Raw genomic sequence first — 71,898 nt, 5'->3', positions numbered from 1 at the left:
CAGCTTCTGCTTGCGGTGTGGGAGGAACCTTCGGTTTCTGCTTCCGAGTGTTACCTCCGTCGGCATAGCCGACTGTTTTGTGTTTACTGCTCCGGATGCGGTCCTCTTCTTCGCCATTTGCATAGCAAGTTGCTATCTCCATCATCTTGCTCATGGAGATGTCACCGGTTCGACCAAACTTCAAGTACAGCTCCCTGTACCGCACGCCTGCCTTGAAAGCGCAGACTGCTTGATGCTCGGTGACGTTCTCCACCGTGTGGTAAAGAGTCGTCCATCGCTGGATGAAGTCGCGCAAGGGTTCATTCGGCTTCTGGACACAGTGCTAAAGCTCCACAAGACCTACACGGCGCTTGCACGTTCCTTCGAAGGTTCTGATGAACACTCGGGCTAGATCTGCCCAACTATAAATGCTTGAGGGGGCCAACTGGTTCAGCCAAGCTCGGGTCGAGCCGTCCAGCATCAGAGGGAGGTGCTTCATAGCAACATGGTCGTCTCCTCCTCCGATCTGGACTGCCACTCGGTAGTCGTCCAGCCATGTTTCGGGCTTGGACTCTCCTGAGAATTTACCGATTCCCGCAGCCAATCGGAAGTTGGGCGGGATATCAGCCGAGCGGATGGCTCGACTAAAACACTCGGGGCCAGATACGATGGCCCTGCTTCCACTCGGACGGTCCATATCGCGGCCATCGCGGTGGGCTCGACCCCTGTCAACTCTTCGCTGGGCGATTCGGCCCCTTGCGTCGGGTCTTGGGTCGTAGGTGTCGCCGACTGAACGCCGATCATCATGATCCAGCGGCACAATAGCGGAGCTGAAAAACCCTAACCTAATCCCTTCCTATTTAAGCCATCCTCCACTGCCTAATAATTACTTAACCCTAGAAACCCTCCCCTTTGTCCCGTCCGCGCCGCCACTCCCTCGGGATCTGCTAGTGCCCAATGGCCTCCCGATCCAGTCAACGAGAGCCCCACCCCACCATTGTAGCCTGACTCCCGTGCTCAAACTCGTACCCTACCACCTGTGTCCTAGACATATCCGGCGACCACAGCCCCACGTACGTCCCCGAGCACCTCGTCGTCACGTCGGAGCGCGCCACCGGCGACCTGCGTGCCTCTGTGTGCGTGGGCCTCCCGTGCTTCTTCTCCAGGCGGACGCCTCGGCCTCTCCACCTCCACCACCACCACCTGACGGCGTACCTAGCAACAACAGTCGCGCCAGGGCCTCTTGCATCCCGAGCCGCCATGGTCGAACGGGCCCGAGCTCGGCCTTCCTCGCCCTCGCCCTCGAGCGCCACCCCTGGCCAGCCTCGACCAGGCCCCCCTCCTTCTCCTGGCTTCCTTTGGTGCCCACGCCTCCAGGCATCTCCAGCAACACCCCGTCGCCGCCGCCGACCTCTCGCAGGTAGGACCTCGCCGCCCCTCTCCCTGCCCCGTTCCTCCTTCTCTTCCTTCCTCCTTTCTCTCTCTGTTGCTCAGTTCTTCCCGTCTCTTCTTTTTTTCAGAGAAGAACCATGGTCGACTCCCCAAGAAGCTCCCCATCGGCCGGCCTTGCGGTTCCAAACGCTGCCGTCACCGGGAATGGAGCCGCGACGCCCAGACCCTCCGGATCCGACTCGAGCTCGCCTCCATGCCCATCCAAGTCGCCACAGTGGTGCTCCCCTGTTCTTGACTCTGTTCGTCAGAGAAACGGGAGAGCCAGCGCCTGCCTGTGCTTCGAGCGAGCAGGAGGCCGCCCGCGTTGACCTGTCGCGCCTCGTGCACCGGAGCATGCCGCCGACCTCGCGTGGACCTGCGTCCGCCGGCGACCTAGCCTGCCTAGCCCACCATGGCGTCTCCTTTCCCCGTTGTGAGAAGTTCCTCCCGATCTGATCCCCTTTCTTTTCTAGATCTGTCAGGATATGCGCTATTTAGAGTATCCATTTAGTTTCCAGTACCAATCAGATGCTATAGCATAGTGGTTAGCGCTAGCTAGTTGTGCCATGGGATCCAGGGATCAAATCCTCATCCATGCATGTTATATTTTTAGGATTTGTGCCACTCCATGCGCAACAGCTTCTCCCATATTTATTTTTGTGTTGTTTTGTCAATTTTGACACAACCACTTAATTAGTCTGGTGGTAGGGATACTAATGTCCATCTAAGGGATTTGGGGTTCAAATCCTAGCTGTCGTGGGTATAAGCCTGACAGTAGATGTGTAGGGTACGAATGAGATGGGCAGAGTCCTAGCTACGGCGAGGTTGTATGAGTTCAGGCCCCTCTACGGTGGAGGTAATAGCCCTACGTCTCAGTGCTCTTGGAGCTGGTTACCGAGTGTAATATGGAGTACAATGTTTTTATAACCCTTTTACCAGTGGGGGAGGGCGGCTTATATAGAGTGCGCTGCCCTCCACAACGGTCCTGATTCAAGGGTGGAGTAGTGGCGATTGAATGCATGCGTTACAGGTAACGTATGCTATAAATGCTAGTTAATGCACCCGGAAACGTACGGCAGTTTCCCTCCAGGGAGGTTACGACGCACCGAGTGTATCCAGTCGGTAGGTCCGGTGTCCTCCGAGTCTTAGTCTCCGACTGGATGATCCTGAGCCCGTTACCGACTGGATGATGGGGGCACCTTAATACAGTCGGGCATACTTAAGGTCCTGTCCCTTGCGTGGGGCAGTCCTTGGGTAGGACCTGCAGGACAGGCCTATGACCCTACCCTAGGACTATGACCCCATCACTAGCAATTCCATTTTTTTAATATTTTGGACAGACTCAAATGCCCTTTTGTAAAATTCTTATAAATTTAATCGTGCATTGGATTAAAATGTTTTCAACATGTAAGTTGCTTAGAATTTTCTGTAGTTTCACAAAAACCAACTCTCATGCATAATTAGATCTGTTTAGTGTGTTGTTTGCATCGGTTTGTGTCTCGACGTGTTGAAAACGGTTTCAGTCGTAACTATTTGACCGTAGCTCCGTTCGAGATGAGCCATATATGTAAATGGTCTAGAACGATGTGTAGTTTCACGTGAACCACTTTGTTTTGCCGTTTAACAAACCTAAAATGTGATGAGGACAAATCTGGACAGAATTAAGATTTAACACGTGGGGTCATTTCGGAGATGCTATATTTCGTTTCCGGTCTCATTTAAAATGCCTAGCTAGGTTGATTAATTTGTGCTTCACCCTCGTGCCATGTTTAACAACATTTAATATAGCCATGTACCTGAACAGGAGTGAACTAAATAATTAAACGTGGAGTTTCGTCGATATACAACTCGTTGCATATCGAGCTTCACTTAATGTGTAGTGTTTGATTGTTGTGATTGTCATGCCTTGCAATAGACCGTTCATGCATCATATGTGTCTTGCATCATGTGGTGGATATCGTGTGTTGATGCTTGTTTCCGGTTTGCTTCGTCTCGATAAAGTTCCGCAAGCGTGTCGGATTGTGAGGACCCGTACGACTACATCGATTCGTGTGCTTCACGGAGTCGTTTTTCTTCTCAGCGGGATCTCAGGCAAGATGACCATTTCCCCAGATACCATTACTATCATTGCCATGCTAGTTATTTAGATGCTATCGATTATGCCTCGTTGCCTACCACATGTTAAATACCAGCCTCTCAACAATGCCATGAAAACCTTCAACCTGTTCAACCTAGCAAACCACTGATTGGCTATGTTACCGCTTGCTTAACCCTGTGTTAGTGTTGCTCGTTGGAGGTGCAGTTGCTTCCATGTGATAACATGGGTTCCTTGTTATATCATCATATTAAATGCTATTTAATTTAATGCACCTATATACTGGTAAAAGGTGGAAGGCTCAGACTTTCTAGCCTGGTGTTTTGTTCCACCTTTGCCCCCTTAGTTTCGGCTACCGGTGTTATGTTCCATAATTGAGCGCTCCTAACACGATCGGGGTTGTTATGGGGACCCTCTTGATAATTGGTTTTAGATTAAAGTTGGTCTGGCAAGGCCCAACTTTGGTACTACATTTGCCTAATCACCTAATAAAATTGCATAGGGACTTTCCGGATCCCGAGGATAATTTAATCAACCCCCGAGCCAGTGCTCCTCATGAGTGTTGGTCCAAATTGGTAGATTACAGGGCCACCGCGGGCCAACCCGAGATTTGGTTCTCCTAGTGTGACCCATCCGTCGTGTCCTGAGAACGAGATACGCGGCTCCTATCAGGATCGTCGACACGTTGGGCGGCCTTGCTGGATTAGCTTTACCTTTGACGAAATATCTTGTGCATCGGGATTCCGGTGATGCTTTGGGTAATCTCAGAGTTGAGGTTTTCCACTAAGGAATCCGATGAGATCGCGAGTGTCGTGATCGAGGATTTCTATGCGGCTTGTGGTAATTTGTGATGGACTAGTTGGAGCACCCCTGCAGGGTTAAATCTTTTCGGAAAGCCGTGCCCGCGGTTATGTGGCAACGTGGAAACTTTGTTTAACACTGGTTCTAGATAACTTGAAGTTAACTTAATTAAAACTTGCCAACTGTGTGCGTAACCGTGATTGTCTCTTTCGTGAGCTCCTTCTCTGATCGAGGACACGGTGGGGTTATGTCTGACGTAGGTAGGTGTTCAGGATCATTCATTTGATCATCAGTAGTTCACGTCCGTTATGCGTAGATCTTCCCCCTCTTATTTCTTGTACTCATAAGTTTAGCCACCTCATATATGCTTAGCCGCTGCTGCAACCTCACCACTTAACCTTGCCTCACCCATTAAGCTTTGCTAGTCTTGATACCTTTGGCAATGAGATTGCTGAGTCCCCTGTGGCTCACAGATTACTACCACACCAGTTGCAGGTACAGGTAAAGGTTACTTGACGCGAGCGTGTTGATTGTTCATTTGGAGTTGCTTCTTCTTCTTCTTCTTCTTCTTCATCGATCTAGGATCGGTTCCAGGCCGGCAGCCTGGGATAGCAAGGATGGACGTCGTTCTTCTTTTCTCGTTTGTTTTCGTCCATAGTCGGACCCTGCTCTAACTCTTGATGATTATGTATTGTACTGATGTGACTCTGATGTTGCTTGTGGCGAGTGTAAGCCAATTCTATTATATATCTCTTCTTTTCAGTACATGTACTCGTAACGACATCCATTCTTGCGACACGACAAGAGGCGCTTCTATCCCTGACGAGGCCCTCGTGCCAAATTGAGTATAGGGTCGCATCTTGGGCGTGACACGCCCTTACTTGGACAAGCATCCCACTTATTATTAACCTCTCTCGCAAGCATCCGCAACTACAAAAGAAGAATTAAGACAACGTCTAACCATAGCATTAAACTAGTGGATCCAAATCAGCCCCTTACGAAGCAACGCATAGACTGGGGTTTAAGCTTCTGTCACTCCAGCAACCCATCATCTACTTACTACTCCCCAATGCCTTCCTCTAGGCCCAAGTATGGTGAAGTGTTATGTAGTCGACATTCACATAACACCACTAGAGGAAAAGACAACATACAACATATCAAAATACCGAACGAATATCAAATTCACATGACTATTATCAGCATGACTTATCCCGTGTCCTCAGGAACAAAAGTAACTACTCACAAATCATAATCATAATCATGATCAGAGGTGTAATGAATAGCATCAAGGATCTGAACATAAACTCTTCCACCAAGTAATCCAACTAGCATCAACTACAAAGAGTAATCAACACTACTAGCAACCTTACAAGTACCAATCGGAGTCGTGAGACGGAGATTGATTACAAGAGATGAACTTGGGATTGGAGAGGAGATGGTGCTGATGAAGATGTTGATGAAGATGCCTCCCGTCCGACGAGAGGAGTGTTGGTGATGACGATGGCGACGATTTCCCCCTCCGGGAGGGAAGTTTCCCCGGCAGGATCGTCCTGCTGGAGCTCTAGATTGGATCTGCATAAGTTCCGCCTCGTGGCGGCGGAGAAACCACGAAAAAGCTCCCAAATGATTTTTTCTGGAACGAAACCCTTCATATAGCAAAAGAGGGGGGCTAGTGGGCCGTCAGGGAGCCCACAAGCTTGCCCTCCGCCACCAGGGGGTGGTGGTGGCAGGGTTTGTGGCGCCCTGGCAGCCCCCCTCTGGTACTTCTTTCTCCCAGTATTTTTTATATAATCCCAAAAAATTCCACATAACTTTTCAGGGCATTTGGAGATGTGCAGAATAGTGGACTAAAATTTGCTCTTCCAGTCCAGAATTCCTGCTGCCTGAATTCTCCCTCTTCAAATAAACCTTGCAAAATAACAGAGAAAAGGCATAACTATGGTACCATAAAGTGATATAACAGCCCATAAAGCAATAAATAACAACATGAAAGCATGATGCAAAATGGACGTATCAACTCCCCCAAGCTTAGACCTCGCTTGTCCTCAAGCGAAAACCAAGTTCCATAAACATGTCCACATGTTGAGGGACGAAGGTGTCGATAAAACATAATACGGACATGAGGGCATCATGATCACACATAGGACAGCAACACATCATAAAGATTCTTATGGGAAAGTAACAATTCCTTCACAAAGCAAAGCATGAAGCAAAAACCTTACCGAGAAGTAACCAACAACAGTCCAAAGTCATTGAAGCAATCGCAATTTATCACAACATCAGAAAGAGTCAAATAAGAGCTTGTAAGGCAAATCCACATACTCAATCATCTCTTTTGTTTTCCACAATTGTTACAACTCACGTGGTACTCATGGTATCAAAGTTTCAGCTGGACACAGAGGAAGATAGGGGCTTATAGTTTTTCCTCCCAGCGATTTCCCTCAAGGGTAAAGTCAACAATAATAAAGCATGAGTACTCAACTCCAAGTTGATATATGAATATAGATCTTTCCCAAGCATGTGACGGTAGCCAAGACAAAGGCAGAGGGAAGCAGAGGTTGTCATGCGCTTTTGAGGTTTGAATGCGTGTCCTCTTAGTGCGGAGGAACATCACTTTATATTGCCTCCTATGATAAAGAACTTTATTATGCAGTCTGTTGCTTTTATGTCTTCCTCATCACAGGTCCGTATAAAGCTTATTTTCCACACACTTATTGATCATACATATTAGAGAGCAATTTTTATTGCTTGCACCGATGACAACTTACTTGAAGGATCTTATTCAATCCTTAGGTAGGTATGGTGGACTCTCATGGCAAAACTGGGTTGAAGGTTTATGGATGCACAAGTAGTATCTCTACTTGGTGCAGGAGTTTTGGCTAATATGAGGTGGAAGAAATCGTCACATGCTAAGGGATCTCTAATCATATAACATTGTTTGGAACCAAGCAAATACAATTCATTATGTTGTCTACCTTGTCCAACATCTACTCCTAAGCATGTAATAGTTTGGTGAGTGCTCACAATTGTAAAAAGTGTCTAAGATGATATATTTATATGTGAACCTCTCTTTCCTTATTACATCTTATTAATTGCAACAATGACTGAGGTCTATGTTGATTTATTCTCAACAAGTTTCAATCATCATACGTGTCATAAGTGAAGTTATCACTTTCCATAAGATCGTCTCATGATCTTTCATGCTATCGTTCTTTTCATACTATTGATCATGGCACAAAGCAAAGCCCTTGACTAAGATACTCTTTATTATATACCTCGTAAGTTCGAATACATCGGGGAAGAGACAAAAGCAAAAGACTCAAACTAAACACTACATACTTATTCCTCTAAGAGAAGAAATAAAAAACTAAAAAGGAAAGAACTAAAACAAAGGTAAAAGCAAAAGATATAAAGGTGATACGATACCAGGGCAACTCCCCCAAGCTTGGCAGAAGCCAAGGGGATTGCCCATACCAATGCTTAGTTGTCTTCCTTCGGTGGTGATGGTGGTGGAGTTGTTGAAGCAGTCTTGAGCTTGTCTAATTTCCACTTGAGCAAAAAGTTCTGCTCCCTTAAATCGTCATTTTCCTCCTCAAGTTTCAACACTCTACGGAAAAGTTCCTGCTTACTCTCCTGCAAGAAACAAGAAGGGATAAACAAGGTCTTAGGCTTCTTCCTATGGTTGGGGAGGCTTGACTTCTTGAACTCCACATGGGTATTTGCAGGTTGAGGTAGAGGAGCCTCCTCTTCATCGAAACTCGTTTGTTCCATCCCTTTGGGCTCATAGTCCTCTTCCTCATCAGTGGTCCAGCCATATGGTTCCAAGTCCCCACAGACCTTGGGGTTAGCAAGGTAGTCAGCCACATAGCTCTCCCCCTCTGAATCCTGAGAAGACATCTTGACCTAGATTTGCGGCAGAAACAAGCTCGAAACGAAAACACAGGAAAACTGCGCGATACGAGTATCAAACCTTCGGGCGAGTATATATTGATTTTTTCTGGACCAGAAGGAGTGCTCCGCAAGAAAACAGAGTCCGGGAGGCACACAAGGTGCCCACAAGCCCTCTCTCCGCCACCAGGGGGTAAGTGGTGGTGTCCAAGCTTGTGGCCGCCTCGTGCGTTCTCCGGACTGCTTTTTATTTTTCTAATTTATCAAAAATTCCAAAACGGAGGAAATTTCCTATTGGGAAAGCGTCGGATTCCAATTTCTTACCGAAACAGATACCTCTTCATTTTCAGGGTCTAAAACAGGCTGATAAACATCCCTTATGTACTCCTCTGGAGTTATGACATTGATGATATTGGTCTCAACATTTATGGGAGTACCAGAGATGTAATGCTTGATTCTTTGCCCATTTACCACTCTAGGAAAATTTCCTTCCGTGTTATTGATTTTGATGGCACCGGAATGATATACTTCCTCGATAACATAAGGACCTTCCCATTTAGAGAGAAGCTTACCTACAAAGAATCTCAAACGCGAATTGTATAGCAGGACATAATCACCTACATTGAACTCTCGTTTCTGTATTCGTTTATCGTGCCATCTCTTAACCTTTTCCTTGAACAACTTGGCATTCTCATATGCCTGGGCCCTCCATTCATCTAACTAGCTGATATCAAACAACCACTTCTCACCGGCAAGTTTGAAATCGAAGTTGAGCTCTTTGATTGCCCAATAAGCTTTGTGTTCCAGCTCAAGAGGTAAATTTCAGGCCTTACCGTAAACCATTTTATACGGTGACATGCCCATGGGATTCTTATAAGCAGTCCTATAAGCCCATAGTGCATCATCAAGTTTGCTAGACCAGTTCTTTCGAGATCTAATGATGGTCTTCTGTAGGATCAACTTGATCTCCCTATTACTCAACTCCACTTGACCACTAGACTGAGGATGATAAGGAGATGCAACTCTATGGTTGACATCATACTTAGCGAGCATCTTGCGGAAAACACCATGAATGAAGTGTGAACCGCCATCAGTCATCAGATATCTAGGGACTCCAAATCTTGGGAAAATGACTTCTTCAAGCATCTTAATAGAGGTGTGGTGATCAGCATTTTTAGTGGGGATAGCTTCTACCCACTTAGTGACGTAATCCACAGCAACTAAGATGTGAGTGTACCCATTGGAACTCGGGAAGGGTCCCATATAATCAAAGCCCCAGACATCAAATGGTTCAATGACAAGTGAATAGTTCATAGGCATTTCCCGACGCTTACTGATATTCCCTATTCTTTGGCATTCGTCACAAGACAAGACAAACTTACGGGCATCCTTGAAGAGAGTGGGCCAATAGAAACGTGATTGCAATACCTTATGGGTAGTTCTATCTCCAGCATGGTGTCCTTCGTAGGCTTTGGAATGACACTTCTGCAAGATCTGTCCCTGTTCATGTTCAGGTACACAACGTATAATAACACCATCTACTCCTTCCTTATAAAGGTGAGGATCATCCCTAAAGTAGTGTCTCAAATCAAAGAAGAATTTCTTCTTTTGCTGATAGGTGAAATTGGGTGGTATGTATTTGGCTACGATATAATTTGCATAATCGGCATACCATGGTGCACTATGTAAAGTGCAGATGACATTCAATTGCTCATCAGGAAAGCTGTCATCAATAGGTAGTGGGTCATCAAGGACATTCTCTAGCCTAGACAAGTTATCTGCTACAGGGTTATCAACACCCTTTCGGTCAACGACGTGCAAATCAAATTCCCGTAGCAGGAGAACCCATCTGATCAGCCTAGGCTTAGCATCCTTCTTCTCCATAAGGTACTTAATAGCAGCATGATCAGAGTGAATAGTGACTTTGGAGTCAACTATATAAGATCTGAACTTTTCACATGCAAACACGACTCCTAAAAATTCCTTCTCCGTAGTGGCATAGTTTCTTTGGGCACTGTCTAGAGTTTTACTAGCGTAGTGAATAACATTCAACTTCTTGTCAGCTCTTTGTCCTAGAACAGCACCAACAACATAATCACTAGCATCGCACATGATTTCAAAGGGCAAGTTCCAGTCAGGTGGTTGAACAATAGGTGCGGTTATCAGAGCCTTCTTAAGTATTTCGAAAGCTTCCTCACAATCCTCATCAAAAACAAAAGGAACATCCTTCTGCAAGAGGTTGGTAAGAGGCCTAGAAATCTTAGAGAAGTCTTTAATGAACCTTCTATAGAAACGAGCATGACCTAGGAAACTTCGTATACCTCTGATATCTGTGGGGCAAGGCATTTTCTCAATTGCATCAACCTTAGCGTTATCAACTTCAATGCCTCTCTCAGAAATTTTGTGTCCTAAGACGATACCTTCGTTAACCATAAAGTGGCACTTCTCCCAATTCAAAACGAGGTTGGTATCTTCGCATCTCTGTAAGACTTGATCAAGGTTGCTGAGACAATCGTCAAAGGAAGACCCGTAAACAGAGAAGTCATCCATGAAAACCTTGACAATCTTTTCACAAAAGTCAGAGAATATAGTCATCATACATCTTTGAAAAGTGGCAGGTGCATTGCATAAGCCAAAAGGCATACGTCTATAAGCAAAGGTACCGAAGGGGCAGGTGAAAGTGGTTTTCTCCTGATCAGATTGTGCAACAGGTATTTGCGAGAAACCTAAATAACCGTCTAGAAAGCAGAAGTGTGTGTGTTTTGTAGCCTTTCTAATATTTGGTTGATAAACGGCAAAGGATAATGATCTTTCCTGGTTGCCTTGTTCAGTTTCCGGAAGTCTATCACCATCCTATAGCCGGTAATAATCCTTTGTGGGATTAGTTCATCCTTATCATTAGGAACGACAGTGACACCTCCCTTCTTAGGTACGCAATGTACTAGACTTACCCAATCACTATGAGCAACAGGATAAATGATTCGTGCTTCCAGAAGCTTTAATATTTCTTTTCTAACGACCTCTTTCATCTTAGGATTTAATCTCCTTTGATGATCAGCAACTGGTTTAAAGTCAGGATCGGTTTTAATCTTGTGCTGTCATAGAGTAGGACTAATACCCTTAAGATCATCAAGAGTATATCCAATAGCAGCACGGTGCTTCCTCAGAGTTTTTAGTAACTTCTTTTCTTCGTGCTGTGAGAGGAGAGCACTAATAATAACAGGATATATCTCCTTCTCATCAAGATAGGCATACTTAAGAGTATCAGGCAACTGTTTAAACTCGAAAACAGGATCACCCTTTGGTGGGGGAGGATCCCCAAGCAGTTCAACAGGAAGATTATTCTTGAGAATAGGATATTGTTCTAAGACAATTTTATCTATCTCATCTCTCTCCTCCATATGCATATCATTTTCATGCTCATGCAGATATTGCTCTGAAGGATCCGTAGGAGGTACGGCAATAGAGGCAAGAGCAATAATTTCATCCCTTCCAGACGACTCTTTTTCATGGGGTTGTCTTCCAAACTTAGAGAAATTAAATTCATGAGACACACCCTCGAAACTAACTGTGACAGTCTGCTTAATGCAATCAATGTGAGCATTGACAGTGTTGAGAAAGGATCTACCAAATATGATGGGACAAAAGCTATCTTGCGCAGTACCAAGGACGAGGAAATAAGTACGATACTTCGTCTTACCACACGGGACTTCTACGTCTCTCACAATTCTCAGAGGGCAGATAGTGTCTCTATTAGCTAGCGTAATAGTGACATCAATGGGTTCTAACTTAGCAGGTGCAATCTCATCTTTGATTTCATCATATAGAGAACGGGGTATTGCACTAACACTAGCTCCCATATCACATAAACTGTGGTAACAGTGATCTCCTATCTTGACAGAAACAACGGGCAGGCCAACTACAGGTCCGTATTTGTCCTTCGTGTGAGGTTTAGCAATTCTAGCGGAGTCCTCGCAGAATTTGATAGCATGCCCGCCTACGTCTTCGGCTAAGAGATCTTTGATAATAGCAACACTAGGTTCAACTCTAATCTCCTCAGGGGGTGCAAGTGGTCTAATGTAACCCCTACGTATCACAGTTGGAGCTTTAGAATAATCCTTTGTCCTAATAGGGTATGGTGGTTTCTCAGTGTAAGCACAAGGAACAACAGGATCACTAAAAGCAATGACTTTCTCCTCAACTAGATTGGTTTTGGCTATGTTGCTTTCTACAGGAGGATGATATTTAAACCACTTCTCTTTGGGAAGATCAACATGAGCAGCAAAAGATTCACATAGAGAAGCTACTATCTCCAAGTCAAGTCCATACTTAGCGCTAAAATCTCTAAAAGTGTTTGTCTCAACAAAAGATTTAACGCAATCAAACTGGAAATTCATACCTGACTCCTTACCTTCCTCCAGCTCCCAATCTTCAGAGTTACATTTGATTCTCTCCAATAAATTCCACTTGTGGTCAATATCCTTCTTCATAAAAGAACCGGTACAAGAAGTGTCAAGCATGGTACGATCTTCATGAGAAAGTCGAGCATAAAAATTTTGAGTGGTGATTTCTCTCGAGAGCTCATGATTGGGGCATGAGTATAGCATTGATTTAAGCCTCCCCCAAGCTTGAGCTATGCTTTCCCTGTCACGAGACCAAAAGTTATAAATAAAGTTCCGATCACGATGTACTAAATGCATAGGATAGAACTTTTGATGAAATTCCAATTTCAACCGATTGTAGCCCCATGATCCACTATCATCACATAGCCTATACCATGTTAACGCCTTATCCTTCAAAGATAAAGGAAAGACTTTCTTCTTTACCTCATCCTCGGGCAAACCTGCAAGCTTAAATAAACCACAAACTTCATCTACATAGATCAGATGCAAGTCTGGATGTGAAGATCCATCTCGTGTGAAAGGATTAGCCAACAGTTTCTCAAGCATACCCGAAGGAATTTCATAAAAGATATTTTCAGTAGGTACCCCAGGTTGAGGAAAAACTCCTCGTGCTTCTGTTCGTGGTGAAGATACCCCGAACAAACTCCTCAAAGGAACAGTTTCCATAGTGACAAGTGACAATAAATTTCAGCACAGTATAAAAATGTTTCCTTACCAATTTCTAGTTATCAAAGGCGCTTCACTCCCCGGCAACGGCGCAAGGAAAGAGTCTTGATGACCCAAAATTATAGGGGATCAATCGTAGTCCTTTCGATAAGTAAGAGTGTCGAACCCAACGAGGAGCAGAAGGCTCTGATAAACAGTTTTCAGCAAGGTAATAACTGCAAGCACTGAAAGTAGCGGTAACAAGTGATGGTGTAGTGAGGTGAAATGTAGCAAGCGAAAATTCACAAGTAACAAGTAGTAGCAATGGTGGAGCAAGTGGCCCAATCACTTTTGTAGCAAGGGACAAGCCTGAACAAAGTCTTATAGGAGGAAAAACGCTCCCGAGGACACACGGGAATTTCTGTCATGCTAGTTTCATCATGTTCATATGATTCACGTTCGTTACTTTGATAGTTTGATATGTGGGTGGACCGGCGCTAGGGTACTGCCCTTACTTGGACAAGCATCCCACTTATGATTAACCTCTCTCGCAAGCATTCGCAACTACAAAAGAAGAATTAAGACAACGTCTAACCATAGCATTAAACTAGTGGATCCAAATCAGCCCCTTACGAAGCAACGCATAGACTGGGGTTTAAGCTTCTGTCATTCCAGCAACCCATCATCTACTTACTACTCCCCAATGCCTTCCTCTAGGCCCAAGTATGGTGAAGTGTTATGTAGTCGACGTTCACATAACACCACTAGAGGAAAAGACAACATACATCATATCAAAATACCGAACGAATATCAAACTCACATGACTATTATCAGCATGACTTATCCCGTGTCCTCAGGAACAAAAGTAACTACTCACAAAGCATAATCTTAATCATGATCATAGGTGTAATGAATAGCATCAAGGGTCTGAACATAAACTCTTCCACCAAGTAATCCAACTAGCATCAACTACAAAGAGTAATCAACACTGCTAGCAACCTTACAAGTACCAATCGGAGTCGTGAGACGGAGATTGATTACAAGAGATGAACTAGGGATTGGAGAGGAGATGGTGCTGATGAAGATGTTGATGAAGATGCCTCCCATCCGACGAGAGGAGTGTTGGTGATGACGGTGGCGATGATTTCCCCCTCCGGGAGGGAAGTTTCCTCGACAGGATCGTCCTGTCGGAGCTCTAGATTGGATCTGCTCAAGTTCCGCCTCGTGGCGGCGGCGAAACCACGAAAAAGCCCCCGAATGAATTTTTTTCTGGAACGAAACCCTTTATATAGCAAAAGAGGGGGCTAGTGGGCCGTCAGGGAGCCCACAAGCTTGCCCTCCGCCACCAAGGGGTGGCGGTGGCAGGGCTTGTGGCGCCCTGGCAGCCCCCCTCTGGTACTTCTTTCTCCCAGTATTTTTTATATAATCCCAAAAAATTCCACGTAACTTTTGAGGGCATTTGGAGATGTGCAGAATAGTGGACTAAGATTTGCTGCTTTTCCAGTCCAGAATTCCTGCTGCCTGAATTCTCCCTCTTCAAATAAACCTTGCAAAATAAGAGAGAAAAAGCATAAATATGGTACCACAAGGTGATATAACAGCCCATAAAGCAATAAATAACAACATGAAAGCATGATGCAAAATGGACGTATCAGCTAGTAGTGTTGATTACTCTTTGTAGTTGATGCTAGTTGGATTACTTGGTGGAAGAGTTTATGTTCAGATCCTTGATGCTACTCATTTCCTCTATGTTCATGAATATGATTATGCTTTGTGAGTAGTTACTTTTGTTCCTGAGGACATGGGATAATTCATGCTAATAGTAGTCATGTGAATTTGGTATTCGTTCGATATTTTGATGTGTTGTATGTTGTTTTTCCTCTAGTGGTGTTATGTGAACGTCGACTACATAACACTTCACCATTATTTGGGCCTAGAGGAAGGCATTGGGAAGTAGTAAGTAGATGATGGGTTGCTAGAGTGACAGAAGCTTAAACCCTAGTTTATGCGTTGCTTTGTAAGGGGTTGATTTGGATCCACTAGTTTAATGCTATGGTTAGACTTTGTCTTAATTCTTCTTTCGTAGTTGAGGATGCTTGCGAGAGGGGTTAATCATAAGTGGGATGCTTGTCCAAGTAAGGGCAGCACCCAAGCGCCGGTCCACCCACATATCAAACTATCAAAGTAACAAACGCGAATCATATGAACATGATGAAAACTGGCATGACAGAAATTCCCGTGTGTCCTCGGGAGCGTTTTTTCTCCTATAAGACTTTGTCCAGGCTTGTCCCTTGCTACAAAAGGGATTGGGACACCTTGCTGCACCGTTGCTACTTTTGTTACTTGTTGCTTGCTACGAATCATCTCACCACACAATCACTTGTTACCGATAATTTCAGTGCTTGCAGATATTTCCTTGCTGAAAACCGCTTGTCAGATCCTTCTGCTCCTCGTTGGGTTCGACACTCTTACTTATCGAAAGGACTATGGTTGATCCCCTATACTTGTGGGTCATCAAGACTCTTTTCTGGCGCCGTTGCCGGGGAGTGAAGCGCCTTTGGTAAGTGGAACTTGGTAAGGAAACATTCATATAGTGTGCTGAAGTTTATTGTCACTTGTCACTATGGATACTAATCCTTTGAGGGGCTTGTTCGGGGTATCTTCACCTCGAACGGAAGCACGAAGAGTTGCTCCTCAACCTGCTGCACCTACTGAAAATATTTTCTTTGAATTTCCTTCGGGTATGCTTGAGAAACTGCTGGCTAATCCTTTTACACGAGATGGAACATCACATCCAAACTTGCATCTAATCTATGTAGATGAAGTTTGTGGTTTATTTAAGCTTGCAGGTTTGCCCGAGGATGAGGTCAAGAAGAAGGTCTTTCCTTTATCTTTGAAGGATAAAGCGTTGACATGGTATAGGCTATGTGATGATACTCGATCATGGGACTACAATCGGTTGAAATTGGAATTTCATCAAAAGTTTTATCCTATGCATTTAGTACATCGTGATCGGAATTATATTTACAATTTTTGGCCTCGTGGCAGAGAAAGCATCTCTCAAGCTTGGGGGAGGCTTAAATCAATGTTATATTCATGCCCCAATCATGAGCTCTCGAGAGAAATTATCATTCAGAACTTCTATGCTTGGCTTTCTCATGATGATCGCACCATGCTTGATACTTCTTGTACCGGTTGTTTTATGAAGATGGATATTGACTTCAAATGGAATTTATTGGAGAGAATTAAACGCAACTCTGGAGATTGGGAGATTGAAGAAGTTAAGGAGTCAGGTATGAAATTCCAGTTTGATTGCGTTAAATCCTTTGTTGAGACAAATCTTTTTGTGACTTTAGCGCTAAGTATGGACTTGTCTCTGAGATATTAGCTTCATTGTGTGAATCATTTGCTGCTCATATTGATCTCCCCAAAGAGAAGTGGTTTAAATATCATCCTCCTTTAGAAGTCAATGTAGTTAAACCCACTCCAGTTGAAGAGAGAGTCATTGCCTATAATGATCCTGTTGTTCCCAGTGCTTACATTGAGAAACCACCTTTCCCTGTTAGGATGAAGGATCATTCTAAAGCTTCAACTGTGATACGTATAGGCTACATTAGAACACCTACATCCCCTGAGCAAATTAGAGTTGAACCTAGCATTGCTATTATCAAAGATCTTCTGTCCGACGATGTTGAGGGATATGATATTCACTTCTGTGAAGATGCTGCTAGAATTGCTAAACCTCACGCTAGAGATAAACATAGGCCTGTTGTTGGCACGCCTGTTGTTTCTGTTAAGATAGGAGATCATTGCTATCATGGTTTATGTGACGTGGGTGCTAGTGTTAGTGCAATACCTCAATCCTTATATGATGAAATGAAAGATGAGATTGCACCTGTTGAGATAGAGCCTATTGATGTCACTATTCAGCTTGCCAATAGAGATACTATCTGCCCTGTGGGAATTGTTAGGGATGTTGAAGTCTTGTGTGGTAAAACAAAGTATCCTGCTGATTTCCTCATTCTTGCTACCGCACAAGATAGCTTTTGTCCCATCATATTTGGTAGACCTTTTCTCAATACTGTCAATGCTCATATTGATTGCGAGAAGCAAACTATCACTGTTGGCTTTGAAGGTGTGTCACACGAGTTCAATTTCTCCAAATTTGGTAGACAACCTCATGAAAAGGAGTTGCCTAGTAAGGATGAAACTATTGCCTTAGCCTCTATTGCCGTACCTCCTACTGATCCCTTAGAGCAACACTTGCTTGAGCATGAAAATGATATGCATATGGATGAAAGGGATGAAATAGATAGAGTTGTCTTAGAACAATATCCTATCCTTAAGAATAATCTGCCTGTTGAACTGCTTGGGGATACACCCCCACCAAAGGGTGATCCTGTGTTCAAGCTTAAACAGTTGCCTGATACTCTTAAGTATGCTTATCTTGATGAAAAAGAGATATATCATGTTATTATTAGTGCTAACCTCTCGGAGCACGAAGAAAAGAAGTTACTAAAAACTCTGAGGAAGCAGCGTGCTGCTATTGGATATACTCTTGATAATCTAAAGGGCATTAGTCCCACTCTATGCCAGCACAAGATCAAAACTGATCCTGATTCCAAACCAGTTGCTGATCATCAACGGAGATTAAATCCTAAGATGAAAGAAGTAGTAAGAAAAGAAATCCTAAAGCTTCTGGAAGCGGGTATTATCTATCCTGTTGCTCATAGCGATTGGGTGAGTCCGGTGCATTGCGTCCCTAAGAAGGGAGGTATTACCGTTGTCCCTAATGATAAGGATGAATTGATCCCACATAGGATTATTACTGGCTATAGGATGGTGATCGATTTTAGGAAATTGAATAAGGCCACTAGGAAATATCATTATCCTTTGCCTTTTATCGACCAAATGCTAGAAAGACTGTCTAAACACACACACTTTTGCTTTCTAGACGGTTATTCTGGTTTCTCCCAAATACCAGTTGCACAATCTGATCAGGAGAAAACCACTTTCACATGCCCTTTAGATACCTTTGCTTATAGACGCATGCCTTTTGGCTTATGTAATGCACGTGTCACCTTTCAAAGATGTATGATGGTTATATTCTCTGACTTTTGTGAAAAGATTGTCGAGGTTTTCATGGATGACCTCTCCGTTTACGGGTCTTCCTTTGATGATTGCTTCAGCAACCTTGATCGAGTCTTGCAGAGATGTAAAGACACCAATCTTGTCTTGAATTGGGAGAAGTGCCACTTTATGGTTAATGAAGGCATCATTTTAGGACATAAAATTTCTGAAAGAGGTATTGAAGTCGATAAGGCTAAGGTTGATGCAATCGAGAAAATGCCATACACCACAGATATCAAAGGTATAAGAAGTTTCCTTGGTCATGCTGGTTTCTATAGACGGATCATTAAAGACTTCTCTAAGATTTCTAGGCCTCTTACCAATCTCTTGCAAAAGGATATTCCTTTTGTCTTTGACGATGATTGTGAGGAAGCCTTCGAAATACTTAAGAGGGCTTTGATAACTGCACCTATTGTTCAACCACCTGATTGGAACCTACCTTTTGAGATCATGTGTGATGCTAGCGATTATGTTGTTGGTGCTGTCCTAGGGCAAAGAGTTGATAAGAAGTTGAATGTTATTCATTATGCTAGTAAAACTCTAGATAGTGCCCAAAGAAACTATGCCACTATGGAAAAGGAATTCTTAGCAGTCATGTTTGCATTTGAAAAGTTCAGGTCTTACATAGTTGACTCCAAAGTCACTATTTACACTGATCATGCTGCTATTAAGTACCTTATGGAGAAGAAAGAAGCCAAACCTAGACTTATCAGATGGGTTCTCTTGCTACAAGAATTTGATTTGCACGTTGTCGACACAAAGCGTGATGATAACCCCGTAGCACATAACTTGTCTAGGTTGGAGAACGTTCTTGATGAACCACAACCTATTGATGATAGCTTTCTCGATGAGCAACTGAATGTCATCAATGCTTCATGTAGTGCATCGTGGTATGCTAATTATGAAAACTATATCGTTGCCAAATATATACCACCTAGTTTCACATACCAGCAAAACAAGAAATTCTTCTTTGAATTAAGACACTACTTTTGGGATAATCCTCACCTTTATAAGGAAGGAGTAGATGGTGTTATTAGACGTTGTGTACCTGAACATGAACGGGACAAATCCTACAGAAGTGTCACTCCAAAGCCTACGGAGGACACCATGCGTGAGATAGAACTGCACACAAGGTATTGCAGTCAGGTTTCTATTGGCCCACTCTCTTCAAGGATGCTCGTAGGTTTGTCTTGTCTTGTGACGAATGTCAAAGAGTAGGTAATATCGGTAAACATCAGGAAATGCCTATGAACTATTCACTTGTCATTGAACCATTTGATGTTTGGGGCTTTGATTATATGGGACCTTTTCCAAAATCCAACGGGTATACTCATATCCTAGTTGATGTTGATTACGTCACTAAGTGGGTAGAAGCTATCCCCACTAGTAGTGTTGATCACAACACTTCTATCAGGATGCTTAAAGAAGTTATCTTCCCTAGATTTGGAGTCCCTAGATATCTAATGACCGACGGTGGTTCACATTTCATTCATGGTTCTTTCCGTAAAATGCTTGCTAAGTACGATGTCAACCATAGAATTGCTTCTCCCTATCACCCTCGGTCCAGTGGTCAAGTAGAGCTAAGAAATAGAGAGATTAAACTAATTCTGCAAAAGATTGTCAACAGGTCTAGAAAGAATTGGTCTAAAAAGCTTGACGATGCACTGTGGGCTTATAGAACTGCCTATAAGAATCCCATGGGCATGTCTCCGTACAAAATGGTGTACGGTAAAGCATGTCATTTACCTCTTGAGCTAGAGCATAAAGCTTATTGGGCAATCAAAGAGCTCAACTTTGATTTCAAACTTGCCGGTGGGAAGTGGTTATTTGACATTAGCTCACTTGATGAATGGAGAACTCGGGCATATGAGAATCCCAAGTTGTTCAAAGAGAAGGTTAAGAGTTGGCATGATAAGAGGATACAAAAGCGTGAGTTCAATGTAGGTGATTATGTCTTGCTATATAACTCTCATTTAAGATTCTTTGCAGGCAAGCTTCTCTCTAAATGGGAAGGTGCCTATGTTGTTGAGGAAGTCTATCGTTCCAGTGCTATCAAGTTCAACAACACGGAAGGTAATTGTCCGAGAGTGGTAAATGGGCAGAGAATCACGCATTATATCTCAGGTACTCCCATAAATGTTGAAAGCAATATCATCAATACCATAACTCCGGTGGAATACCTAAGGGATATATATCAGCCTGTTCCAGACTCCGAAAACGAAGAGGTATGTGATTCGGTAAGAAAACAGACTCCAAAACTTTTCGAGTAGGAATTTTTCTCCGCTTTGGAATATTTGAAAAATACAAAAATTGGAAGTAGTCCGGAAAGCGTGCGAGGAGGTGACAAGCCTGCCAGGCGCGGGCCCACCCCCTGGTCGCGCCTGGGGGCTTGTAGCCACCTCGTGCGCCTCCCAGACTCCATTCTCGTGTGGAGTACTCCTTCAGGTCTGGAAAAAATCAATATATATTCTCCAGTGAGGTATGACCGCTGTATCACGCAGACTTCCTCTATTTTTTGTTTCGAGCCTGTTTTCTGTCGCAGATTTAGAGCAGGATGTCGTCCCAGGAATCTGTGGGGGAGAACAATCTCCCTCGAGCCTATGGAGAAGTAAATGCTGATCTTAAAATAATGAAGGCCTAGGAGAGGCTACCTAAAGAAACCAAGGGCAAAACTAAGGAGAGGAATCAGGCGTGGGATGAAGCACAATCTGCGTTCAACAAGGAAGAAGTTGAAGAAGTGTATTTCCTCCAACCCTACCTCCACCTATTGTCTCCATCCTTGATTGAACTCTTGAGGTTTTGTGAAAAAACTCGTGCTCGCAATACTTATCTCACTCGTGAAGTTGTTTTGCTGGAGAAACATATCACAGATCTCCAAGGCATAAATCAAAGATTGATGGCCCACTTGGAATCAAAGATTACAACAACTCCACCACCATCACCTCCAAACGAAGACAACTAAACATGGGTATGGGCAATTGATACGTCTCAAATGTATCTATAATTTTTGATGGTTTCACGCTGTTATCTTGTCATCTTTGGATGTTTTATGTACCTTTTATATCTTTTTCGGGACTAACTTATTAATTCAATGCCAAGTGCCAGTTCATGTTTTTTCTGTGTTTTTGGCTCTTTTCAGATCTGATTTTGGAACGGAGTCCAAACGGAATAAAATCCCCGAAATGATTTTTTTTCCGAACAGAAGAAGATCAGGGGGCCTGTGGGCCAAGCCAGGAGGGCTCCTGGGAGCCCACAAGCCCCCACTCCGCCACTATGGGAGGCGGCGGTGGCACGGCTTGTGGCCTCCCTGGTCGCCCCCTGACCTAGATCTTTGGCCTATATATTCCCTAAAATACAGCAAAAAATAAGGGGAGCCTCGAAAATACTTTTCCGCCGCCGCAAGCTTCCATTTCCGCGAGATCTCATCTGGAGACCCTTTCCGGCGCCCTGCCGAAGGGGACTTTGGAGTTGGAGGGCTTCTTCATCATCATCATCGCCCCTCCAATGACTCGTGAGTAGTTCACTTCAGACCTACGGGTCCGTAGTTAGTAGCTAGATGGCTTCTTCTCTCTCTTGGATCTTGAATACAAAGTTCTCCATGATCTTCATGGAGATCTATCCGATGTAATCTTCTTTGGCGGTGTGTTTATCGAGATCCGATGAATTGTGGATTTGTGATCAGATTATCTATGATATATATTTGAGTCTTTGCTGATTTCTTTTATGCATGATTTGATATCCTTGTAAGTCTCTCCGAGTCTTGGGTTTTGTTTGGCCAACTAGATCTATGATTCTTGCAATGGGAGAAGTGCTTGGTTTTGGGTTCTACCATGTGGTGATCTTTCCCAGTGACAGTAGGGGCAGCAAGGCACACATTAAGTAGTTGCCATCAAGGGTAACAAGATGGGCTCTGTCGTTGATATGAGATTGTCCATCTACATCATGTCATCTTGCTTAAGGCGTTACTCTGTTCTTTTGGACTTAATACACTAGATGCATGCTGGATAGCGATCGACGTGTGGAGTAATAGTAGTATATGCAGAAAGTATCGGTCTACTTTTTTTGGACGTGATGCCTATAGATATAATCATTGCCATAGATATCGTCACGACTTTGCGCGGTTCTATCAATTGCTCGACAGTAATTTGTTCACCCACCGTCTACTTGCTTTCATGAGAGAAGCCACTAGTAAACACTACGGCCTCCGGGTCTATTCACATCCATCGTTTACACCTCCGCTTTTACTTTGCTTTGTTACTTTGTTGCTTTCAGGTCTCACTTGGAAAACAATCTATAAGGGATTGACAACCCCTTCATAGCGTTGGGAGCAAGCTTTTGTGTTTGTGTAGGATCTTATGATACTCCTCCACTGGATTGATACCTTGGTTCTCAAACTGAGGGAAATACTTACCACCACTGTTCTACATCACCCTTTCCGCTTCGAGGGAACACCAACGCAAGGCTCCATAGCCGTAGCAGAAGGATTCCTGGTGCCGTCGACATGACGATTCCTATCGCCGTTGCTGGGGAAGCACAGCTGACATCAGCAATGCCCTTGGCTTTTGCCAAGCTTGGGGGAGTTGCCCCGATATCGTATCACCATCACATCTTTTGCCTTTACCTTTGTTTTAGTTTATTCCTTTTCAGTTTTCTCTTTCTCTACTAGATTAAAAGTCTTAGTGTTTTAGTCTTGAGTTTTGCTTTGTGTCACCCCCGATGTATTCGAGCTCGTGAGCCATATAATAAAGAGTGTCTTAGTTGAAGGGCTTTGCCTCTTGGCATGATCAAAAGAGTGAGAAAAGAACAAAAGCATGAAAGAGCATGTAATGATCTTATGGGAAGTGATGGCTTCACATATAAAAAGATTGATGATTGAAACTTGTTGAGGGTAGACAAACGTAGACCTTGGTCATTGTTGCAATTAATAGGAAGTGATAAAGAAGGAGAGGTTCACATATAAATATATCATCTCTGACACCATCTATGATTGTGAACACTCACTAAACTATTACATGCCTAGAAGTAGAAGTTGGACAAGGAAGACAACATAATGAATTGTGTTTGCTTGGTTCCGAACAATGTTATATGACTAGAGATCCCTTAGCATGTGAGGATCGCTTCCACCTCATATTAGCCAAAACTCCCGCACCAAGTAGAGATACTACTTGTGCATCCATAAACCTTCATCCCAGTTTTGCCATGAGTGTCCACCATACCTACCTATGGATTGAATAAGATCCCTCAAGTAAGTTGTCATCGGTGCAAGCAATAAAAATTGCTCTCTAATATGTATGATCTATTAGTGTGTGGAAAATAAGCTTTGTACAAACCTGTGATGAGGAAGACATAAAAGCGACAGACTGCATAATAAAGCTCTTTATCACAGGAGGCAATACAAAGTGATGTTCCTCCGCACTAAGAGGACATGCATCCAAACCTCAAAAGCGCATGACAACCTCTGCTTCCCTCTGCAAAGGGCCTATCTTGTACCTTTACTTTTTTCCCTTGAAAGAGTCATGGTGATCCTCACCAATTCCTTATTTCGCCTTTATCTTGGCTAACGTCATGTGCTTGGGAAAGATCTATATTCATATGTCAACTTGGAAGTAATTATTCATCAATTATTATTGTTTACATTACCCTTGAGGTAAGCAGTTGGGAGGCAAAACTATAAGCCCCTATCTTTCTCTGTGTCCAGCTGAAACTTTGATCTCATGAGTACCACGTGAGTTGTAGCAATTGTAGAGAACGAAAGGATGATTGAGTATGGGGATTTTCTTTACAAGCTCTTATTTGACTCTTTCTGATGTTGTTATAAATTGCAATTGCTTCAATGACTACAGGCTATCGGTTGTTACTTCTCGGTAAGGTTCGTGATCCATGCTTTACTTTGTGAAGGAATTATCACTTTAGCATGAGAGATTATATGTTGGTATTGTTGTTTTGATCATATCATGATGCATGCATGTTCGTATCTTATTTTGTCGACACCTCTCTCCCTAAACATGTGGACATATTTATTGAGCTAGGCTTTCGCTTGAGGACAAGCGAAGTCTAAGCTTGGGGGAGTTGATACGTCCATTTCGCATCATGTTTTCATGTTGATATTTATCGCTTCTTGGGCTATTATTTCACTTCACGGTACAATACTTGTGCCTTTTCTCTCTTATTTTGCAAGGTTTACATGAAGAGGGAGAATGCCGACAGCTGGAATTCTGGCCTGAAAGTGGAGCAAGTTTGAGATACCTATTCTGCGCAACTCCAAACACTGTAAAAATCAACGAGGATTTTTTTCCGGATTTATAAAAAATACTAGGTCGAAGAAGCGCCAGAGGGGCGCCAGCAGGTGGCCACAAGCCTCCTACGCGCGGCAACCCCCCTGGTCGCGCCTAGGGGGCTTGTGGGCAGCCTGCTTGCCCACTGGCCCCCCTCTTCTGTTATATGAATGGTTTCATTCGTAAAAAAATAAAGGAGGAGCTTTTTCGTGGATTCGCCGCCGCCACGAGGCGGAACTTGAGCAGAATCAATCTAGAGCTCCGGCAGGACGATCCTGCCAGGGAAACTTCCCTCCCGGAGGGGGAAATCATCGCCATCATCATCACCAACACTCCTCTCATCAGAGGGGACTGGTCACCATCAACATCTTCATCAGCACCATCTCATCTCCAAACCCTAGTTCATCACTTGTAACCAATCTCCGTCTCGCGACTCTGATTGGTACTTGTAAGGTTGCTAGTAGTGTTGATTACTCTTTGTAGTTGATGCTAGTTGGATTACTTGGTGGAAGAGTTTATGTTCAGATCCTTGATGCTACTCATTTCCTCTATGTTCATGAATATGATTATGCTTTGTGAGTAGTTACTTTTGTTCCTGAGGACATGGGATAAGTCATGCTAATAGTAGTCATGTGAATTTGGTATTCGTTCGATATTTTGATGTGTTGTATGTTGTTTTTCCTCTAGTGGTGTTATGTGAACGTCGACTACATAACACTTCACCATTATTTGGGCCTAGAGGAAGGCATTGGGAAGTAGTAAGTAGATGATGGGTTGCTAGAGTGACAGAAGCTTAAACCCTAGTTTATGCGTTGCTTTGTAAGGGGTTGATTTGGATCCACTAGTTTAATGCTATGGTTAGACTTTGTCTTAATTCTTCTTTCGTAGTTGAGGATGCTTGCGAGAGGGGTTAATCATAAGTGGGATGCTTGTCCAAGTAAGGGCAGAACCCAAGCGCCGGTCCACCCACATATCAAACTATCAAAGTAACAAACGCGAATCATATGAACATGATGAAAACTAGCATGACAGAAATTCTCGTGTGTCCTCGGGAGCGTTTTTTCTCCTATAAGACTTTGTCCAGGCTTGTCCCTTGATACAAAAGGTATTTGGCCACCTTGTTGCACCGTTGCTACTTTTGTTACTTGTTGCTTGCTACGAATCATCTCACCACACAATCACTTGTTACCGATAATTTCAGTGCTTGCAGATATTTCGTTGCTGAAAATCGCTTGTCAGATCCTTCTGCTCCTCGTTGGATTCGACACTCTTACTTATCGAAAGGACTACGATTGATCCCCTATACTTGTGGGTCATCACACACCATCATACTATGGTGTTCCAAGTGGCATGGGTTGTGAAACATTTTTCACATGAGACAATTTTCACCTTGTCTTAAACGTTTACCAAACTCGTAAATCAGATATGATTGTCTCCACGATCACATCATAGACATATTATCCTCTTGTCACGATGATCCTAAACTTCACTCTGAAATTACTTGAACCTTTTCAATAATTCAGACATGTGTTTCATCAAGTAAATACACTAGTATCTACTCAAATCATTTGTGAAGTATGAACATAATGATATCCACTACATGCCTCAGTACTCATCGTATTGCACACATCAAAATGTATTACTTCCAACAAGTTACATTCTTGTTCCATCTCACTGGAAAAAGAGGTCTTCAGTCATCTTGCCCATGTGGTATGATTTGCATGGCTCAAGTGATTCAAAAATCAAGTGAGTCAAACGATCCATCCGTATGGAGTTTCTTCATGCGTTTATACCAACATGCATGGTTTGCATGTCTCAAACGTTTCAACAATGAGTGATTACAAAGATCCATTAGCATGGAGCTTCTTCATGCATTTTATACCAATATGACTCAAGCAGCAGTGCCACAAGTAAGTGGTACTATCATTACTACTTTGTATCTTTTGGCAACAACATTATGAACATGTGTATCACTACGATCGAGATTCAATAAACCATTCATTCTAGGTGCAAGACCATTTAAGGTATCATTCAAGTAAACAGAATAACCATTATTCTCTTTAGATGAATGATCGTTTTTGCCATTAGCATAACCCAATCATGTCCATGCTCAACGCAAACACCAAATAACAATTATTTAGGTTTAACACTAATCTCGATGGTAGAGGGAGCGTGCGATATGTGATCATATCAACCTTGGAAACACACATATCGTCACCTCGCCTTTAACTAGGCTTTGTTTATTCTGTAGCTTTTATTTCGAGTTACTAACACTTAGCAACCGAACTGGTATCTTATACCCTAGTGCTATTAGGAGTACTAGTAAAGTACACATCAATATCATGTATATCCAATATTCTTCTTGTTGACTTTGCCATCCTTCTTATCTACCAAGTGTCTAGAGTAGTTCCTCTTCAGTGACTGTTCCTCTTATTACAGAATCACTTAGTCTCAGGTTTGGGTTCAACCTTGGGTCTCTTCAGTAGAGCAGCAATTGGTTTGCCGTTCAATGAAGTATCCCTTCATGAAACTAGTGGTTTCACAAACCATCAACAATTGATGCTCCCTTTTTGATTTCTACTTTCGCGGTATCGAACATCGCGAATAGCTCAAGGATCATCATACTCATCCTTGATATGTTATAGTTCATCACGAAGCTCTAGTAGCTTGGTATCAGTGACTTTGGAGAACTATCACTGTCTGTTCTGGAAGATCAACTCCCACTTGATTCAAGCGATTGTAGTACTCAGATAATCTGAGCACATGCTCTATGATTGAGCTCTTCTCCTTTACTTTGCAAACAAAGAATCTCGTCGGAGGTCTCATACCTCTCAACAAGGGCACGAGCATGAAATCCCAATTTCATCTCTTGGATCATCATGTATGTCCCGGGACGTTCGAAACGTCTTTAATGCCTTAATTCTAAGTCGTTCAAGCAACACACACTGAACTATCATGTAGTTATCAAAAACATGTATGTCGGATGTTCGTAACATCTACAAACCATGCTTGAGGTTCAGCACACTGAGCGGTGCATTAAAGACATAAGCCTTCTGCGTAGCAATGAGGACAGTCCTGAGTTAACGGACCCAGTCCGCACAATTGCTACTTCTATCTTTCAACTAAGATTTCTCTAGGAACATATCAAATACCATAGGGTTATAGCACAAGTTACATAATTTGCAAAGACCTATTTGACTATGTTCATGATAATTAAGTTCATCTGATGAACTCCCACTTAAATCGACATTCCTCTAGTCATCTAAGTGATACATGATCCATGTAGACTAACCCGTGTCCGATAATCACTTGAGACGGACTAGTCGTCATGGTGAGCAACTTCATGTTGATCGTATTCAACCATACGATTCATGTTCGACCTTTCGGTCTCAATTATTCGAGGTCATCTATGTACATGCTAATCTCGTCGAGTCAACCTAAGTGTTTCGCGTGTGTAAATCTGGCTTACACCCATTGTATGCGAACGTTAGAATCTATCACACCCGATCATCACGTGGTGCTTCGAGACAATGATCCTTCGCAACGGTGCACACTTAGGGGAATACGTTCTAGAAATTTTATGAGGGATCATCTTATTATGCTACCGTCGTTCTAAGCAATAAGATGAAAAACATGATAAACATCACATGCAATCATATAGTGACATGATAGGGCCATTATCATCTTTGCTCTTTCGATCTCCATCTTCAGGCTTCGCATGATCATCATTGCACCGGCGTGACACCATGATCTCCATCATCGTGTCTCCGTGAAGTCGTCACGCCAACTACTACTACTACTACGATAGCTAACCGTTAGCAATGAAGTAAAAGTAGTAAACACATGGCGTTGCATCTCATACAATAAATTAAGACAACTCCTATGGCTCATGTCGGTTGTCATACTCAACGACATGCAAGTCGTGAATCCTATTACAAGAACATGATCATCTCATACATCACACATGTAACATCACAACTTTGGCCGTATCACATCACATGTCAAACCCTGCAAAAACAAGTTAGACGTCCTCTAATTGTTGTTGCAAGTTTTATGTGGCTGATTTGGGTTTCTAGCAAGAACGCCTTCTTACCAACGTGACAGCCACAACGATGATATGCCAAAGCTATTTACCCTTCATAAGTACCCTTTTCATCAAATCCAATCTGACTGGAGTGGGAGAGACAGACACCCTCTAGCCACCTTTATGCACGGTGTGCATGTCGGCCGGTGGAACCTGTCTCACGTAAGCGTACGTGTAATGTCGGTCCGGGCGGCTTCATCCCACAATACCGCCAGAAAAGAATAAGACTAGTAGAGGCAAGCAATTGAAAAACCAACACCCACAACCTTTTGTGTTCTACTCGTGCATGGAATCAACGCATAGAAAACCTGGCTCGGATGCCACTGTTGGGGAACGTAACATAAATTCAAAATTTTCCTATGCTATATTCAGATCTTCCTATGGAGAGACCAGCAACGAGAGAGGGGAGAGTGCATCTTCATACCTTTGAAGATTGCTAAGCGGAAGCGTTGCTAGAACGCGGTTGATGGAGTCATACTCGTGGCGATTCAGATCGCGATGTGATTCCGATCTAGTGCTGAATCACGACACCTCCGCATTCAACACACGTGCAGCCCGGTGACGTCTCCCGCACCTTGATCCAGCAAGGAGGAGGGAGAGGTTGGGTAAGATCTCCGGCAGCACGACGGCGTTGTGTCGATGGAGAGACGAGGTCTCCCGGCAGGGCTTCGCCAAGCACCGTGGGAGAGGAGGAAGAAGAGAGACAGGGTTGAGCCGAGAGAGATCCAAAAACTATGTCTCCAATGGCAACCCCCCCCCCCCCGCTATATATAGGGGGGAGGGAGGGTGGCGCCCCCTTTAGGGTTTCCCACCCTAAAGGGGGGGCGGCAGCCCTAGATGGGGCTTGAGGTGGCGGCCAGGAGGAGGGGGAGAGGGGGTGGCGCACCCCTGGTGGGCCTTAGGCCCACCTGACTTAGGGTTTCCCCCTTTCTCTCTCTCTTGGCGCCTTGGGCCCCTAGTGGCCCACTCTGGGCTGGTTCCCTTCCACCTTTTGGCCCATGTCACCTTTTGGGGCTGGTGGCCCCTCCCGGTGGACCTCCGGAGCCCTTTCTGGTGGTCCCGGTGGTCCCGGTACGCTACCGGTGACGCCCGAAACATTTCCGGCGTCCAAACCAATCCGACCTATATATCAATCTTTACCTCCGGACGATTCTGGAGCTCCTCATGATGTCCGGGATCTTATCCGGGACTCCGAACAACCTTCGGTAACATCGTATAACAATTCCCTATAACCCTAGCGTCATCGAACCTTAAGTGTGTAGACCCTACGGGTTCGGGAATCATGCAGACCTGACCGAGACACTCTCCGACCAATAACCATCAGCGGGATCTGGATACCCATGGTGGCTCCCACATGTTCCACGATGATCTCATCGTATGAACCACGATGTCAAGGATTCAATCAATCCCGTATACAATTCCCTTTGTCTGTCGGTATAGAACTTGCCCAAGATTCGATCGTCGGTATACCTATACCTTGTTCAATCTCGTTACTGGTAAGTCTCTTTAATCATTCTGTAGCATATCATCCCGTAACTAACTACTTAGTCATACTGAGCTCATTATGATGATGTTCTACCGAGTGGGCCCTGAGATACCTCTCCGTCACATGGAGTGACAAATCCCGATCTTGATTTGTACCAACCCCATAAACACTTTCGAAGATACCCGTAGTGCACCTTTATAGTCACCCAGTTACGTTGTGATGTTTGATACACCCAAAGCACTCCTACGGTATCCGGGAGTTGCACAATCTCACGGTCGAAGGAAAAGATACTTGACATTAGAAAAACATTAGCATACGAACAATACGATCTAGTGCTAGGCTTAGGATTGGGTCTTGTCCATCACATCATTCTCCCAATGATTTGATCCCGTTATCAATGACATCTAATGTCCATGATCAGGAAACCATGATCATCTATTGATCAACGAGCTAGCCAACTAGAGGCTTGCTAGGGGCACGTTGTGATCTATTTATTCACACATGTATTACTGTTTCCTGTTAATACAATTATAGCATGAATAATAGACGATTATCATGAACAAGGAAATATGATAATAACCATTTTATTATTGCCTCTAGGGCATATTTCCAACAAAGTGCAATTGACAATTACTTACCATACCACAAGATCCCATGTGGTACATCATTTGCGCTTGTGTGATGACCAACTTTGAGTTAACTTTTTGGTCTTAAGCTTGGTCAACATTTATCTTTGATCCATGATTAATATTGATGTCTTGAAGGCTCTATTGATTTCTTATTAGGCTTCATTGCTTTAAGAAATGATTACCAATATCTCAATTCACCATGACCATATCAAGTTTCTCCATGAATCTCATATTGGCTATGACTTACTCGTCTTCATGATACAACATAGTCTCTTGAGAGGCATAATGAATTCTTCACTTGAATTACTTGATTGAAGACATAATCATCCATGACTCAACATATGAGCTCATCATGATCCTATTTCTAAGAAATATGTAGAATTCTTCTCTTTAATTATTCTCTCAAGATCTTGATCCATCATGGTTCAAACCATAAGCCAAAGCATGAGAATTTCTGAGATCCTCAATGAACTCCACATAGATCACATCTTGTTCATTAAATGGAATTCATCTTGATCGTATCATATTTGATTCAATCACTGAGCTCATCCTTGGTGCATGCACAACAATATGTATATGACATTCATTTAGAATTTATTCGAGCTCCTTCTTGCATCTTCACGGAACAAACATACTTCAATTAATCCAATATTCTTCATGCATTGCAAATAGAACATTCCTTCAAATGTATAACTCAATGCAAACATTAGTCAATTAGGATTTTCATCAATTACCAAAACCACACATGGGGACTACATGCACTTTCAATCTCCCCCATTGTGGTAGTTGATGACAATCTCAACAAGAGGATTTATATAATGAATTTTGACACAAGTATGCAATTTACCCAAGGATATATTGAATACTTGGGATGGTTTTGATAGCGTCAAGTGCCACAAAGATACTTGAGTTTATCACACTTGGTGTACTAACATCAAAATGCTACACAAGGATTACATTTTGGTAGAACCACAATATATAGAGCAAGCTCCCCCACAATATATGCATGTGTGAACGAACTATGTATTTCCTTGCATATATTGGTTGACATACACTAGGTGGATTTTTATCTATATATTATTCATTCATGCAATCAACAACAAGCCATAGGCACATTTAGATTATCTTAAATCCTGTAAGCTTCTCCCCCATTGGCAATAAATGCCAAAATGGGACAAATCTCGAAGACAATGAGTTCCTCATTAGAGTATGCATATTACAAGATGTGAGTGAAATAAATGCACATATTCAGTCACAGGAAATTTGAGGTTCTTAGTATCTAGAGATTGCAATAGGTATGATATAAGCATTCGACATGTGAGGAAAACATTCAAAGATCCAAACAACATATTTTGGACAAGATATAATGTGAATATCCAAATCGATCATCATGATAAGTATGGGTCCAAAATACATCCAAACACATGAGTGCATAATACTATATGCAAAACTTACAAGCACTCACTTCACAACCTCTTACTGAGACCACCAATGAAACAATAAGGAAGAAACCAAGTGACCGGCAAGGATCAAGTGATATCGCAAAGATGGGAACTTACTTATGTGCAAAAATTTCTAAGTGGACAATAGTAGTCTATGTATCCACAAAGAAAGTTGCATACATAAAATAGTAACAATTTATAAAAACATGATATGCACAAGTGAATCCATTATTATACACTTTTGATGGTAACATAAGAGCAAGGCACATGGCACAAATTGATCTCATTTGTATAACCATGAATTGCACATGAGAGAACATTTTAGGAATTGATATGCAATGAATTGCTTAAAGGCGTGTCTTGGGATAAGTGAACCATGAATATGATTTTGTAGATTCCCATTAGATGATTCTACTCAATTGTCTAACCATTGCAATAGAGTGTTTCCAAGAACATGCACGAAAACACAAATAGAATAAGTACTATTACATGCTATGATGCAACCTACACAAGGTTGACTCTACTTATATACACGCATGAAGTAAATACTTGTTACCGAGAAAGCGTTGGTATGGAGTAGTAATGACCGAGTCATATACACTTGGCTCTAATCCCCTCGTGGTGACACCACCTTGTTTATGAATAAGCCAAGACAACAATGCTTCTCAAATGTACCTAGATCACTTTTAAGTACAATATGGTCCCCAAACTTATTGGGTCCAAAGTAGTTAGTCTAACTACAATATATAGGGCAAAACCACTCAATTATGTGCATATAGATATGAATTTCAATTTCATGCACATCTTAGCTTTGAAGGATATGACAGACTTACCATATATATTGGATCAAAAATAAAGTAAAGAAGGCATGAGAATTTACACATAGTAAATATGCCTACACAAGCCTACCAAAATCCAAAGAGATACAAATTGGACAAATGAACACATACACTACAAGAAATATGCTCATACATGACGTTTTCTAAAATGTCGTTGATGAATTCGTCATAAATCTATGATGATTTCATCCGATATTGTCGTAAACCGTTTGAGGGGATCAAATCTACATATAAATTACGATGATGTGAGTCAAAAACGTCGTAACCGCATAAGATGAGATCGTCATAATTTTTAGGACGATTATAAAAACGTCGTAACATGATGTAACATAATTTTTACGACGATTATAAAAACATCGTAAAATCTTTTGAATTTTTTTATACCATTTTTCTGTTGGCTATTTTTTTCACCTTACATTTATATTGGGCTTGCTAATGGGCTTGTCCACATCGTGTGCACCACTGCGCCATTGTCCGCACCACTACGCTAAATGGCAAAAATTCGTCGCTGCTGGGACTCGAACCCAAGAGCTGTCTGCCCAAACCACATGGTCCGCACCACTGCGCTAGCCACTAACTTCTGTTAGTTGATACAACTGAATCTCTATATAGTAAATTTAGAAAGATACAATTGTGCTTCCCTAATTCAAATAGATACAGAGCGCAGAGGAATGCAGATAGATACAGAGCAGCGGCGGATCTGGTGACCGCGGTGGTGGCTGATGCGGAGGTGGCCGGCGACGGGGGCTGATGCGAAGGTGACCGGCGGCGGTGGCTGGTGCGGCCGTGACAAATGGAGGGGGCTGGTGCGGGGGCGCTGAGCGGCGGAGGGAGCTGGTGCGGGGGGGCGCACTGAGTGACGGAGGGAGCTGGTGTGGGGCTCTGAGCGGCGGAGGTCTGGTCCGGCACCGGCGGCGCGCACTTCTTCCCCTGCTTCTTGGAGGTATGAGGTTACTTCTTCCCTTGCTTCTTCCTGAACATGGATGTATGTTGCAGGAGTATATGACCTTGCAATAAATTTGTGCCTTTGTCCTGGAGTATATGATATATCCCAAATAACACTGTTCTCATTTCAAAAGCCATTGTCTCAGATGAACAAATTCTCTCCTGAATCCATTGTAGTAAATTTGTGCCTTTTACTGCTAGCTTTGAATGCAAACAATATTGATAACATTGCTCACTGATGATTTGTCTAGGTGGTTTGCTTTTTGCTAGCTACTGTTGGTCTCTAAGCTTTGATTGATGCTAAGTTGCAATATTTTTTGGTCTTTGGCAAATGGACAGGAGCTGGATTAAAGGAGTTAGAAGGCTTTCCGCTGAACATACAAAAGGAGTCGAAGAATTTATGCAATTTGTTCGCAGAAGTGCTGCCGAGGATGCTCATGTTCTTTGCCCATGTTGGAGCTGTCTCAACCGTGCACAACAACCTCTAGGAACTGTATGAGTCGAAGCACATCTGCTCGTAGCTCTTCGCCTGCTCCATTTTCCCGCCGGGACCCGAGCACTCCCCTCTCCCAGCCCATCAGTCATGCCACCATGCCACCAATACTACACGATCGAAGAACGTCTCTACCTCCTTCGGCGGGCCCAAATCCGGAGGCAAGCGGGGCTACCTCTAAAGGATTTCAGGGAGCCGGAGGAGGAGGCGCTGCCGCAGGAGCCGGAGGTGGAGGCATCGCCAGAGGAGGAGGCGGCACCGTAGGAGCTGGAGGTGGAGGCGCCATCGTAGGAGCCAGACGTGGAGGCGCCGCCGCAGGAGCCGGAAGTGGGGGCACCGCCGGTCTACTATCTGTGGCCCGACCAAGTGGTGATCCTCAACTCCATCCGCTCGGAAGCAGCTGCGCAGGCCCGACGTCTTCATCAGCAACAGATGCAGGCAGCACGGGCGGCGCAAGAGGAGGCACAGGTGGTGGCCCAGGAGGACCAGGCTCCGGCGCAGGCGGATCAAGCCATCTCCGACTACGAAGACGCATAGTGCACTAGGCAGTACGTAGGATATATATCGTAGGCTTCCCTATATTGTATGCTTTCATTATTATGCTCTCTCAGCTATGTTTGTTGATGCTTCAGCATGTATGCTTTCGTTATTATGCTCTCTGAGCTATGTTTGTTGATGCTTCAAAATGTTGATGCTTCAAAAAATATATTACATGCTTTTTGTTGATGCATTAAAGCCCTAAACCCTAAAATACCTAAAACCTAACCCTAAATGTAGCACTGCACCCTAGCCTTGGTCTGTGGCACTTGGAAGGTGGAGACACGTGTGAGAAGAGAGGAACCAGTGGTAGTGACTGTCGCTGCGTCCGTGACGGCGCGCATGCAGGCAGCCTAGCTCGATCACATGGCATGCACAACAGGCTTTGCCGCTTCGGTATCATGGCGGCGCATGTCGATTGGTATGTCCTAGAGTTTAATTGCCATGTTGAATTGATGTTGCGGTGGTCAAAGCCTGAGACGGTGTGAACTGTGAATTGATCGAGGAGGCGACAGACGCTGTGTCCCGTGGCGGCTCACAGGAAAGTTGCATCCGTACCGGGGCGCATCGACGCATGCTGGCAGGCAGGCAGGTGGTTCATGTCGCGCATGCATAGCTTTAATTGCCACGTTAAATAGAAGCGAGTGGATCGGGGAGACAAGCGTGTGACATGAGACGAACCAGCAGCAACGACCATCCCTGCGTCCGTGGCGGCTAGCATGCAGAAAGAGACCGGTCAGCGTACGTGGAGGCTCGTGTGCATAAAGAGGGGAGGTCAGCGCATCGTGGCGGCGGGCATCAGCGCATGGAGGCAGGCTAGCTACGTGCATGCATAGCACGCTCATGTCATTACAGCGCACACAGGGCCGAGCAGCAATCGATGGAGGAAGGCTAGCTACGTGCATGCATAGCAGGCTCATGTCGTTATGGCACACGCAGGGCCCAACAATCTAACCACGGCCCAACGGGCTAACCGCGGCACCATCTGCCGCGACCCCACTCATCAGGTCCAATGGGGGACACAGTCAGCGTGGCCCCACTCGTCAGAGTTAACAGTCAAAGCACTGACCCGACGGCATCCACCATTTGTGACCAGTTCTGAGGGTTTCAGCCAAGGGAGTGGGGGAAAGTGAGCAAACTTTAAGAGCGTGGGGATGAATGAGTAGAGCTAACGAACGAGGGGCACAGAAATAAAAAACCCAATGATCTTATCCACTTCCGAACCACTTTGGCCACCAACATACTTGGCAAACAAATTTCCAAAAATATCCTTCCTAAGTGAATAATGATCATTAATAATTGGAGGCTTAAAGATGTTACCAGTGGGGCATGTTGAAGCTATGTGCCCCTTCTTTCGATAGATGTAGCAACATGTACTCTCATTTATCTTCTTCTTCTTTACTTTCTCAACTTGGGAAGAAATAACATGTTTCATCATGCATAGTGGTCGTTCTAAAACATGAGGCTGAGCTCCAGATTGAGCTTGAGGCCTCTTCCCATGTAGCATATCTCTATAAGCCCATATCTTTAATGGACAAGATCTCACGTGATGCCCAACCTTTTTGCACTTAAAGGAAGAAATGTTGGACTTGTCCGTGGCTTGGTCTTGTCCCCTTTTCTTGTTCTTGGACTTCTTCTTATTGTAGTGATAACTATGTCCATCATCACACTTTTCCAAGTCTTTTCTTCAAACTAGTGACTTGGGCCTTGAGCTCATTAATTTCTTCTACATGGTTAGTTTCAACACTAGAAACAAGAGGACTAGTGGAAGTAGAAACTTCATGGTTAGAGCAACAAGACAATGCAAGCAATTCATCATGATTGGTACTAATATGAGAGGTGAATGAATTGCAAGGATTAGCACATGGCAATAAAGCATGTATAGTAGATGTGCTAATGTTCACATGAGACTCACAAGATTTTACCTTAGTGGCCATAGTCTCCACTCCTAACTTTAGCTCATTATGAGAGATTAGAAGATCCTCATGAGTGCTTGAAAGATTTTCATGACTTTCTTCCAATTTCCCATAATTGCTGGTTAGCAAATCAAGTTGAGCACATAAGTCAACATTCTCCTTCAAAATTGATGCTTCACATGAGGTAGAGTTAGATGCACAAGTATCATCGACAATATATGAGTATACAAGTACTAATGTATCTATAATTTTTAATTGTTTCATGCTATTATATTATCTATTTTTGTTGTTTTATATGCATTAATATGTTGTTTTATATTATTTTTGGGACTAACCTATTAATCTGGAGCCTAGTGTGAGTTTCTGTTTTTCCATGTTTTTGAGTATTGCACATATGGAATATTAAACCGAGTCCAAACGGAACAAAATCTCCGGAATGATTTTTCTTCGATCACAAGAAACCGAGAAGACTTGGAGTAGGGGCAAGGCACCTTCCGGGAGGCCACAAGCCTGCAGGGTGCGCCCTAGGGGGGTGGTCGCGCCCCCTGGCTTGTGGGTCCCCTGCAGGCCTCCTAACCCTATTCTTTGGCCTATAAATTCTCAAATATCCCCCCATCGCTAAAAAGAGCCACGAAAAAACTTTTCCGCCGCTGGGAGCCTCTCTTCCCGTGAGATCCAATCTGTGAGCTTTTTCCAGTAATCTGTCACAGAGGGAATTGATCACGGAGGGCATCTACATCAACTCCATTGCCCCTCCGATGATGCGTGAGTAGTTCACCACAAACCTACGGGTCCATATCTAGTAGCTAGATGGCTTCTTCTCTCTCTTTGATCTTCAATACCATGTTCTTCATGATCTTCATGGAGATCTATTCGATGTAATACTCTTTTGCAGTGTGTTTGTCGAGATCCGATGAGTTGTGAGTTTATGTTCAGATTATCTATGAATATTATTTGAATCTCTTTTGAAATCTTATATGCATGATTTCATATCTTAGTAGGTATCTTTGAGTTATTGGATTGGTTTGGCCAACTAGATTGGTAATTCTTGCAAATGGGAGAAGTGCTTAGTTTTGGGTTCAATCTTGCGGTGTCCTCACCCAGTGACATAGTAGGGGTAGCGAGGCACGTATTGTATTGTTTCCATCGAGGATAAATAGATGGGGTTTTCATCATATTGCTTGAGTTTATCCCTCTACATCATGTCATCTTACTTAATGTGTTACTCTATTCTTCATGAACTTAATACTCTAGATGCAGGGAGGAGTCGGTCGATGTGTGGAGTAATAGTAGTAGATGCGTAATCGTTTCGGTCTACTTGACACAGACGTGATGCCTATATGCAAAATCATTGCCTTAGATATCTTCATAATTATTCACTTTCCTATCAATTGCTCGACAGTAATTTGTTCACCCACCATATTGTTTTCCTTTATGAGAGAAGCCTCTAGTGAAACCTATGGCCCTGGGTCTATTTACCATATTATACTTTGAGATCTATAAACCAAAAATACCAAAAATATCTTGGTGCAATTTATTTCCTTTTGTTTCCGCAATCTTTTATATCTATCTCTATCAGATCTCATCCTTGCAAATAACTCTGAAGGGATTGACAACCCCTTTTTAGCGTTGGGTGCAAGAGTTTGATTATTTGTGCAGGTACTACGATTGGGGCCTTGCTTGTTCCTCCTACTGGATTGATACCTTGGTTCTCAACAAACTGAGGGAAATACTTATCTACTTCACTGCATCATCCTTTCCTCTTTAAGGGAAAACCAACACAAGCTCATGAGGTAGCAAGAAGGATTTATGGCATCGTTGCCGGGGAGGATACATAGCAAGATCAAGCCTACCAAGTACCCATCACAAACTCATCTCTTGCATTTACTTTATTTTCCTTTTGCTTCTCATTTTCCTCTCCCCATTCACCAATTTGCCATTTTAATCGCCTTTTTCTTGCCGTGTCTCTTTTTGTCTACTTGTGTTACCATGTGCATTCTATTTGCTTGCATCCTTGCTTGCCAAAAATCTATTGATATGGATCCTCATCCACTTGCTAATCTTTTCAAGAGATCCAATTATGATGAACCAATTGTGATGAAGTGTTTCACGATGTTTCCTTGAATGAAAAGCATCATTGCAATGATATTGTTATAAATTCTATTAATATCAATTGTGCTAATGATATGCAAACCCACAAGCTTGGTGATGCTATATTTGATGAGTTTTCCATTACCACTACTTATTGCAACGATCATGATTGGGGTGATAATGCTTCTTATGATCTTGATAATTTTAATACTCTTGATGAATATGATATCGAAAGTGGGTTTTGAAGAGTGTCAACTTTAGGTAAAAAGAATCCCACATATTTGGAGAGTGTTCAGCCTTATGATTATTTTTGATAAAAGTGGGTTTGGAGAGGTCATGACTTTAGTTAATGTTAATCCCACTACCTTGGAAGATTGTAAGACTTTTATGCATGTGGATTATGAAAATAATGCTTTATGTGATAGCTATATTCTTGAATTTATTCATGATGCTACTGAAAATTACTATGAGAGAGGAACATATGCTTTTACATATTGCAATAATATCAAGTTTCTTCTCTATGTGTTGGAAATTTTGAAGTTGTACTTGTTTTCCCTTCCTATGCTAATTGATTCTTGTTCTCATAATTTGTTTGCTCAAAAAATACCTATGCATAGGAAGTAGGTTAGACTTAAATATGCTTGCCATGTGATTCATGATGCTCTGTTTATGTTTCAATTTTTTACCTTTATGCGAGCGTCATTGAAATCGTTATGCCTAGCTAGGGGCGTTAAACAATAGCACTTGTTGGGAGGCAACCCAATGAATAAATTTATTTTTGCTTTTTGCTTATGTTTTTGAGTTATTCACACATTATTACCTCTGTATTAATTGTATTTTCTTGATTAGTGTTTGAGCCAAGTAAGACCTTTGGGATGGTCTACGGTGTTTGCAAGTTGATTTTGCTGAAAAACAGAAACTTTTGCTCTCGGTCCAGGAATTTTGTAAATTCACTGGAACATTATTTTGATCTGAATTTTTTACACAAGATTAAATTACAAATTTCTCAGACTTTCCTATTTTTTCAGAATTTTTGGAGTTACAGAAGTATTCCAAGTAAACAGATTTCTACAGACTGTTCTGTTTTTGACAGATCCTGTTTTCTTTGTGTTATTTGCTTATTTTGATGAATCTATGGGTTGTAGGGGTATGAACCATGGAGAAGTTATAATACAGTAAATATTACATAAATATAAATAAATAATGAGTTCACAAAGTACCTAAAGTGGTGATTTATTTTTCTTATACTAACGGATCTCATGAGTTTTTCTATTGAGTTTTGTGTTGTGAAGTTTTCAAGTTTTGGGTAAAGATTTGATGGACTATGAAATAAGGAGTGGCAAGAGCCTAAGCTTTAGGATGCCCAAGTCACCCCAAGCCATATTCAAGTATACCAAAGAGCTTAAGCTTGGGGATGCCCCGGAAGGCATCCCCTCTTTCGTCTTCAATCCATCGGTAAATTTACTTGAGGCTATATTTTTATTCACCACATGATATGTGTTTTGCTTGGAGCATCTTGTATGATATGAGTCTTTACATTTTAGTTTGCCACAATCATCCTTTCTGCACACATCTTTTGAGAGATACACGCTGAATCATGAATTTATTAGAATACTCTTTGTGCTTCACTTATATCATTTGAGCTAGGTAATGTTGCTCTAGTGCTTCACTTATATCTTTTAGAGCATGGTGGCATGGTGTTTTATGGAAATTATTAAACTCTCGCACTTCACTTATATTATTTTGGTTTAGGTATGAATTTAGTCCTAATATAATGGGCATCCAAGAGGGATATAATAAAAACTTTCATATTAAGTGCATTGAATATGATGAGAAGTTTGATTCCTTGCATATAGTTTTGAGATATGAAGATGGTAATATGAGAGTCATTCTAGTAAGTAATTGTGAATTAGAAGAAATACTTGTGTTAAAGCTTGTGATTCCGGTAGCATGCACGTATGGTGAACCGTTATATGATGAAGTCAGAGCATGATTTGTTTAATGATTGTCAACCTTTGTGTGGAGGTCGGGATCACGCGATGGTTAACTCTTACCAACCCTTCCCCAAGGAGCATGCATCTAATACTTTGCTTCGATAACTAATAGGCTTTTGCAATAAGTATGTGAGTTCTTTATGACTAATGTTGATTTCATGGATTATACGCACTCTCACCCTTCCACCTTTGCTAGCCTCTCTAGTACCGCGCAACTCTCGCCGGTACATTAAACCCACCTTCCTCAAAATAGCCACCATATCTACCTATTATGGCATTTTCATAGCCATTTCGAGATATATTGCCATGCAACACCACCGTCCCATTTTTATGACATGCACCACCACTTCCATATTGCATATAGAGTCATATTTTGTTCTAGATATCGAGTTGTGATCTTTAAGTTATAAGTAAATAAAAGTGTGATGATTTTCATTATTAGAGCATTGTCCCGTGTGAGAAAAGGATGATGGAAGCTATGATTCCCTCACAAGTAGGGATGAGTCTTCGGACTTTACAAAAAAATAAAAGAGGCTAGTGAGTCCCATAAAAAAATAAAAGAGGCCAAAGAAGCCCATCCAAAAAAGGAAGAAAAAAATAAAAAAAAGGAAAAAATGAGAGAAAGAGAGAAGGGACAATGCTACTATCTTTATTTCACACTTGTGCTCCAAAGTAGCACCATGTTCTTCATAGAGAGTCTCCTATTTTGTCACTTCCATATAACTAGTGCAATAAAAATTTTGCACAACCACTTAGTTTCCTTTTTGAGCTTTCATACACTTATAGCTCTAGTGCATTTGTTGCATGGAAATCCCTACTCACTCACATTGATATCTATTGATAGGCATCTCCATAGCCTGTTAATATGCCTAGTTAATGTGAGACTATCTTCTCCTCATTTTTTGCAACCTCCACCATACTCTATTCCACCTATAGTGCTATATCCATGGATCACGCTCATGTATTGCGTGAGAGTTGAAAAGGTTTGAGAACATAAAAAGTGTGAAACAATTGCTTGATTTTCATCGGGGTTGTGCATGATTTAGATACTTTGTGTGGTGAAGATGGAGCATAGAGAGACCATATGATTTTGTAGGGATAACTTTCTAAGACCATGTTATTTTGAAAGGGAGCAATTGCCTTATTAGTACGCTTGAAATATTTTTTTATGTCAATATTGTACTTTTGTTTTGAGTCTTATTGATCTGAATATTCATGCCACAATAGAGAATATTACATGGATAAATATGTTAGGTAGCATTCCACATCAAAAAATCTATTTTTATCATTTACCTACTTGAGGACGAGCAGGAATTAAGCTTGGGGATGCTTGATACGTCTCCAATGTATCTATAATTTTTTATTGTTCCATGCTATTATATTATCTGTTTTGGGTGTTTTATATACATTAATATGTTGTTTTATATTATTTTTGGAACTAACCTATTAATCTAGAGTCTAGTGCCAGTTTCTGTTTTTTCCATGTTTTTGAGTATTGTAGATGAGGAATATTAAAGGGAGTCCAAACAGAACAAAATCTCTCGAATGATTTTTCTTGGACCAGAAGAAACCCATAAGACTTGGAGTAGGGGGCAGGGCACCTACCGGGAGGCCACAAGCCTGCAGGTGTGCCCTAGGGGGGTGGCTGCGCCCCCCTTGTTGTGGGTCCCCTGCAGGCCTCCTAACTCTATTCTTTGGCCCATAAATTCCCAAATATTCCCCCATCGCTAAAAAGAGCCACGAAAAAACTTTTCCGCCGCCGGGAGCCTATGTTCCCGTGAGATCCAATCTCGGAGCCTTTTCCGTTAATCTGCCGGAGAGGGAATTGATCACGGAGGGCATCTACATCAACTCCATTGCCCCTCCGATGATGCGTGAGTAGTTCACCACAGACCTACGGGTCCATAGCTAGTATCTAGATAGCTTCTTCTCTCTCTTTGATCTGCAATACCATGTTCTTCATGATCTTCATGGATATCTATCTGATGTAATACTCTTTTGCGGTGTGTTTGTCGAGATCCGATGAATTGTGAGTTTATGTTCAGATTATCTATGAATATTATTTGAATCTCTTTTGAATTCTTATATGCATGATTTCATATCTTAGTAAGCCTCTTCGAATTATTTGTTTGTTTTGGCCAACTAGATTGGTAATTCTTGCAATGGGAGAAATGCTTAGGTTTGGGTTCCATCTTGTGGTGTCCTCACCCAGTGACATAGTATGGGTAGCGAGGCACGTATTTTATTGTTGCCATCGAGGATAAATAGATGGGGTTTTCATCACATTGCTTGAGTTTATCCCTCTACATCATGTCATCTTACTTAATGCGTAACTCTATTCTTCATGAACTTAGTACTCTAGATGCAAGCACGAGTCGGTCGATGTGTGGAGTAATAGTAGTAGATGCATAATCGTTTCGGTCTACTTGACACGGACGTGATGCCTATATGCATAATCATTGCCTTAGATATCTTCATAATTATTCACTTTTCTATCAATTGCTCGAGAGTAATTTGTTCACCCACCGTATTATTTTCCTATGAGAGAAGCCTCTAGTGAAACATATGGCCCCCGGGTCTATTTTCCATATTATACTTTCAGATCTATAAACCAAAAATACCAAAAATATCTTGCTGCAATTTATTTACTTTTGTTTCCGCAATCTTTTATATTTATCTCTATCACATCTCATCCTTGCAAATAACTCTGAAGGGATTGACAACCCCTTTTTAGCGTTGGGTGCAAGAGTTTGATTATTTGTGTAGGTACTAGGATTGGGGCCTTGCTTGTTCCTCCTAGTGGATTGATACCTTGGTTCTCAACAAACTGAGGGAAATACTTATCTACTTCGCTGCATCACCCTTTCCTCTTCAAAGGAAACCAGCGCAAGCTCAAGAGGTAGCACTTGCCCAAGATGGAGAAGGCAGCACGGATACCCCCGGGGTTGAGAAACTCCGTGGGGAAGGAGGCAGCCGTGAGCAGGACGCAGAATCGAGGGCGTTGTGGCATGCGCCCGAACTCCTGCTCGCGGTGCAAGTCGTTTCGAGCCCCTCATGGGGATAAGGTTGCCGCTGCATGGCGACCTCACGCTCCGCGAACGAGGCAAAGCGAAGGTACATGACCCCGACGGAGGAGGGGACGACGTCAACGAAGAGGTGGCCGACCTCCCAAGCAAGGATTGTCTGCACCGCCATAGTCGCGTTGATGAAGTGAAAGAGGGGCTCGATGGAGAAGACAGCAAGGCGCATGGACGCTTCGTACTCGCCCTCCGGCATAAACACTTCAACGAAGTTGGGCCTGTTGGAGTCGTTGCCAAATGAGGGGGCACCAGAGGAGACCACCGTCCTAGAGGATGACGAGCGCGGCGAAGAGCTGCTTGGCGATGGCGGGCCGCGGGGCAGCAAGATCTCCGGGGGAGGCAACTAGGCCACCGCGGGCTCGGGGTGATCCCACGAAGCATCACCATCATAGAGAGGAAGTGGCGATGCCACGATAACGGCAGAGATGGACACATCGCGGGCTGGATGGGGGAGTCGGCCCCAATGCTGCTGCAAGCCCCGTCAAGACGACGGGGCAACAGAGATGGGGGAACGCCTCCGTTGCGATGCACAGCCGCCAGTAAGGGCATCTAGGCACGTCGATGGGGCATAGGCGGTGGTGGGGGAGGGGTGGGGGCGGAGGGGCAAACGGCGGCACGGGGGGAGACCGGGGGCTGGCGTGGGGGCTCCGTTGGACAGCTACGCAAGTTGGCGCGGTGACTGGACCGACTGCACCGATGGGACCGGACAGGGTCGCGGCAGTCCTTTAGAAAGTGCCTCGTCGAAAGGCACCGGAAGCACCCGTTGAGAGAGACGGTATGAGCGTTGAGCCTGACGACCCACCGGGTGACTCGCCCGGCGACGTTGCTTCCAGCGCTACGCTGCCCAGTCGTGCAGTCCACCCCACCTCCGCTGCCACATCCGTCTCCTGCGGGCCTTGGCCGTCGGGCCGGTCACCGTCGGGGGCCGCGACGGACCGCGGGTACGCGTCCTCGTATCTCAGTTGTCCCCCGTCCTGGCTCGATCTTCCATGCCCGCACGCTCCAATCCATGTCCCATGGGGTCTCCTTTGACCCTGTCGCCTCCCCCCTGTTTGTGCCCGGCGTTGTCTGGGTCACCCCGCCGTGGGCTGCACCCTGCTTCAACATTGTCGACATCTCATGCATCATGTCCATCTTCTTGTGTGGGACCTCCGAGAAGCTCGTGCGCATCTGAGCATGAGCCCCTCGTATTCTTGGTCCCGGTTGCGAGTCCGGCGCTGGCGCGGGTAATGGTCGCCGCCGGCGTCCCGTCCAACGCCTCTGTCAAGCTCGTCCTCCAGGCCTCCATTGGCGATGCCCGCCTGGCTGCTCGGGCCCTCCCACCTGCCGCCCCTCCTGTCTTAACTGCGAGGGCTAGGCGTGTGGGCCGACGTAGCCTTTTGGCACGTCGTCGTCCCATCCCTCCCTCGTCCATGCTGCCCCCGTTGCTCCCGCTGCCTGTGCACGTGTTTGCGTCCGGATTGCCCGACGCCGAACCTGCTCCCCATCCCACCTGTGTCGCTGTTGGAGGGAACCTCCCGCTGCCAACGCATGGGATGGCCGCCTGCATTGACTCCCCGCATTCAACACCCGTCAACCTCTCATCTGCCGCTCCGCGTCCGTTCCTCCTAGCCCTCTTACCCCCCCCCCCCCACCCCCACCCCCACCCCCCTCGGCACCCACCGACCGCCCCTCCCGGGTCAGGGAGTTTAGTATTTCTCTTTGTACTAAACCATGTCATAACTTTCTCCTTTGTTTTGTTTTGGTCGTGTGGGATGTGTGCCGATTATTTTTCACACAAGAAATGATTTCTCTTCAGAAAAGAAGTATATAGAGCATCTAAATAAAATAATGATATGGCCAAGAATCAAGCCAAGCTTACCCAGTAACAGAATAATGTATCGTCTGATCTCATGCGCCATGCATATTGGCTAAACTGAACTATCGGTCAGTAAACAATCACAACTGCTGTGCAATATATACTCTGCAAGTAGCACAACCACCTCCGCCAGAAAAGACATCTGCAACAGCCAACAGAGCAGAAGAATGGCGAGATTAGAAATAGTGACAGAGCCACAGCGATGTACAGTTCTTCTCGACAGATCAAGGTACTTTGGGTGCAGTTTTTCCACCTTGTTAGGTTTTGTATAAAGTTTTCCTTTTTGAGATCAATGTAGCTGAGAAAATAGTGTCTTTTTGGAACAGTTTTGGTCCCAATTTGCAAGTGAATGTAGCTGAGAAAATATAGTGTTTCTTTTGGACAATTTTGGTCCCGATTTGCTAGTGAAATTTGCATTCAAACGTAAGTAAGATGAATGCATTCTTACCGTCGGCTTGGAAGAAGAGGAGAACTCTGACGTCGCCGGCGATGGGCCAAACGACGTCCGGTCGAACCCGAGGTCGTACACCGACGTGCCGTTGGGGTAAAACAGCCCGTAGTTCCTCTCGGACGCCGGCCCGGACTTCATGTTCTCGTTGAAGAGCGCGAAGACGAGCACGTCCACGGGCACGTCCGGCCTGAGCGGCGTCCCCTGGCCCGCCGCGACCCTCTTCATCAGGTTCCCGTTGTACATGGCGGCGTTCTGCACGGTGGCGCCCACCTCGTCGGCGTCCCCGTCGGACGGCCACCCGGTCTCAGAGATCCTCACGGCGACGTCGGTGTGCCCCATGGCCTCCATGGCCGCGTACACGGCGTCGATCTGGGCGTAGAGCATGTTGTCGTAGGTGAGGTTGGTGCCGGGGTCGCGCGCGCCGGGGTTGGGCTCGAACAGCACGTACGGGAGCGACACGCTCTCGGGGCTCGCCTTGTAGGCGAAGAACGGGTAGGCGTTGATCAGGAACGGCGAGCCGACCTTGGCATGGAAGTCCAGCAGCGGCCTCACGTACTCCACGAGGTCCTCCCGGAACGCGCCGGCCGACGGCGGGTAGCTGCCGGCGAGCACGTTGACGGACTGGGACGTCGACACTTTGACCTGGCCGTCGAGGCCCAGGTCCACCAGCGCCTGGTGCACGGCCTGCATGGCGGGGAGGAGGCTCTGCATGGCGGCCGTGTCTGTGCCAGAGAGCACCTCGTTGCCCATGATGACGCAGGTGATGCGCGTGTCCGGGAGGAAGGGCTGCACGTTCTGCGCCACCCAGGCGCGGGCGTTGCCGGCGTCGGACATGTTGAGGAGGTCGCCGTTGCTGACGATGAACTCCACGCCCGTGCCGGCGAAGGCCGTGAGGACGGCCGGGTCGGCGTCGTAGAGCTTCACCCTGTTCACGTTGAGCGACCGAAGGAGGTCGGATACTTGGGTTGGGTGCGGGAGGTTGTCCGCTATCTGGCCGTAGTTGATGCCGAACTTGAGTGGCGCCGTCGCCGCCGATACAATGCCATTGTTGGCTGCCGTCAGCGTAGTTGCGGCGACACGCCCCAAAAGAGAAAGGTCAGATACGTACACAGCTTTAGATGTACTCCCTTCGTTTCTAAATAGAGTAATTGTCATTTTTAAGATTTAACTACAAACTACATACGAAGTAAAACGAATGAATCTACATTTTAAATTATGTCTATATACATCATTATATATAGTACGTAGTAAAATCTCTAGAAAGACAAAAGTATAGAAACGATGGAGTATAAGACGTTGAAATAAATTTTATTCTGAATGGTGGTTATATAAAATTTGACTGAAGAGTTTGCATTACGTACTAACTATATGATGTGAGGTTCACCTTGCGAGGTCAACGATCATAGCAACAAAATATCTACTGATGACAAGATGAATTTTTTTATAGGAAACAAAATAAGTCTCCACGTCATGTAAACTGGCTCGTAGTAATGCTTTCGGCTAGGAGATCATTCTCGATCAGAAATACACAAAAAGAATAGGGATGCACACGCAACCTGATGAGAAATATCAAACGGAGTGTCAAAATCAAATGTGCATGATTTCAATAGGGTCACAGGGATGATGTGGATCATTTACTGTTTTCGCTGGGCAATGCGGAAAACTCGTTGTCTTCTCCGTCAGGGACACGTTGGACAGCCGACTGAAAATATGCTAAACTGATCCGTGTGGACAACGACCCCATAGAAGAACAATCGCTCGTTTACATAAAGAGAAAAAAAGAACAACCGCTAGCTAACAAAATGAAATGCAGTGGAATATACGGAGACAGCTGGTTTGCATGATCCCGTCAGGGTCACCGGTCTCGTTTTCTCCATGCTCGCGTTTGCAAGCTTTTTTTTTTCTCTCTCGCACCAGTGTTCAAAAACTGGTCATGGCAAAAACAAATACGTTCAAAAACTGGAAACACACACACAAAAAAAAATGAAAAACAGGAAACACAAATGGAAGGACGAAAAGAAATTTAACTCGAGCAATCGTGCTGCAAAATGAAAAAACAGAAGGTGGGTGCCATGCATGCAATCACATGCAGCTAATCACGCTCGAAAGATGGAAGGAAGGGAAGCGAGGGACGGGGATAGCTACCTGAGAGGAGCGAGAGCAGGAGGCAGAGCAGGAGCGAGGAAGAAGACGAGCCCAAGGAGAAGAAGAAGCGACGGGCGCAGGTCATCATCGTCTCCATTGGCGCGTCGTTCCTCTTCCTCTGTCTGCTGCTCCCTCCTTCAATTCGGAGCGACGCGGGAAGAAGAGAAGAGAAGGCCTCCGGCCGCCCCCTGTTTCCCTGCGCGTTTATATGGGACCGGTAGCAGGCTCGCTCGGGGCGGCAGGTCGGATTACGCACGTACGCGACGTATCCTGCAAGTGCTAGCTAGCGTCCAAAGTGCAAATCGTGATAGGCCAACAAAACACCCAGACGGCCTCACGGCCACCACTCGTTTGCAATTCCAAACACACACGAGTCATGATCGATGCTCCAAGTCTGGGTTTTTTCTTCAAGTGCAAAAACCCTATGTATTTTCTGACAAAAGGCGGAGCAAATGAATACAAAGCATGACCAACAACGCCCCCCATAACCCTAGTTTAAAAAACCGGACCGGACCGACGGTCGGGCTGTAAAAAACCGAAACCAACAGCCTCATCGGGTTTTTAAGCTAATAAGACCGTTCTGCAATCGAACCAAAGAAAATCGGTCGAACCGGCCGGTTTTCTGGAAAACCAGTAAAAACCGGATCACTAGCCGGAAAAACCAGGAAAATATTTTAATAGAATTTGGGAGAAGTGGGATTCAATCACAAGTCGTGTGGGCAATACGCGGGCCTACCCACAACCCTATAACCTAGGCTATTTTGTTGTCCATTACATGAAAATAATTTTATTTGATCATTGTTTCACACTATAACATTTATTATTATTTTTGCTTAAAAAACCGACAATCGAACCGGTTAAATGACGGTCCGACCGGTAAAAACCTGAACCGACAACCTTTCCAGATCGATGTCCGGTTCGGTTTTTTAAACTATGCCCATAGCTAGGTTGCACACAATCAAATATCAACAATTTGACAGAACGAAATAAAAAATCAACATGTTCGCAACCCTATAGTCATATAAGGCCGACACTATGTCTTAAGTTGAAGGAGACGGTGAACTGATCCGGAGATTATATTGTCATTCATGTTGAATAAAACCTCTGTAATTATCGGTTTCAACGCATACACACCGCATTGAACAACGGTTGATACTTTACCCGGTGTAGCGTAGAGACGACTAATGAAACAAGCGTGCACAATGGAAAATAACCAAAAACTCAATGTATGGATCCGTTTTCAAGCTACATATCTAATTAGTGAACAATTTAGAATTTATTCATGTATTTCTCTGTCGCGGGAGATTTTGCTTCATCTGTGTACAATTACAGAAAATCAACGTTTGGCCGTAGCTGGTGATGGTATGCAGTGCCGTCCAGTTATATGCCTGATCTATGTTTCCTGCTCCCGGATGGCTCAACGAGCCCCAAAGCGCGGAGCCCTGTGTGCTGTTCATGAATAATTACCTCTGGGAGGATTGAGAAAGCAAGAACAGTTCTCGCGAAGGAAAACAAGCAGGCGCCACACGTCGACCATGCTTGTTGCAGCTGCTGCAGCCTTGTTGGAGCCGGTGAAGGTCGCTGAACAGTATTGAAACTTCCGCGTCAGCACGTCACATCGTATAGGGAGCTTCACGGCCCAAGAAGAGAAGGAGAGGAGAGATAGATTGGTCGTCATCTCATCGAGACCGCAGTTTTGGAGCCAGACCGGCCTCGCTGTCTTTATTCGATAGTTGTTCACACTTGCGTGTGGCGGAACTTCAGAACCGGAATAATCGCGTGATTTCCTTTGAGCGAGAACGCCGTAAAAGGAAACTTCCTTCGTTTTACAAAGGAAAATTCAAAGCTTGATTTGTTTCTAAGTTTTAAAAAATCGATTGTATCATCGTTTCTTCAAAACCCGATTGTACTGCCCAATACATTGCGGCCGTTCCAGTGGGTCTGCTTGTCAGCAAGATCAAAGAGGAGCGCTCGTTTTGGAGCCTTGCGGGAGCTTAAGCATTTGTGGAACATTATGCGCAAGAGTGACACTTTGTAATTTGGCCTTGAACTCTAAACCTTCTCTCTTAATCAATAAAAAGGCAAATATTTTGCCAGTTTCAAAAGGAAAAAACATATCGGCTGGATTGCTGGAAGGAACCTCTACCGAATAGTTTCAGTTAGGCTTTGTTCGGTTTCACAGGAACCAAATCTCTAGGAGATTAAACCCACCCAGGGATTGTGTCATCTGCACCATGTCATCCAATCCCTTACCAAAAAACCCTTTTAATCCTTGTACAACATAGTTTGTTCGGTTAGTCTCAGCAACCTCCCATCGCAGGTGTACGCTGCAGCATCAAATCAACCAGACAGCCAGACCTTCTAACATTAGCCTCTGTACCAAATCAACCAAACATCACACTCATCAAACTTGCTATAAAATTCATACATGCGTGCACCAAATCAACCAAACATCATACAAGAAGCTTGCCAGAAGTTGATAATTTAAAAGAAAGAAGATCCAACTCAATTAATACAACATGCAGTCTGAATATTTATAGGTCGAAAACGGCACTAATCAACAATAGTGTTAACTGAAAGATAGAGCATGAACAGAGCCGCCTTAGCCGGAATCACCGTGTTAACTGAACAGCTCAACATGCAGAGGCCAGAGGACAGGTTAACAAGACAATATCCTCTCCTTTTGCTGCGAGGGGAAACAATACTCGTATCAATCAAAGTTTAAAAGCTGCCTTCTTACGGTGTATTGTTTCGCGGTTTCCGCTGTACGAACCAAGCGATTTAGCTTCATCCGTTTCTAAATATAAGTTTTTTTAGAAATTTTACTAAAAGACTACATACAAAGCAAAATGAGTGAATCTACACCCTAGAATATGTTTATATACATCTGTATGTAATCTTTTTATAAAACATCTAAATAGACTTATATTTAGTAACGTGAGGGAGTATAAAATACAAAAGGCCAGAGTTGAGACTTCTGAACTCCTTCCGTCACATTCAAGTAACCAAAAACAGTATGCAAACAGAGGAGAGGCCAAACAATTCCTAAAGGAAGTGACCCACATAAGGATGGCAATGGGTAGGGTATGGGCAGGGTAGAGCAATACCATACTCATACCCGTATAGTTAATGGGTATAAAATTCTATCCATACCTATACCTACGGATATAAAACTTTATCCGTACCCATACCCGACGATTACCTGTACCCATTGGGTACCCAGCGGGTAGAACAAATAATACACAAGTTGTTCACAATTTTACACTCACTGATAGCATATTTGACACAAATTTGAATTATCTTGCTCGATAAGAGGTAGATGAGTACATGACCATGAGCAAAATTAAAAAATCACAACATACTCACAAGTTAATAGGAGTAGATGAGTCACGTGATAAATTAATGATTAATTGACGATAACATAACATTACTTAACATTACTTCACAAATGGGTAGGGTATGGGCATACCCATGGGTACAAGGCTATACTCGTACCCTACCCATGATTTAACAGGTAGGGTATGGGTACTACCTATGGGCATAAAAGTGTGCCCATACCCTGCCCATGTAGGTACGATACCCACGGGTATCCGTACCCGTGGGTAAAATTGCCATCCTTAGACCCACAAGTACAACATGTTTTCTCAAGACTCCCAACAGTGTATGGTAGTTCGAATTGCTGCAGCCTGAACAAACGCAGTTTCAACTGATAAACCATTTTACATCAATTATTGCTCACAACTCATATAGAACGATCTCATCAAAAGACCGGACTGATCGCCAGGACACCTAGCCATCTCTACATAACAGAAGGTAACCGAACAACGAATCCACCATGCAGCTTCAACAATTGTGTCACAGAAGCTTATGTGAGGCCATTAGTAGAGTTCCTCCTCTTGGTGGGTGTGAATGACGCAATCCGCCTTGGGGTATGAAATGCAGGTCAGAAGGTATCCCTCGCCCATCTGGTTCTCATCGAGGAAGGAGCCCTCCGACTGATCGACCTCCCCGGTGGTCATCTTGCCCGCGCAAGTGGAGCACGATCCGGCGCGGCAAGAGAATGGCAGCTCCACCCCGGCAGTTTCAGCTGCCTCGAGAATGTAGGTGTCTTCAGGGGCCTCAAACTCGTGCTCTTCCCCGTCCGGGCCTACGAGCTTCACCTTGTGCACGGCAGTCGCAGACACCCTGAACTTGTTTGACATCCTTAGGCCTGGCAGGCTTGGCGTTTGCTTCGAGTAACCGATGAAGGAAGGGGTCCTGATCGCTGGAGCAATGGCCCGGGAACCAGCCCCAGATTTAGCAAAGGACACTCCTGGAGCAGTGGCGGTTGACATCTTGCTGATACCGAAGAAAACACAAAATGAGTCAAAATAAACCATGGAAGTACAGTTGAAAGCATCACAACTTTTTGCACCGTCCTACAATTATACAATTACGATTATCTCGTACTCATGCATATGATCACAGCTCCTACTGTCTGCAAAGCTCAAGATTGACCCATTCCCCACATGGAACATCCACGGGTACACGGTACGGTATCAGTGCGATTGTCTGGTAGACCAACACCAAATCACCGCACCAATTTCGTAAAGCAGTTCAAACTAGAGGGCCCCTGATAACCTAGCGCAACTGTAAGGGTGTCTTGTACTGTACAAAGGCTTGGTCTGGCCCTACAGTTGAGAGTTCAGCATGGTATGCACAACGGGTAGAGTGCTACGGCCTACGGGCCGAAGGAGGAATCTGTCGACCAGGCACAGATCCGGCGACAAGACGGGCTCGCCTGCCGCCGGCTCGCCGCGACATGACGCTGGAGCCGGGGGCACGTCACAACAAAGGCGGCGATCTACGGCCGCAAGCAACACGAACGACGGCGGCGGCCGAGCGGGGCGCGGGGTTGAAGCGGAGAGGGTGGCGGATCGACGGGTGCGTACCTCCTCTGGGCCTTCTCGGCGAGACGGGCGGGGGCAGTGGAGGGGACGGCTGCGGGGTACGCTGATCTCGCGGGGGAAGGTGGAGGCGGCGGCCGGTTGGACTTTGGGATCGCGAGATGGTGGTGTGTGGGGGTGGGTGGTGAGGTGGCCAGCACGCGCACGGCGTCTTATTAATAGGGGACGAGAGGAGCTCTGACTGCCCGCTGGCCCTGGCTGCCGCCGGGGCACGCGCCTCTTCCTTCCTCCCTTGCGGTGGGCCGCGGCTGGCTGCTTGGGCGAAAGGCCATCGACCTGGAGCAAATTTCCCTCTTCTTCCGTCGAGAGAGATGGGATCATGGCTCGAGCAGAGTTTAGTTTACGGCCGTGATGGAGGCTCTGAGTGATTGAGATTAGGCGGCGGCTCTTCCTCGGCGTGGGACGCGCCCCTTGGCACGGCCCAGGGGCCGGAACCGGCCACCGGCACGCTGACTGACGCCGGGGACCCACGGGCTTCCTTTTTACGACACAAGCACCCCCAACCAAACGAGGCGCAAAATCGCATCCGGCAGAAACGCGAAGCGGAGTGCCGCGCATCATGCTTGCGTTCAGTGCAAAGGTGCAATGCATCCGGTACGGTACGGGTCAAATGCATCACAACAGGAATAACAGATTTTTTTTTTCTTTTTTGTTTATAACCACCAGGTAGAGACGGTGTGCTAGAAGGACAAATCCGCTGCATCCAAGTGGACTTTTCGTTTCGCGGGAAAATATTATATTAACATGGGTCGACACAATCAACCAAAAGTCTACGGTACAAATTGTTGGTCTCAGCGATCTGGCAACTGTTGATTAGGCCACATCGTGAAGAAATACAGCACAATCACGTCGACGTGTCGGTTTTTGGCCCCGGCAATGACAATCAGCACGAGCATCGGTATCACAGGCAGCATCCTCTGGTCTGGTGCTCCGGTCGAGCTACCGAGGACCAGGAGCCAGGCCATGGCTACCAACTGCGCAAAAACGTCGGCAAACCTCCTGTGGCGATCAAAAGCATAGTGATCCTTCTTCCATCGCACAGACTGACTGGTGCGATGCGATGCAACAAAGCGGCTCATACATACATAAGGGCACTCCGACGGCCGGGCGCAGTGACCGGTACAACACACAGGGACCAAAATTAGATACACGCCGCATTCATCTCACTTGACATGCAAAACCACCAAACCTGCAACATGGATGAAATCATATCAGCTGAACAAGCCAAGAGATGATCATCTTATGGGAAAATACTAATCCCTCCGTTCCATATTAGTTATCGCTGATTTAGTATAAATTTATAATAAATGAACGACAACTGATATGCAACGGAGGGAGTGGCTTGGTTTGATGCAGGAAAAGGACTGCTGCCCATTAGGTTATGTAAATATGCAAACCAAGATATAAGATGCATGAACAGTACCGCTAGCAAAAGGTGTACAGTGCCTACAAAAGAACGTTAAATTAATAAACTTGATCGATCAAGAGTCTGTGAGCAACAATGTTGCCTACAAAAGAACATTGTCGTCATCATGGATGCTTTGAGCCAATCTTTTCTATTGCCTTGATTCATATAGAGCAAGAGCGCGAGTCTGTGCGCTCGTCCACTCATGTTCGTGGAGCAGACTTCGCAGGGTGCCTCACTTCTATTAAGAAAGACCCTCGGTGCTAATGTCCATGGTAGATTTTTTTTAGTTCACATATAGTGCAGCTTATCTTCCGTGTCGTCTTAATTGACATAATGCAATGGTAAAAAAAAAGTGATTGTTTATGATATTTAATATTCCCTCCGTCCGGAAATACTTGTCATAGGAATGGATGTATCTAGACGTATTTTAGTTCTAGATACATTTACTTTTATCCATTTTTGCGACAAATAATCCCGGACGGAGGGAATATTAAAGAGTATACAACAGTGGTGTTTTCACTTCCAGTTCAGGTGTGCAGATTAACACTAGCTAGTATTTGTGATGGAACATAGATGCTAATACAAGAAGAATACACAAACTAAATTTTTAAGTGCTCCATTCCTACTCAAGTCTTTGATATCACAGCTGCAAATATAGTGTGCTTACATGAATCACATATCTGTTTGTTACTACGGGATATGGGCGATTTATCTGAATGCTTAAAAAGAGAGACGAAACATAGCAGCATGCACAAAATTACTCACCAAGGACAGCAAGTGCAACTAGTAATGATGTTGCTACAAAAAGTTGAGGGTGACTGTAGCGTGTAGAATATTCAGATCTACTTAATGTTCTCTTGATAAGTTCAGGCCAGCAATAGATAGTCTGCAAGGAGCAACAACAGAAGGTCATTGCAGGGAAAATTAACATACAGAAAGATTATATACAAGAACTAACAACCTAAAACGATGCCTGGATTGTAATATGTAAACAAACAGAAAATATAGTGGATAATAGCATACCCTTCCTGATGTACGCAGGTTGAAGGGAGGTAATATATTGCCATTTCTCAAGCCATCAACTACTTCTCCATCTTTCCTCCTCTTTGTAAAGCTCTCATGGTCTCTATTTGTAAACCATAAGTTTCTCATAAAACCACGGTACTGACTGCTCAGTTTGTTCTTGTAACGGTGGCTCGTACCTAGCGAATCACCAGCATCCAAACTATACAAAGTGCTACCATTATGATCTCCTTCGGATGCACTTTCTCCACGTGAACATTGCAATTTGGATGCTCCTTCCAAATCATTTCCTGAATATCTGAGTTCATGTGTCGTATGTTCTTGGGCAGAATGATAACCATTCACCATAGGCGGACTGTCGATCTTAAGTTCAGTAATTTCATCTGTATCAGTGGAGTAGTATGCATGACTATGTGTGTTGCCACCAGAAAGGAAAGATGCCAGCCCATCTCCATCCTGTTCACTTGAGGAGTATGGAGATTTTGGAGTTCTACTGAAATCTGTCCTAAGAGTCTTCAAGCTTTCTTCCACCTCAGAAATTTGCTCAGCTATAGCTCTAATGAATTGCCTAAATTTTAAGATTGCATTTTCCCTTGAAGTTGACTTGTCAGCGAATGCAGCTGCATTCACCTCCCTCTCAAATTGCTCTAACTGCCAGAGTTAGGAGAATAGAAGTTTTATTAGAAATGCAGGTAACTCAGAAACATGGACTATTATGGTCAAATATGGAAAGCTCGATTGTTTGAACCTGCCACTTGGTAGTTCCGAGAGCAGTAGTCACATCTCTCTCATACTGTATCGGTGCATGAAGTTTCGCATCTGAAGCATCATCTTGTATAACTTTCTTTTCATGCAAAAGCAAGCGGTAAACACCCTCCATCCTGTACAACAACCCAAAATTAAATCCAACGAGTATAGTCAGAAAACTACATAACACGCATTCCTTCCAGTATTTGCGAAAGATCTTTCATAACCTCTAGGACACCGGAGGTACTCTTAATACTGTATGTGATTGCATACTACATAATTTTTAGGCGACATTAAAAAATATAAGTACCTCTTTACGAGGAAACATAATAGTTTCAGGTATGATGACTGGGTCAAAGCATGATGCATTTTGTGTGCCTATATCCTTGCTATAACTTTTTTCTAACAAGAGAAGGGCATATATGAGCATGGCGTTTTCTTAATTGTAGGATTGCCAGCTGGTCAGGCGCTAGCATCCATGGAATGCAGAGATTATCTTTTAACAGTCCATAGGAAAACCGTGTTGGTTGGGAGAATAACAAGAAAACCGTAACTATTAGTTTCTTTAGGTCGGTGTGATACACAGTAATTGCAGGATACAACAAGCATATGGAGTAGAAAACGTTACTCAGCCTCTGTAAACGTGGAGGCACATGGTGATGAGTGATGAATAGCTTGTACTGTACCACATTAGCATAGCTCTTTAATTAGCTTTCTGTTATAAGGCAAGCTATATGATTCGAACAAAAGGCGCGCACCAGAACCTAATTTGACAGCAACGATACTACCGTGGCCTGTATGTGCATCTAACTCAATGAGTAAGCTACGGAAACCTGCCAATAATTTCTGGTCGAAGTCAGCCATGATACTTTGGGGATTCACCGAAAACACGGGGCCGGGCCGAGAGATCCCCGAGCTCCCCAACTCAGAACCCGCACCGAATTCCCCCACAATGCGGCAGCGATATACGGCGAGACAGGCGACCGGCGGAATTCCGCCGGCAGGCGAGCGGATCAAGGAAGGAGGCGAAGGGAACAAGGCGAACCTGTCGGCGGAGTCCTGCACGCACTCGGCCGCGGGGAAGAGCGGATCCGACTCCCAGCGCCCGAAGCCCTCCGCCATGGAGCGAGCGGGATCCGGCCCGCCGCGAGCAGATTCGAATCCGCGGGAGCGGGGGAGGAGCACGCAGAGGCGCTGGAGCGCGGACGGGGGGGAGGGATTCTCCGGTTGGTTGGTGGATTTCTGGTTCTGGAGGAGTGGTTTTCTGTTGCGTTCCTCGTCCCTCCTCCTGCTTCCCCCCTTCCCTTTTCCACTTTCGTGCGCCGTCTATTTGCTCTGTGGGTGCCTGCCTGCCTGCCTGTGCGCCTGGGTGGCTGCTTTGCAGACGAGCGCCCGTGGTAGCACAAAATTACTCCTTGAGGATCGGCACGGCACGCGGCCAATGAGTTGCGCGTGTTGCGTGCGCGTCAGTTGCGGATTAAAATAGGAGACTGAGCTGCCTCCACCACCTTCCATGTGATTCACGATTCAGGCACGCACTTGCTGGTCGTGACAACGCAAGAGAAAATGGCAAGAGATCGCTGCATGTAGTACGAGTAGCTGAATTCTTCACCTCATCTTATTTGAACACGATATACGAGATCATGGCCTCGATGTAATCCAGCCATCCAGGAACAAGCAAGCTCCGAACAGAGCCATCTGACGGCTGACAAGAGACCGCCATGAATGGTTACACGCTGATACGATACGCGTTTCATACGCACTCTAATGCTATCACACACACGGTCTACAAGTCTATATCGCCTAAAGCTTGCAACCAGAGGAAGCAAAGAAGAAAGACATGGTAACTACGAGTCTACCGCTACGAGAACTGAGAAGCTCATGACGCTGGGGAAAAGAAAAGAAAAGAAAAAAATGCTCTAGCCTCTGGAAAACCCTGAACGCCCTTTCCGCTGCAGGAACTCGGGAATCTGCAGCTTCGGGCCTTCGTCCTGGGAGGGCGAAGAGAACCGGGAGCCGCCGCGGCCGCGGTTGCCGTCGCCTCCAGCCTGACCATCCAGGATTCACATTAGAACACCGGCCTCCCAAGTGAGCAGAAAGTGGTCGATGGGACGCAAGAGGGTGTACCTGCGCGGGCCGGCCTTCGCTTTCCTCCTGGCGCTTGAATCCAGTTGCAATCAAAGTAATGCTCACCTGAACGAACGGGTGGTACCGTCTTGTTAGCACATGCGACGCCATGCATTTACCAGGGTGGGTTTTAACGGTTTTAAAACAAATTATAAAATATGGATTTACTAGGTTAAAAGTAATTGCGGTTTTTATATATCCCTATCTGGACGAGGACACTGTCATGACGTGCGTTGATTACTTACCTGGCCAGTATATGACGGGTCTATGACAGAGCCAAATATTAGATTTGCCCCAGGATCGACGAGATCATATATCACTTCAGCTGCTGCATTCACCTACAAAAAGGATGACCAGCGGGGTTCAGGCCAAACATAATTTAGAAATAGCTTTTTTAGGCAAATTCAAAATTTTAGTGACGTTCTTCCGTGTTAGCGATCTCGGTGCAAGTTAATAGTTGCATTGGAATGAGGCCTGATTTAAAAATGAGGCCTTCTACATTAACTTAGCTGCCAAAGGTATCCATTTTAAAACAAATAGATTTGCTTAGCTTGTTATGTTGGTCACGATATAAACTAGAATGAATGCATAGCTGTTCTGTCTAACAGAGATTGTGTATATGATACCTCTGTCAATGTTAGGTCGCTCCCTCCAGTGATATTCCACACAATTCCTGTTGCTCTTTCAATACCAATATCAAGTAGAGGAGACTGTATGGCATTGAGTGCAGCATCTCTTGCTCGTGTCTTACCTGCAGATAGGCCAACAGAAACAGCGGGACAAAAGGGAGAGGGTAAGCGGTTGTTGGTGTGGCTGTGGGCATGCTCTGATGTCCAGAAATGCAATCTTAGCACGATTAGGAGTCAATATAACTGCATAAAGCCACACAAACTAACAAACACTCCCTCCGTCCCATAATATAAGAACGTTTTCGACACCAGTGTAGTGTAAAAAACGTTCTTATATCATGGAATGGAGGGAGTATATATTTACTGCTGTACAAGTAATAGTGAAACTTGTGGAGAAAATGAAGTAGTTAATTACATTCACTTATATTATTAGCACAATATCCTTAGGAGTCTCACAACAAGCATTAACTCTATATGAATGCAAGGCAGTATACATGTGCATGCAGCATTTGATGTTGAACAAATAAGGTTCCCTGAAATTTAACCTGTTGCTGTTCCAATCCCCATCAAGGATGAACCTGCATCTGACATAACTGATCGTACATCAGCAAAGTCAACATTGACTAAACCTGGCACCTGCAAGCAAAAAAGGGTAGCAGCAAATCACATGTTTAGCTGCATATATCAGGAAACTCTAGTCAGACTGAATATGTTGACAAAAACATAGGCTAAAGATATATGGACTTTCGGACTCATGACTTAGCATTGCAAATGGCACAAGAAGAAGACAGGTTGTGATGTTGTGTAAAGATAACAGCTAGAAACAATGGAGGGACGAAGTGCAATAATCAACAATGGCATTCTACTTTTATCCTGTTGCAGCTACTGGGTATAGATAATGGTCAAAATTAAGATACAATGATGTAGTTTGGATATTCCAAAGATGTGTATATAATGTTGGATCAGGAAAGAACTAGGAACCAGAGACAAAATAATAATAATTTAAACCCGCTGCGTACTGTAAAGGTGATGCTAACATTAAAAAAATGCTGAACAAGGAAATGGTCAAGGGAGATTGTTAATCCATAGTTACACGAGTGTGTAAACTGTAAACCAAACTTTGTTTTCTTAAGACATCACACATGCCGCTTCTTTGAAATCATACTCGAGAAATGTAAAATAGCTAACATGGGGTATAGCATAGTAGCATATTATCTTACAGTGATGATATCTGAGATTCCACGGACACCTTGCCGGAGAATATCATCTGCCAAATTAAAGGCTTCTGTCACAGGAGTATTTGGAGAAACAGCAGTCAGTAACTTATCATTTGGGATTACAATCAGTGTATCAACATTGCTTCTCAGGGCCGCAATTCCTTCTTGTGCCTGGAGTGCTCGCCTTCTTCCCTCAAATGAAAACGGAGTCGTCACAATTCCGACAGTTAAAATACCCATAGACTTTGCGATCCCTGCTATAACGGGCGCCCCACCAGTACCTGTTCCACCTCCCATTCCAGCCTGTAAAATGAATTTGAAGGTTCAAAGGTGACCAATAGAGCATATCAATTATCATATCCCTTTCAGTCAAAGCACATAAATGATTATATTTGGGTAAATGAATATGTACTCCAACTAAACATGTCTATCTAGAATATCGTTACTGTCAATTGAGTTCTAAAATCTCTATATTAGATGCCAAACAAGGTGTTGCAATTCACGACTAATACATCAATTAAGCAACAGCAAAAGCACGATTTGCACGAGCAGCTGGACGTACCGTGACAAAAACCATATCAGCTCCAGACACTGCCCTTTCTACCAGCTCCTGGCTTTCCTTGGCTGCATTCATGCCAATTTCTGGGTTCCCACCAGCACCAAGACCTCGTGTCAGTTCCTGGCCAATCGGCAGCCTATTTGCCGGGTCAATGGGTGACATCCTCATAGCCTGGAAATCAGTGTTCACGATCCAGAACTCCACCCCCTTCATGGAACTCTCAATCATCCTGTTCACGGCATTGGAGCCGGCACCTCCAACCCCAATGACTTTAATCCGGGGCTCATTGTAGCGGTACGCGATGGAAGCGTCTGCTAGCGGTAAGGTCTCAATTGCTTTCCCGAGACCCTGCTCCTTGCTGGGGGCAGCGATTGCGCCATTATCCTCTCCGTAGAGCATCGAGATCTCGGGGTGGAGGTCGTACATGGTGTCCTTGGTGGTGCGCCGGGGCCCAGATTGGCGCGAGTTTGCGGAGCACTCGAATCGACCAGGGCAACCGGCGAACCGCCTCTTTCTCAGGAAATGCGTCGCGCAGACACCACGAAATGTCTTCCCGGCCGGCGGCGGATCAAGATGGCGTGCCGGGTGTGCGCCGGCGCACCCCAAGCCTGTGGAGAAGCTCATACCTCAGGACCGATGCCCGATATTGCGAACGGGGTAGAGACGGCGGGGAGGCGGTGAGGTGGAGCGGAGACGGCGATGGAGACGACGCGGGTATGCGGCGGCCGGCCGGCAGCTCTAGGGCACGGGTTGCCTTTGGGTTGGCCGGCGGCTTTGGGTAGGTCAGAGGAGCAAAGGTGATGGTGGTGGGGGCGGAAAACCCTTTCTTGTTTTCGGCAAAAGCAAATGGTGGCTGCGGGGGATGTATTTTGATGGCTCGGATTCGCTTGCTGGGTAGACGGAGAGTCTAGATTTAATGACTTTGAATCAATCCAAATAAGGTAAAAATCTTTTTATAGGAAAACCCAAAAAAAAAAAAACATGATTACCGAGTCCGTGAAGATGGGTACCACTACAGCAGCAAATCCAAATGTCAACAACAACAAAAATGTGTCGATGCATTATTCACAAGGACTTGCACACGTGAGTGAAGAAATCTCTCGATACTTGTCGTGTGCTATCCAACAAGCTTGAGTTTGTTTAATTCGGAGTTCGTATGCGAAAGTTATGACAATTTTAGTGCGAGGATAGGTTTTCTCTCTCAAGCAGAAGTACCGCTAAGGGTAGAGCGGTAGTACCAGTACTACCGCCCTCCCGTGTCGGCCTCTCTTTCGCTTATTTTTCCTTTCTGGCATCTTAGAGCATCTCTAGTAGAACCCTCAAACACTTAAATCTAAAACCAGTTTTAAGGGTTGAGAATTGCCCATTTTTGACACTTTTAAGGATTGAAAAACAGGGGCAAAGACTAGAACCCTCAAACCAAACCCTTATAACAGAATATTCCCGGGAGGCGGGCCGGCGGCCGGGGCGCGGTGGGCCGGCGGGGCGGCGGCCGAAGTGCGGTGGGCGGCGACCGAGATGCGGAGGGCGGAGGGGCGCGGAGGGGCGGCGGCCGGGGCGCGGGGGCGGCGGCCGGAGCGTGGTGGGCGGCGGCCGGAGCACGGTGGGCGGCGGCCGAAGGAGGGCGGCGGCCGAGGCGCGGAGGGGCGGTGGGGTGACGGCTGGGGCGCGGAGGGAGCGCGGGGCGGCGGCCGGAGCACGGGGGGAGGCGGGGCGGCGGCGGCCGAGGCGACTTCCTCGCGCGCGCGGGGAACCAACTGCCTCCCGCGCGAGGTGGGAAGTGGAGTGCGGGTTGGGGGCAGTTTTCCCTCCCAACCCTCACTTCTACAGGCTGGAAAGGGGTTTGATGGTTGGACCTCTAAATTTTTTTACGGGTTTAAGGGTTTAGGGGTTCTAGTCTACGCCGTTTTTCCGATGAAAACTGTAAAAAAGCGGTTATTTTTAAGGGTTTGAGGGCTCTACTAGAGATGCTCTTAGACGTCGTTGCTTGTTTTAAGCGGAAGTACCGCTCCGGCGGTACTCCTCCCATGTCACGCCAAAGATGCGACCATATCCTCAATTTGGCACGGGGGCCTCGTCAGGGATAAAAGCGCATCTCGTCGTGTCGCAAAAATGGATATCGTTACAAGTACATGTAATGAAAAGAAGAGATATATAATAGAATTGGCTTACACCCGCCACAAGCTACATCAGAGTCACACCAGTACATTACATATACATCAAGAGTAAGAGCAGGGTCTGACTACGGACGAAAACAAACGAGAAAATAAGAACGACGTCCATCCTTGCTATCCCAGGATGCCGCCCTGGAACCCATCCTAGATCGACGACGACGACGACGAAGAAGAAGAAGAAGAAGAAGAAGAAGAAGCAACTCCAAATGAACAATCAACGCGCTCGCGTCAAACAACCTTTACCTGTACCTGCAACTGGTGTTGTAGTAATCTGTGAGCCACAAGGGACTCAGCAATCTCATTTCCAAAGGTATCAAGACTAGCAAAGCTTAATGGGTGAGGTAAGGCTAAGTGGTGAGGTTGCAGCAGCGGCTAAGCACATATGTATGGTGGCTAACTTACGAGTACAAGAAAATAAGAGAGGGAAGATCTACGCATAACGGACGTGAACTACTCATGATCAAACGAATGATCCTGAACACCTACCTACGTCAGACATAACCCCACCATGTCCTCGATCGGAGAAGGAACTCACGAAAGAGACAGACACGGTTACACACACAGTTGGCAAGTTTTAATTAAATTAACTTCAAGTTATTTAGAACCAGTGTTAAACAAAGTTTCCACGTTGCCACATAACCGCGAGCACGGCTTTCCGAAAAGATTTAACCCTGCAGGGGTGCTCCAACTAGTCCATCACAAATTACCACAAGCCGTATAGAAATCCTCAATCACGAAGCTCGCGATCTCGTCGGGTTCCCTAGTGGAAAACCTCAACTCTGAGTTTACCCAAAGCTTCACCGGAATCCCGATGCACAAGATATCTCGTCAAAGGTAAAACTAATCCAGCAAGGCCGCCCGACGTGTCGACGATCCCGATAGGAGCCGCATATCTCGTTCTTGGGACACGACAGATAAGCACAGCATACGGTGGCCTGATAGAAATCTCCCGAGTTAACTCGGGTTGGCCCCGCAAACGGCTCTAGTGTTGGACCAGCACCATCAGCACTGGCCCCCCTGTATTATGTAAATTTACTCCTCGGGTTCATGCGCCCTATGCGTTCAGTATTAACAAAGTTATTATGTTGGGCAAATGTAGTACCAATGTTGGGCCTTGCCAGACCAGCTTTAATCTAAAACGAATTATCAAGGGGGTCCCCATAACAACCCCGATCGTGTTAGGAGCGCTCATTTATGGAACATAACACCGGTAGCCGAAACTAAGGGGGCAAAGGTGGAACAAAACACCAGGCTAGAAAAGGCCGAGCCTTCCACCTTTTACCAAGTATATAGGTGCATTAAATTAAATAGCATTTAATATGGTGATATAACAAAGAACCCATGTTATTACATGGAAGCATCTGCACCTGCAACTAGCAACGCTAACAACAGGGTTAAGCAAGCGGTAACATAGCCAATCAGTGGTTTGCTAGGTCGAACAGGTTGAAGGTAATCATGGCATTGTTGAGAGGCTGATATTTAACGTGTGGTAGGCAACGAGACATAATCAATAGAAGCGATAAAACTAGCATGGCAATGATAGTAATGGTGTCTGGGGAAATGGTCATCTTGCTTGAGATCCCGCTTGGAAGAAGAATGACCCTGTGAAGCAGACGAACCGATGTAGTCGAACGGATCCTCACATTCTAACACGCTTGCGGAACTCTATCGAGACAGAGCAAACCGGAAACAAACATCAACACAGATATTCATCACACGATGCACAACATGATGCAAACTTAATATGATGCATGATCAGATCAATGATGCAAGGGAGGGCATGGTAATTCACCTCACGCAAACACTACACATTAAGTGAAGCTCGATATGCAACGAGTTGCATATCGACGAAACTCCACGTTTAATTATTAGTTCACTCCCGTTAATTTACCGGCAAGATTAAATTGTTGTTTAACATGGCAAGGGGTGAAGCGGTGATTCTACATGGCATCCTAGACGGTTAACTCGCGGAGCATAGATCAGAGCTACGCCACAAGAAACATGCAACACATATATCATGCCATGAATGCGTCATGCATGCAAGTCACAACAACACGGGGAAGGAGAGAAATAAACAAGTGTCGCCACGGCGAGCGAGAGGGAACCATGGCGGCAAAACGGAAACGATGCCACGACAACGTTCCTATCCCGATAACTCGTCGAGATATCGTGCCAACGAATAGGGAGCGTGTGCAGGAATGCTAAATAAAGATGGGGTGATCCTGCTACCGGGTTCCCATGTGTCGAGGCTCAACGAAAAAGGTACACGTGCAACGGGCAACATACGACGCAAACATACATTCATCTCATACATCATATGCGTTCGGTACACGACACGTCTCATCAGTATACCTTCGAAGCGTGCATATCAGAGGGGTTTGGTTCGGTGAAGGAGAACAACGGTCGTCGTGGAAGTCGTGGTCGTCGAGGTACTCGGGTCTCGTCGACGGTAGTCGTTCGCTTGCGTCGGTAGACGGTTCTTCGGCGACGGTAGTCGAACACGTTTCGGGGTCGTCGAGGACGTAGTTGTACACGCGATCTTGTCGACGACCCACGATGGCGGGGAGGGTACTACAAAATTCGGCGACGGAGAAAACTACAGCATCTAGCACTAGCAGCAACACTCGGCACAGCAGCTAGCAACCTAGCCTAGCAGCAGCAACTAACTACAGCAACACGCAAGCAAGCATAACATAGCAAAGCACAAACAGCAACAACATGCATTGGCCAGGTTAGCTACAGCTAGCAGCAAAATACAGCATTAGCAAGCAGCAGCGAAATGCACCTAGCAGCAGCAACCTACAGCAGCGGCTACCTACTAGCAATAGCAGCTAACAGCTAATGGCTACAACCAGCGACAGCAACAGCAACGACCTAGCATCACGCAACAGCAACGGCATGCGGCAACACGGAGCAACAACGGCAGCAGGCTACAGTACTTCGACAGAAACAACTATTGCTCGCAGCAGCAAAGCATCGGCCACGGCGGGGCGAGCAGCAACTACAGACGGCGGCGGCACCAGCATAGTACTCGGCAACAACAGGGACATGCAGCATGCACAACAAGCACTAGCAAGCATCGGCCAACAAGAAACCAGCAACGGGCAGCACAGCAACGGCTAGCACCGGCACAAGTAGCACAGCGGCAAGGCAAAAAAAACGGCAGCAGCAGCATCCCCGTGGCGGGCTGGGCGGCGCGCGGAAGACGCCACGGCGGGGCGGCGCCGGCGGAGGGCCTCGGCCAGGGCGACGACGGTAGGACGGCGGCCGACGGGGCTGCTGCAGGCGAGGCCGAGGGAGGTCAGGGCGAGGGACGAAGGGAGGCCGCGGCAAGGCCATGGCGGGGCGTGGGAGGCGCGGGAGACGATGGCTGGTGGGCGGCGCGGCAGGGCACTGGCGGGGGAAGGCTCGGGCACCTGGGTCGAGGGCGGCGCGTGGAAGACGCGTGGAGGCGGCGAGGCGGGCGCGGCACGCGGGGAGGCCGGCGACTGCGCGGGCGCAGGGGGCAGTGTGGTGGCGGAGCAGCACGCGGGGAGGAGGAGGCGGCGGCAGGAGGGGCTGAGCGCGACGGGGAAGAGGGGATCGGGGGAACGCGCTGCGCGAGAGGGAGAGACGGCGCGAGGGACGAGGGACGAGGGGAGCGGGGGCTCGGGACGATGAGGGACGCTAGGGTAGGGGAGGGGACGCCTTGGGCCTTGGCCGGCTGGGCCTTGGCCTCGGGTCCTCCTCTCTCTATTTTGTTTTTTAAACAGAACACACACTCTAAGAGAAAAGATTAAACAAAATAGAAATAAATGTCTTTGGGCTCCTTTGAAAAATATATACCCCAACTATAAAATAGCTTGGGCATTTTTAAACAAATAAAAATGAAACCTTTTTAAGAATTAAAATAAAACCCTTTTTTTTAAAGAATAAAAGAAACCTCTTTTATTTAAAGAATAAAATAAAAGCTCTTTAAAAGAGAAAAGAAAATGAGACGGTTTTAAAATAAAACAAGAGGAGAAATAAAAGAAAAACCCAAGGGGTTGCCCCCACATTTAATAAAAGGATCTTTTAAAAGAAGACGAATATTTTGACGGGGGTTAAAACTGAACTTTAGCAAAACCACAAAAACAAATAAAAGAGGAGAGAGGGGAAGTTTCTATCGCACTAAGACTCGGTGAGCACTCGAAGCACACACACTCAAAACACCACACGCGACAGACGATGCAAGATGCCATGCATGATGCGACGATGCAAACTAAATGATGATGCAACAAATAAAACTAATCACACGACGAAAACGGAAATAAAGGGGGAATCTTCTGAAACGTCGGTCTCGGGCTGTCACACCCCACCCCTTGTCGGGCCCTCTTTCGCTTATTTCTCCTCTCTCGCTTCTGAGGAGTCGTTGCTCTTTTTAAGCGGTAGTACAGCTTGTGCACGACCTGTGCACATAACGGTTGGATTTCTAAAGACCCATTTAAGGGGGTCTTCTTCCCCAATGGTTTTCATCACTTGAGCTCGTGTTCTTCCCTCGTTGTTGACCTTCTTCGAGCTTGCTAACTCTCAATCCCTCCAATGATTCTTGCTGGTTTTTGAGGGAGAAGAAAGAGAAGATCTAGATCCACATTTTCACCAATCACTTTCTCCTTTGAGTGAGGGAAATCCTTGGATTTTGATCTTGGAGTTCTTTGTGAGCTCCTTGTTCTTCATATTCCTTCATATCTTTTGTTGTTGTGGGAGTATTTGAGTGTGAGGGACTTATCACTTCGTGTGTTCTTGCCATTGCATTAGTTGCATCGTTTTTAGTTCTCCACGATGACACGTGGAAGTGGAAAGTTGAGAAGCTTATTACTCTTGGATGCTTGGTAGCCTAGAGCTTGTTCTTTTTGGGTGCTTTGGCGTCCTAGAAGCTTGGTGGTGCCTCAGAGCTCAATCATTGTGGTGTAAAGCTCCAAGCAAGCGTCATGGTCTCCAATTAGGTTGTGGAGATTGCCTCGAGCATTTCAGGTCATCTCGGAGCCATAGTCCATTATGGTGAAGCTTCGTGGTGTTGTTGCACTAGTAGAAAATGGGTCTTTCGGTCGAAGCCCAAAACCATATTAGCCCCGGTTCAAACTAAAACCGGGACCAATGCCAGGCATTGGTCCCGGTTCGAGTTGCCAGGCCCTAGCGGGGCAATAGCCCCAGTTCAGTTCGATGCATTAGCCCCGGTTCTCGCCAAAAACCGGGACTAAAGATCCAGCGACTGACACGTGGTGTTCCGCGGTGGTGGCAACCATTCGTATCCCCCTTTAGTCCTTGTTGGTGGCTCAACCCAGGACTAAAGGTCTGACACGTGGCCTGCCGTAGTGGTGGCAACCGTTGGTATCCCTCTTTAGTCCCGGTTGGTGGCTCAACCCGGGACTAAAGGCCCAAACGGTTTGCATCCCGCTGCCGAAAACCACAACCGAAGCAGAGTCTCTTTCGCGTCGCCATTTCTCTGTTCTTCTTCCTCTCCCGCTCTTGCTCTGTTCTTCCCCTCTCTTCTTCCCTTCTCTTCTTCCACCATGCCAACCCGCTTTGGAGAGGTGCTCGCACATGGCAAGACCAAGCTCGATGTCGTGTACACGAACGAGAGCAGGGAGGTGTCGCATTTTCTTAGGCAGTTGAAGGAATGGCTTGACGGCGCAGTGGATCATGAGAAGTTCTTGGGGCTTGATCTGGAGTACACGGCTGATCAACACGGTGTTACCATCATCCAACTATGTTTCAAACACCATGTCTTGATCTTCCAATGTGCGAGGTAAGTTTTGAGGCTTTCTTTGATCCAAGGTAATGACATTGTAAGTTTATTTGTTTCAATCATAGTTGGTTCCCTTCAAATAGTTGTAGTGAAACAATTTTGATTAGTTGAAGGGGAACACAATCTGATTGGAATAGTGTTCCATAATCTAAAAAATCTTATTAGATCAACTAGTGTTTAATATGTTCCATTGGAATCATAGTTGGTTCGCTTCAAATAGTTGTAGTGAAACAATTTTGATTAGATGAAGGGAACACAATCTGATTGGAATAGTTTTCCACAATCTAAAAAATCTGATTGGTTCAATATGTTCCATTGAAATCATAGTTGTAGTGATACAATTTTATGCGGCGTTCTTTGATCCAAGGTTATGAAAATTGCATATAGCTAGTGATCTCTCTAGGTTCCATTGGATAGCAATATGATATGTCATAGTCATGAAAATTGCATATAGCTAGTGATCTCTCTAGGTTCCATTTGAATCCTAAATATAATTTTCTCTTTAGTTGTAGTGAAACATGTTTCCTTATTGCAGCAGTATGTAACATTTGTTCCATTTTAATTTGTTTCTGTTGCAGTAGTGATGTGGGGACCCCGACTAGCAAGTCGAGTTCGCCGTGCCCAGTGACCCCAAGGATCAATGTTCACTGAACACAGATACTAAATAATAGAGTCTTACATCCAAGTACCAAATTATTACATCAAATGACCAGAAGGTCGGGTTCAAGAGCAAGGCCTAAAGCCAAATAAAACATCAGCTCGTGCAGCCGTCTCCACTGCCAACATCAGCTCTCCCCATCTGTGGTCCTTCGAAGAACCAACTAGACGGGGAGTCATTAGCCTTCACTATCACATCCACGTGATATTCCTTGGTGTCGGCGTTGACCCAGTGCTCGTGGTAGAGGAAGATGGGCGTGCGTCGTATGTGGCACTTCTCGAGACAATCCACCAGAAGTAGTGGAAAGCCGGTCTCCAGAAGCGTCTCAGGTACGGCAGCCATCTACAAGGCATAGGAGAGAAGTCAGGAGGTTGTATGTGCAAAATCTTGTGCAAGGCTGGCGTTCTAACATTCTCGGCTAACGTCCATGCTATCTAAGGCTTCCTATAGTCAGGATGGCTCTAATACCAGTTCTGTGGGGACCCCGACTAGCAAGTCGAGTTCACCGTGCCCAGTGACCCCAAGGATCAATGTTCACTGAACACACATACTGAATAATAGAGTCTTACATCCAAGTACCAAATTATTACATCAAATGACCAGAAGGTCGGGTTCAAGAGCAAGGCCTAAAGCCAAATAAAACGGATACATCGAGTAGCGGAAACTCGTAAGGGCTAAGCGGTGCCCATGCCATCCAGCCTACACCGACAGACATTCTGACTCGGAAGCATCCTAGATTGTAGGTCCGTCTCCGACGGTGTACTCATCGCCAAACTCCGGTCCTTCCATGTCTGGTCAATAACATAACCAGTGGCAAGCCAATGAGTACTTTGAATGTACTCGCAAACAGCCCATGACATGTATATGATAAGGAATAACAGTAACAGTTATCTTTAGTGGAATGCATTGCGGTGGTATGATCAAGTATGTGCAACAAGTTAAAGAACTACTTTTGAAGAACAGGTTACAGATATTGACATATCTGTCAAGGGTTGAACACACCGGGTTCACCCTATATGCCAAGTCCTCGGACTTGTCATAACTTCAACGTATTAATGAGGGCTAAACCATCCGGGTTTACCCTATATGCCAAGTCATCGAACTTGAGCATATTATTGTGATTATCATAACAACACCTTTTTAACACCACACACACACACACTTGGTTTATGCGGAAACTTAGGACGTAGTTTAAGAAGCACCACCCAACTGTCCTTGACCGTGGACACGGCTATTCGAATAGTTTACACTCTGCAGAGGTAGTACGCTGGACCCACGAGAAACGGAATACTTCCGTGTCATCCACGACTCGCGGTATATCCCATATACCCGAGGTAAGTACCCGATCATCATCTTTCCCCTGACGATACTAGACAAAGAGATCCACTCGATTGGTACCCAACCCACATGTTGTACGTCTTACGAACACTGACTCTGGACTGTAACAACCATGCAGGGACCAACGGTGTGCCTGGAACTCATAATAATGGCATAGTCGTCCTACCTGGCACGACCCCATCACGAGAGTGACACCGATCACTCCCGCCACTAGTAACGTGGCTCTTTTCTAGTACCGACCAGAGTAATCAACAAAGCCCCGTCCCATAAAGGGGTATCGTGGTCGTACTGGGTAAGGTTGGGACGGTCGACACATCATAAATCTAATCCATTTCCGAAACCATACTCACACCAAAATCACCGGTGCATCACTTCACCAAAAGTGATCACCAACTCATCATCACCCTCGGGCATTAGTGGCACCCGACGGGGTTTTCATAAACTCTTTATTTAACTCATCATTATGCTCATGATAAAATGCTCTTATTATTACTTGTCAACATGGTAATATCATGACCCTCACGGGGTAGGGTCAAGTTCAATGCAGTGATTCTATTTTACTAGCCAACATGACAATAGCATCATCCTCGTAGATGGTAGGGTCAGCTCATCATGTTTGTGCTCCGAGGAGCCATGTGAATATTACTACTATAAATGCAAGTGCTTCG

The 71,898-nt window shown here is 45.1% G+C and overlaps 4 protein-coding genes across 4 annotated transcripts; all 4 read right to left on the bottom strand.

The window, feature by feature from the left end:
• Window positions 1-45,974: 45,974 nt before the first annotated feature.
• LOC123415381 (glucan endo-1,3-beta-glucosidase 14-like) lies at window positions 45,975-48,860 on the bottom strand. The gene is made up of 3 exons (XM_045106732.1): window positions 48,638-48,860; window positions 46,490-47,544; window positions 45,975-46,183 (listed from the first exon to the last, which is right to left on the bottom strand). The coding sequence occupies exons 1-3, from the start codon at window positions 48,732-48,734 to the stop codon at window positions 46,094-46,096; spliced, it is 1,242 nt and encodes a 413-aa protein (XP_044962667.1). The 5' UTR covers window positions 48,735-48,860; the 3' UTR covers window positions 45,975-46,093.
• Window positions 48,861-52,254: 3,394 nt separating this feature from the next.
• LOC123446246 (ferredoxin, root R-B1-like) lies at window positions 52,255-53,881 on the bottom strand. The gene is made up of 2 exons (XM_045122923.1): window positions 53,569-53,881; window positions 52,255-52,975 (listed from the first exon to the last, which is right to left on the bottom strand). The coding sequence occupies exon 2, from the start codon at window positions 52,969-52,971 to the stop codon at window positions 52,516-52,518; it is 456 nt and encodes a 151-aa protein (XP_044978858.1). The 5' UTR covers window positions 52,972-52,975; window positions 53,569-53,881; the 3' UTR covers window positions 52,255-52,515.
• A 421-nt stretch (window positions 53,882-54,302) lies between these two features.
• Window positions 54,303-58,130, bottom strand: LOC123446236. Its single transcript, XM_045122914.1, has 5 exons — window positions 57,807-58,130; window positions 56,763-56,895; window positions 56,015-56,665; window positions 55,757-55,877; window positions 54,303-54,772 (listed from the first exon to the last, which is right to left on the bottom strand). The coding sequence occupies exons 1-5, from the start codon at window positions 57,881-57,883 to the stop codon at window positions 54,747-54,749; spliced, it is 1,008 nt and encodes a 335-aa protein (XP_044978849.1). The 5' UTR covers window positions 57,884-58,130; the 3' UTR covers window positions 54,303-54,746.
• A 227-nt stretch (window positions 58,131-58,357) lies between these two features.
• On the bottom strand, window positions 58,358-62,140 carry LOC123446225 (cell division protein FtsZ homolog 2-2, chloroplastic-like). Its single transcript, XM_045122904.1, has 7 exons — window positions 61,297-62,140; window positions 60,738-61,037; window positions 60,063-60,153; window positions 59,515-59,639; window positions 59,134-59,226; window positions 58,889-58,954; window positions 58,358-58,809 (listed from the first exon to the last, which is right to left on the bottom strand). The coding sequence occupies exons 1-7, from the start codon at window positions 61,915-61,917 to the stop codon at window positions 58,681-58,683; spliced, it is 1,425 nt and encodes a 474-aa protein (XP_044978839.1). The 5' UTR covers window positions 61,918-62,140; the 3' UTR covers window positions 58,358-58,680.
• Window positions 62,141-71,898: the final 9,758 nt, after the last annotated feature.

The sequence above is a fragment of the Hordeum vulgare genome, chromosome 1H (genome assembly GCF_904849725.1).
Source record: "Hordeum vulgare subsp. vulgare chromosome 1H, MorexV3_pseudomolecules_assembly, whole genome shotgun sequence".
NCBI classification, from domain to species: domain Eukaryota; kingdom Viridiplantae; phylum Streptophyta; class Magnoliopsida; order Poales; family Poaceae; genus Hordeum; species Hordeum vulgare.
Note: the sequence above shows the minus strand (reverse complement) of the source record. Positions and strands in the feature narration are given on the sequence as shown.

Excerpts from the sequence above, each read along its gene's own strand:
- LOC123415381 (XM_045106732.1), bottom strand. The coding sequence starts at position 48,734 with ATGGAGACGATGATGACCTGCGCCCGTCGCTTCTTCTTCTCCTTGGGC. Across the intron at positions 47,545-48,637 it reads CCTGCTCTCGCTCCTCTCAG|CCAACAATGGCATTGTATCG; the intron begins GTAGCTATCCCC and ends CGCTGACGGCAG. Across the intron at positions 46,184-46,489 it reads CCTCTTCTTCCAAGCCGACG|ATGTCTTTTCTGGCGGAGGT; the intron begins GTAAGAATGCAT and ends TGGCTGTTGCAG.
- LOC123446246 (XM_045122923.1), bottom strand. The coding sequence starts at position 52,971 with ATGTCAACCGCCACTGCTCCAGGAGTGTCCTTTGCTAAATCTGGGGCT.
- LOC123446236 (XM_045122914.1), bottom strand. The coding sequence starts at position 57,883 with ATGGCGGAGGGCTTCGGGCGCTGGGAGTCGGATCCGCTCTTCCCCGCG. Across the intron at positions 56,896-57,806 it reads GTGCAGGACTCCGCCGACAG|GATGGAGGGTGTTTACCGCT; the intron begins GTTCGCCTTGTT and ends GTTGTTGTACAG. Across the intron at positions 56,666-56,762 it reads TCGGAACTACCAAGTGGCAG|TTAGAGCAATTTGAGAGGGA; the intron begins GTTCAAACAATC and ends TAACTCTGGCAG.
- LOC123446225 (XM_045122904.1), bottom strand. The coding sequence starts at position 61,917 with ATGAGCTTCTCCACAGGCTTGGGGTGCGCCGGCGCACACCCGGCACGC. Across the intron at positions 61,038-61,296 it reads CTGATATGGTTTTTGTCACG|GCTGGAATGGGAGGTGGAAC; the intron begins GTACGTCCAGCT and ends TTCATTTTACAG. Across the intron at positions 59,640-60,062 it reads GGGGATTGGAACAGCAACAG|GTAAGACACGAGCAAGAGAT; the intron begins GTTAAATTTCAG and ends GCCTATCTGCAG.